We start from the raw sequence: 72,089 nt of genomic DNA, 5'->3' as shown, positions 1-72,089 counted from the left end.
AGTGTCCACCATGGCTTGCCATAGATTTACTTCATAGAAGAATATTCATGTATAACTTTTCCTTACATACTGCAAATGTAACAATTTAAATTAAGACCCATCAGTTCTTTGAATGTTTTTTTTATTCATTGATTTATTATTATGTATCAAATTTGTGGGTTGACAAAGTGTTTGTTGTCTTATACAACTGGGATTATAATGAAAAATTTAAGGTATACGAGTATTTACCAAAGGTATCAAAGTGACGAAATTTATAATATAGACACTTTTGCACTTTTTAATTTATGAATCATCATCCACACAAGTGTCAGGATCGAATGCTTGTTACTACTTATATATCCTTTTCTGATATCGTCGTACACTGTATCAAATATTCGTCATATAAGTTATGTCGCCTTCTGTACTTACCTTTCATTAAATTGAACAACGTGGTATACTTTAATATAAAATTGTATTTACATTATCACTTCAATTCCAGAAAACTTTGTTGATCTGCCGATTGTTGCTTTTAAAGGATTTTGGTATAAGGGTAAGTCAACATAGCTGAGAAATACTTATTTCTAAGTTTTTTTTTTCAATTTAAAAAAAAACCATATATATTGTGTAACTAGCATTACAAAAAAGGAATATTAAAAGTTAATTGTTGAATGCATTATTATTTCGGTTTGTCAATAGGAAATAAAGGTACAAGTACACCAAAAACTGTTTTAGCTGCCTATGGCATGTTAATTGCAAAATATTTTTTTAGTCACGTTTCGAAAACGGCGTGTCAAATACTTTGGTGTAAAACTAACGAGGATTTTATAAGACGCCCTAAACACTTTATATAACAAATGAGCATATAATGAAACATAGCTCTTATTTTGGTAACACAAAGATTTTTTCCATCATTTCATTTAAACATTTCATTGTTTGTAATATGTTTTTTTAGAAGCATTACCACATGGTAGTTCTCAGGCTATTAATTATTTCCATAAAACTCAAGACGAACTTTTTGAAACTGTGAGACCGACATCTACGCAAAATATGACAACTTCAGTGTCTACACAGGACATTTCAACAGCATCATATGTTGACACGTCACGGCACTCAGTTATCTGGACAGACAATGAAAGATCAGATACAATGACCTCTGAACTTACATCATATACTTCCTCGCCAGCCGTAGATTTAACGACACAACAATCTGACAAAACAACGCCATCCATTCCATCTGTTTACTGTAGTACAAATGCTGATGTCCAAACACCGAAGCTTGAAAATTGTATGTGTTCATGTGCTGACATCGGTGACGGCGTGTTTGATCTTGAGAGGAGATTAGAAGAATTACACGATGCACTAGCCGTTGACAAGCATTTATTGTCATCGTACAAAAGATTACACCAAAGTGCAGATGATCAAAGACCGTCGGCAGTTTACATAGGATTTTTTGGTGCTCTGATTATGTCTTTTTGTATCATAGTTATCGTCTTGCTTGATTTGTTTTCATGCATCCAGTATTTAAATGCAAAACGCAGATATAAACAAAAAGATAATTAAATGCTTGTATAAACATTATAAGTAAATAAATAACAATAAAAAACTGCAAACATAAATTTTCGATGCTTTATAAACCATAAAATGACACTAACACTTACAATGTATTTGTGTATACCGTCTTATTCTGTTTTAATTTTTTACATCAAAATGATTCATGATTCATGATTCACTGATAACTTTTCACTTTTCTGTTTTTTGATTGCTGTTTTCAATGAATACATGCAAATAAGAGGATAAAAAACTAGAAAGGTAAACTCCTTTATTCAGAAAAAAAAAACGTTTTGTGTAACATGATTAACAAAGCATTATGTATGACTGACTATACTTTCGGTTTGGTAAAATAGATTTGTTGATATTGCAATCATGAATAAAGTATTGATTTTTCTTTTTATTACATGTAATCTAAAAATTTTCAATTTTCAACAATATTATATAGCAAAGGGGAATCCACTGGGTACATGAATTGTTTTATGTTACAATGATGACGAATAATTCTTCTGATGCTTCTGATTTTGTTATGGAGATAACATATACGGTAAATATGATCTAGCATACGTTTACTCTTTTAATATGTTATCTGTATGAATTGAGTGATTTGCAGTCATTATACATGTTTCTTGCGAAATGTTGTTCTATAAATAAAACAATAATAAAGTTAAACTTTAATTTCTACAAAAGTGAATATGTATGTATCAAAAATGTGTTTTATCGATTGGGATTTACTGTCGCAAAGACTCAAGAGTGTGAGAGTAATCAAGGGAACCTAGGGAACCTAGGATCTAGCGACAATTAAAAGAATATATCCTAAAGCCACAACAAATTAAATGAAATGACCAAAATAATACGTACACAAAAATAGAAGGTAACTCAATAAAAATGGGACCAAAAATTAGGTGTTCCGGTAGGATAGGCGATACACTCTTGTTTAGAAACAATCGTCAAATTTTTTTATAAGATATAAGATCCGGGGAGAAAAAAAAAGGAAAATTATGACAACGTGAACAAATCTGTTTTTATGGTGCAGGTGGACACACTACAACAACTTGATGATAGCGACTAGCAAACTTCTCTATTAATGACTTTATCCTCGTAGCATCACGAACATGTCCCAGAAGCCTAAGAAGTCTAGCACCGTACAAAAAGTGTGTGTTATTTCCGCACGCTCATGCATAACGTATGAGTTCTTATATAAAAACTCCATACGCATGAGCCACATATTAAAGGAAAGTTGACAATACAAAATCGAAAGTCTTCGCGTTTGTCGTATAGTTTGACAATGAACTTTCTTTTTTCATCTATTTCAAAATGAAGGATAAGATACGAGGCTGACTCCATAGTGACCGTAGTGTCCATTTTCTCCTCCTTTTTGGTATATGCGATGCATGAAACTAGGATTCTTTAAAGACAATTGTCATTTTTATACCGCAAAATGTGACCTAATGATCCGTCTTAACGATGATCTTTCTTTTGGATCGCATCAAGTATGAAGTCAGCCTCATAGGAGGGAAGGAATAGGTCAAAATAAGCTAGAAAAAAAGATATTACTAATTATAACATTGAATAACTCATTATTGTCACGTTGAAACTGAAAAATACGCGCCCTAAATGAGCAGGTATATTGAATACATCGATTATTAAAACACTAGGACACAACTTGTGTTTTACATCGATTATATGCTAAAAATAACATTTGAGTTCATGTTGCGGTACTTTTCCCTTGGGTAGGGGTGGCAGTTTTTCACCTATTTTGACTTGAAAAAGTGCAAATATTTATTACATAGGCTCGTTAGAAAGCTAAGACAATATATACTTGTATTTGAATGTACAAAAGCTTGTTTGAAGTACGTTTTTGAATATTACCAATTATAGGTAAAATCGAATAAAATGTGAAATTTCAAAAATTCCCCTTTTTATGAAAAATTCATTAATGTCACATTGAAGCTGAAAAAAAAAAACGCGCCTGAAATAAGAAGATTTGTTGAAAATATCGATTATTAAAACATTATTACCCAACATGTCTATTGTACACCGTTTCTCTGCAAAAAATTTACATTTTAGTTCATGTTTAGGCATTTTTTATCATGTGTAGGGGTGACAATTTTCCACCTAACTTGACTTGGATAAGTCAAATATTGATTACTTGGGCTCATTTTGAAGCTAAGACACTAAATCAATGTACCGTATCACACAAAAACTTGTGTAAACGACGGTATTCTGAAAAAAAGACAATATCGGGTGATATAGAAGAAAATTCCGAAATTCTGGAAATTCCAATTTTTCTGATTTTATAGTACTTGTCACCCCAGAAAGAAAATCTAAGCGCATCAATATGTTGGGTTCATCTTTATTCTTATTATGAATACCTAAATATGAGTTCTACAATGTCGGTTTGATGTAAATGTTAATTCTGTTTGATACTGAGACCATTTTTCTAGGGATAGGGTAACATTTTTTTACATTTTTGGAAAATCATTTTTTGAAAATTATTTTTTCGTAGTTAATTTAGGTAGAAAATGTAATTATCTATTGAATTATAATAAATTGAGACGTTTTAGTTGTTTAACAACTTGTAGAGTCGAATTTATGTGACTTTTGACCGAAAAATCGGAAATCCCATTTTTTTGTGCATTTTATTGATAAATTCTGACTACGAAAATTGCCAAAATTCATCAGAAATAACCCCAGAAGTATATTTTGTTATAATAATAAAGAGACAATACTTAATAAGCCATTTTTACCAAAGCATTAATACTCTAACTGTTTTGACATTGAATCTCAATTAAAGAGATTTTTCGGCGGGTAGGGGTACATTTTTTTTTCATTTAATTACAAAACTCTAAGTGTTACCGCAACTTTCTTGGCAGCATTGTAACGCTGCGATATTGGGCTATACGATGATTTCTAAATGTATTTAGTTTTTTCACACATGCTATCCCAGAAGGGCGTGAACGTAGAAACAATTGAGTTATAAAAATCGTGGCTTTTTGGCCCATTGGAATATAAATTTAGGCTTATACTGAAAAAGAATCCGAGAATATTCTTAAGCGACAAATTTATTCGGCAATGGGAGGTATAAAGGTACCTACAACACATGAAGTTGATGAGTTGGGGTACGGCGGCTCTCCCAGCCCATAGACTAGTGTGTCGATAACGTTTTGACGTACTATTAAAATAATGTATTTTTAATTAAGAATCAAAATGGCACAAATAAATGGGCACTGTTACTTTTAGGGTACGACGTTTACCGACTGGTCTAATGCTAAGGAAAGCCATAGTGCAAGAGAAAAAAAATCTAAAAGTGTTATGAATAATAGGCTAGCTACAATAGGATAAAGTTATAACTTATGTTTAGAGTTCCCAATTATGAGATTAACTACATTCAAACAATACAGAGAAAGATGTGGTGAACTAATCGGTTTTCATGATGTTGCAGATGAATTCATAGTAACAGATTAGGGAATCATGGTAATGACAACAAAACAAAATTGTAGTAATGATTTATTTTTTAAATTCAGCAGAAAAAAAACCGGTTCAATAAGCAAAATTTTAAGAAGTCTGCCACGGTACAAATAGCCCTGTCAGTTTCATGAATAACTTACTAATTGTGACACAGATGAAAAGAAAGTTGACAATACGAAGTGAGAAGTCTTCATATTTGTAATATATTTAAGGTATAGATTTCTCCTTCCGTCGATCTCCAAGAGTAGGTCAAGATATGTGACTGAATAGATTCCTTTAAGTTCTTTTAAATAGATTTGATGTTTAAAAACCAAGAATCTAGGATTATTGGAAAAATAACACGTCATCTATAGATCGAAAGTAACGTTTTCTGAAATACTTCGAAGTTTTAACTAAGATTAGCTGAGGTATTATGCATAATTGGACACAAAACACATTTAATGTGAAGGACAAATGATGATTTTCGATTTCTAAATAGCAAATATTTAAGAGGCTTGTCTGATATTGAAATAATGTTTTGATGACAGTTAATTTAAACCAGTAAAACTGTTTTTTGGAAACGCTAACTAATTCTATAAACCAAACTAGTAAAAACATAATGCCCAATTCTTGATTCACGAATTGGAGAATTGTTTGAAGCGGTCTTTCGAAACCAGGAACAAGTGCTTAAAAATTTGAAATTCATTGTACCTTTTGGCAGAACAATTGGATAACATACTGTAACGTCAAAATTTGCAACATGTTCTACAATTACAACATTTCATGGCAAGTAGTGTCTATAGAATAATATCACTTATACTTTGAATTTCATTCAACCTATTTTCACTAAAATGGAAATGTTTTCTAATGTTCTGACAATACACTTTTTTACAATCTTCACAAGGCACATGACATGTTTTGAATTGTACAGATTTTCGTTTACATTTTTTGTCGATATACGATTTCCTTATTCGGTTAAAAACTTGTATTATTGGAGAATAAAACAAACTTAAAGTACACAAAAATATAATTTACACTTTCAAAAGCATTCTAAGAATGCAACAATGTTGCTTTTGATATTGTTGAACAATCTTTAAGAAGTGATAATTATAGAATACATTATGCTTTCTACTAAAGAAACTTATTGACTATAATAATTAAGTACCTGCAAATATTTTGAGAGTGGTTTTTTTTTCACAAATAGCAGAGAAATAATAAAGCCTGGGAGACTTTATGAATCTGGAACAGGATCTTAAGTTAATGTTTCACAAAAAAAAGAGAAAAAAAAGGTGCAACTAAGCACTAAAATGTAAATACTTTAAGATCTACCAAAGGTCTTTAGGAAGTTCAAACACACTTTCAAGTAAGCTCTGAAAGGCATCGACAACAAAAATCATAGTAAAAGAATTATGGCGTGTCTTCAAAATGAATTATACAAAATGTAATATAATGTCACAAAAATATTGACGACGAACATTTCCTGACTATTTACAGGCGGCGATAAAGCTGTTGTTGAATTTAACTAGTTGTATACGGCCGTGACCCTCTTTACCATCACCTTTTGATGTAAGATCAAAAATGAACTGAAACAATGACACAAATAAAGCACCATTAAATTGTCTTTAATTGTACATCTATTTTCATGGATTACCTCAACATCATATTCGCAAAATAAAATATCGAAATATCCATTTAAAACAAATATTCGCAACTACGGAAAGCTAATCAGGAAATTCTTGCCTGTGAATACATTGCTTCGTTTTCCTTTTTAGCTTACTGTTATATTGCTGGAGTAAATAGGAGCAACTATTTCTCTGTTCCTATGATAATCTTAATTAATCTTAATTTAGTAACAATGCGTCACAATCACACAATTACCAATTACAACCATGAAAATCCCATTTGACATTCGGTTGTTGCACTTTTGGAAAAAAATCATAAATTAGGATGAAATTCGTACTATCTTTAATTATTAATTCTGATTTAAATGGGAAATAAATGTGCAATTTGCAAAAAGTCTAAATTCAAAACAGATAGGTCTATATATTGGTGCGTGAAAATATATCAGTTTGAAGACCGAAAAAGCATTGCTTGTTTAGTAGGCTTCTCTATATCGTGAATCACTTCTGAATATTTTTTAGATTGATACTTAAATAATTTAGGTATGTTCCTTTGTTCCACATGTATAGAACATTTTTTGTGTTGTTTAAATGCACGATAAATTTTAATTATGTATTGCTGTAGTAATTTACATGTAATACATTAAAGACTATTTTGAACCATGTGATCCTTTTTTTCTGTTTAAACAAAACTGATCTTAACCATATTTAAATTATTAAAAAAAAAACAAACAAACAAACAAACAAACAAACAAACAAACAAACAAAGAACAAAACAAACAAAAAACAAAAAACGTATACCTGGATTCCCATTTTGTTTTCATTAATAAAATATTCATAGTTAGTGAACTACAGCCAAAAGATGCTGGATATCTTCCTCAATGAATAAATAATGGAGAAAGGTTCAACTGATTGATAAACACATACAAAGCGACGAACTGACAAATAAAACAAAAGTAGCATCGTCATTTTTATTAAGGAAAACAATCTTCAAATTATTTGTATAATCGTCGTCAGTTAAAGCCCATTTTCGATTTAATTATAATTTTTATCAGCTGTTCTTTTATAAAGGCAGAGTTGTCTTCGCTTTTATTTGTTATGCGTTTCTCATCTTATAAAAACCAAACAATAGTATTTACGATTGATATGCACAGTCAAAAAGAATTTTATAATTCCTTACGAGAAATGCCGTTGTTATTCCGCCATCTTTTGTTTCTAAGTGCCGATTGCGATAATCATTTAATTTTGTGTTCAAGTACTTATTGCTTGGCACGATGTTATTCACTTCGTGAAAGGGATAATATACCAAAGATATTGTAGCACTGCTGCAGTTGCACATTATGAATTTTGAATCTAAATTGTATATATAACCTGCTCATGCTTTTAAATTTAAATATAGCTATTGGTATATTTTAAAGAAACAGTCACACATTCTTCTGTAAACTATGCAATATATGAACAAATTCAGGCCCGAACACGCCCCTTTTCCGCTTAATTATGTTTGATGCTTTGCAATTCATAACTGGCGTATTGATAATTTAGTTGTTAGTGTCCATTATCCTATTTTACATTCAAAGTGTTGCTTTTTTACTGAACTTTGAAAACTGAATCTCAAATTCATCAGCTGTTTCAAATATGTTTTCATTTAGTATTTAACTCATATAAAAAAGTGCACAAGGACATCTACTTTTATCCAAAAATCAATAGCACTGATAAAATTTCCATCGAGTAGTACAAAAGTATGAATTGAAGATATGCGGAAGTCCAGTGGAGAGCTATAAGTAAAGAGAGACGATTATACCGCTTTATAGAATGAAATGCCTTCTTCAAAATAATTTGTTTAAGTTATTTTCAATATGGTACCCAAATAAAAAAAGTTACTATATTCGCTTATTCATTTTGTCCAAGACACGTTAAGTTTTTAGAAAACAATAGTGCTGTAATAATATATTACTTAATTTATTCAACTTTGAAAGTTGTTACTGACATTGCTATGGATGGGCACTCGTAATTAAATTATAGATTTATTTTTTTTTACAGATGAGATTCCCGTTTTAATTCCTAAGCAAGGATATATTATGTTTACTTTGATGAATATCTCGAATAAACTACTTAATGCATGAAAGAAAAATATTCTTACCCAAATTTTCCAGACCAAGAACCAAAAGAGACAGGAGCCACCGCTTTATGCCTCATTTTATTCACACTTCACGAATGAACACCAGTATATGTATAACAAATAATATCAGAAATGATATTACCTATATCAGTGATAAACTCTGAGTTTACTACTGTTTTTACTATTCTTGATTTTTGTGTCCACAACACAAGCTTTCATGGAACTTTGTCTTTGGCATATCATCCTGAACGCTACATTCCTTCAACAAAATGTTTTTATTTCAGCTTGAATTGTTTTTTTTATTTATTTTTTTTTATTTATTTATTTTTGTTGCATTTGCGAACATATTTTGCAAGGTATAATAAGGAATACTAATAAGCATGATGGCAATAATTATGATGACTCATTTCGATCTGCTTTACAATATAATAGGAAATGAATAAAACAGCGGGTAGTATTAGCTGATTTCATTTACAGATACAAGGCAATGACTTAATCAGTTTACTCACAAGGAACAAAACAAGCAGCGAATGTGATTGACATGAAACCAGAGGGAAACAGAAAGGTTTAAACAGTGCTTGTCGAAAGTATTGATATATAAAATAACTGTAGAAATTGAAAAGAAAATGATTCATTTGAATCCGGATATCCTGGTGAGAACGACCCCGTACAATAAAAGACAAAATGGCGGTGGACATTCAAGCTTCAATTAAAAAGGAAATTCAAAATTGTGCTTGTCGTCATACAGATCGAAATTCATTTCAAATAGAATAAAAATATGAAGAAACGAACGAAGCAAGAAGTAATCAATACCGAATATATACCAATATATCGAAATAAGAAGCCAAACTAAGCAATGATCAATTCAAATGAGTCAAAGGCATTATATTATTGAAGCCCGCTGATTAAAACAAAAAATAAAGCCTCGGTTTTATAGAATTTTGAATTTTGTCCTAGACAATAGTCTGAAAAAATATAAGATAGCAATTTGTAGTCATACAAGTTTGACTATTTGGTTCGTACATACTGTTACCCTCGACCATGATGATGACAGAATGATAAAACTTGAAGTTTCAGAGTGTCTTTTTTTTATTTGAATAACTTATAAAAATAGGAAATGTGGTATGATTTCCAATGAGATTGTCATCCACTAAATGCTAAGCACTGCACAATTTGTACCTACCCCGAAAGAGAACATTGTACTGGTTGTTTCTGTAAGCTAGTTCAAATTCCAAAAGCAACTGATTAGGAAACCTAGTTAATTCAAACAAAAGTATCAATAAATACACAAATGCCAAGATAAAAAATATTGTCAGGAAGTAGTATGAAATGTAATATAAAGTTAAAATGATATTCAATTTACAAACACGAGAGTCAATATTAAAACCAAGAAAAACATAAAAGAATTTAACATCGACTTTCTCTATAATATGTCAGCTTGATCACACGCTATATATGTAGTCTGATTCAATTTTCTGGAGGCTTGATGGTAAGCATATGTAAAGAATTTTTTCCATAATAGTCGGCCAATTATCTTCGTAAATGTAAAGATATGCATTTTATTCTTAAGTACTTCTCTGTTTAAGAATCAGGCAAAATGTGTATAAGGTGTGCCATATGAATAAAAAACAAAAGGATTTTATTTCATTACCAAAGTATTTATACCTCATAACGTCCAGAAATAACCATTGGAATGTTTGTAAAGTTTGCCTTTTAAAGATATCGATAGGTTGAATTTAGTTGAACTTGAAATGCACTACTGAAAAATGACGAAAAAAAAAATCCCCAAACCTTTTTTCTTATAGGTCGTTTAATATATCTACGTCACTGATGTTTCGGTCTAAATTAAAATAATTTTCGGTTGTTTTCTAGATGCACTGAACATATTTTAGGCAAAAATGACTAAATTGGGAAAAATAATGTGCCATCAATTGCCTGATTTATACAAAATGGTACTTAATGTATTTAGTTTAATCTGCATTTAGTTTAAAATTATTAAATATCTTCTTGAGATTAAAAAAAAATCATTTTGTAAACGACTTAAATATTTTTGTATTTGTTAAATGAAATCAGTGAATAACAGATTTTTGTAAAATGCGTTTGTTACAAACATTTCAGAGTTTGTCAGAGTATGTAGACTAAAATTGTGTATGATGATGATCAAGAATTAAGAGGTATGACAATATTTTTAATTAGAATTAGGCGCCAATATTTTATGAGCCTCATCGCGGTTTAATGGTTCCATCAGTTTTCTAACATACAATTTTGTGCTTCCCCCTTTATCAAATATTGCAAATTACGGTATGATACACACGTGTTTGACGACGTAATCTCCTATTAGTCGAATCGGGAAAAAATAGGTAGGTCTGCCACGTCGAAAAACTTATATGTAAGAATAACTCATATCCAAAACTATCGAAAAGGGAAGCCAAAATCTAGCACCGAAAGGTTTTACCATTTACTATCTAAAGTATTGAGACTCAGTGTTTTATAAATGATATATTTTAATTTATAAATTTTGATTTCGTAATTCGATGTACGTACTACATATGTTGGTTAATATCTCAAATATAATTCATTTCAGACAGTTCCTACGACTTTGTCGTTAAAAAACACACGGAAGCTCTCATATTTGAGTGTAGAAAAACATATGACAATATTTTGAAATATGAACGATACGTTTTTTCTTCTTTTCGGTTGAAAAATATAAAAGATCTGACTGACACTAACAGTAGAAGTAAAAAAAATCATCGACTTCAAGGAATTATTTTGAAATTGGATGGCAACATTTGACACATCTGAAATTGTTCAAAATTGACATGCCTGAATTAAATGGTTTTTTTTACCTAAACCTATACGTTTATATTTACCTTTTAATCGTGCTTCTATATTCAAACTTATTAATAAATCGTTTTGTTTAGGGGAAGGGTGGTTTGTTTTTACTTCAACTGCCAAAAAACTTCAAAAAATGTAGTAATGTTATCTTTCAAAAGTAACTATGATGGAGGATAGTTTAGGATAATGTTACTGTAATTTTAGCAATTTGCAAGTTCAAAAATGTTATTTAAGGATAAAAAATAGAGAGTAAAAATACATATGATATATTTTTAATTGAAATTGTCCATACACTGCAGTTATTTTCAGCTTGCAAGCAGCTCTGTTCTTATTCTATGGAAGATAAAAAAGAAAATCCCACAAAAGGGGTTGTGGTGCTCACCTAAGGTGTATATTTCCCATGGACTAAATGTTTTTCTAATATAGTTAAGTAACTTCAATAGTACTTAATGTTTGCAGTGGTCAATATCTGTAGTCTATTTTATATGTATGTTAAACTCAGTGCTGTTGCATTTAAACTTGGCCTTCGAATCATATTTGGTTCTCCTTCATGAACAATAAGGTAAAAAGTTGACAAACTATGTCTTCCTGTAATTCTTACTGGTATTTGTTATGGTTTTGATAATGATTATGATTCTGTGTATGGAGGTTTTATCCTAAAAGTACTTGCACACCTGATCAATTAGTTCATTACCGCAAAGCAATAATTAGAAAGTTAACATTATGCACTTTCCCATGCAAAAATAGGACTTTAATAGGTTGAAGCCGAATTAAGATTTAAAGGCAACGTTGAATAAATCAGTTTTCATGGTGCAGATGGATACCCCATAACGATCCACGAATTCATGATGACGACCATAAAACTTCTGTAGTGATGATTTCAATCTTGTAGCAACATAACCCTGTTCCAGGACCCTATTTGTTAGAGTTCTAGCGCGATACAAAAAGTTTGTGTAGATTCGGCAAGCTCTGGCATAACGTATGAGTTGTGATATGAACACTCCATACGCAGGTGATGAAGGGATGTTGCCATAGATGAAAGGAACGTTGACAATTTTGAATGAAAAGTCATCACGTTTGTCGTAAAGTTTGGTCAATAGTTTCCCTTTACCATCGATTGCTAAGTGTAGGTCAAGATATGAGGCTGACTTCACAGTGTCTGTAGTATCCTTTATCTCAAGTTCTTTGGGGTAGATGCAATGTATCAAATCCCCCAAATTAGGATTGTTTAAAGATAATACAACATCTATATAGCGGAAACTGAGATTAAAGGATCTAGCCAAACGATATTCTTTCTTTCTTTCGGATCAGATCAGCTATAAAGTCAGCCTCATAAAAATGAAGGAATAGGTCAGCAAGTGAAGGAGCACAATTTGTTCCCATTGGAATGCAGACCGTTTGTTGAAAGAGCATTGGAAATGATGTTTTATATTTAAGAATAATAAAGTCGCAAACTCGTGTCAGCTAAGCGGCTTGTAACTATACATTTTCATTTACTGTTAATTTTTAGCGTTGATGATTGTTTTACATAAGGCAATATAATCCATTAGCTGGGGAGGTCCAACCTGCACATACAAAACACACACACACACACATATTCATGGTGATTTCCCTGTACCTTTAGCTTCTGTTTGGTATTTTCCTGTTAAAATGTATTACAATAAAGCCGGTGATGGCTTTTAGTTTTCTATAAAAGTCACTCAAATTCGACTCCACAAGTTGGTGCATGTCGTAATGGCGATTTGGTATCGTTCGATTCATAATTGTATATAAATGCTATCATTCAACTATAACACAAATCGCGGCATGAAAATAAAAATTTGCAAACAATCACCGAAGTGTCAGCAGTTGGTTGATCCAAATGCGACAAAATTTAAAAAAAAAACATGACCTAAACATGGACACATGCAACAGACACAGTATACATACACAATGTAGCAAACCAAATAAATAAAAAGATTACTTGAAAAATGAAGAAAAGGAAAATGACGTCACACAAAAAACTAAAGCACCAGCAATATGAACTCTCCCCCCCCGCCCCCCACACAAAAAAAATCAGGAAGGTAATCACGTGCTTCGGAAGGGTAAGCATGTCCTGCACTTCCAGCGCATTTCGCCATATTGCTAGTGAGTATAGTTCGACACTTCCAAAACATTTGCTCAATACGCGCCGGGCCCTTTGTACAATTCAATTTTGTTTTGTTTTGTTTGTTTGTTTTTATTTTATAAATATTCTCGTTAGTTCTAATTATCTTTTGTTTGAGGTCGTTTTGTTTAGGATAGCAAATAAAAAATAAATTAAAAAAAATGATTTCAGATATTTTTCTTATAAGGATATGTGCAATTTGGTTGATAGAAATAATAATGTCTTTGTGATACTTTGACATAATATATAGTAGAGCATTTCAATTATGAAAACAACACTGATTTAATGCCTTGAAAAACGGTTAATGTAAAAATATATCTATTGTTATCCCCACTTTCATTTCAAATCAATACGGACACTATATCCGAAGTTTTACAAAATACAAATATGTTTATTTATGGCAGGAATTTTGTCTTTGCATGAATCAAAATTATGTGAAAACCCCAAACTTTCCAACATCTTAATAAAACTAAAATAACTATATGTGAAATATTATCGAAATTAGCAGAAATTTTCATTTTTTCCAAACCCGTTAGGTTGCCATGGCAACCAATATTTAATATTTGCAAGTATTACAAAGATGGAAATTGGATTTTGTACCATTGAAATTATTGATGCAGACTAGTTCTGCTTTAGATAGTTTGAAAACTTCATGATAATAAAATAACCAGTTTGTGTGAGAGTAACTTCTATATCTTTACATACTAGGGTACTAAAAATGTCTACAATGGTTTCCCAAAATATTCACTGTTTTTCATTTGTACTTTTCAATACTAAACAGTGCAAAATTGCAACCCTAGATATATGTATACTTTCAAAAGTGGAAAAAAATTTCCTTATACAAGAGAATTTTATTTTTTTTATTGTGAAAAATTGGAAGAGAAATTTGATAACTGTGATAATTTTAAAGAAATAGCAATTTGTATTGTTTCTTTTTTCTCAAGGCATTTCATTAATAAATACTCTTAATCATATGAAATACTAAAATAAGCAGGTTAAAACTGTAATTGCAAAGAAATTTAAAAGAACATAAAAAGAAAGATTTTACAATTCAAGGTAAAATTTTAACCTTTCAATGTAGTTTAAAATGGCCATCTTCGTAATTTATGTTTTTATAAACATACATTCGTCTCGTGACCTTGACCTTTATTTTCACGACATTTTTATTTTTTTATATTATAGATATATCCTGAATATATATTAACATGTTCACAATTTATGGAAATAAAGTATTATTTGAAGATCAAATGTTTGGGGTATGGAAAATAAAAAGAATCATATGTTTGCTTTTTTGCCATGGCAACATTTTCTTCAAAATGAAACTACACATTAAATACAGATGCAATTTATTGTAGTTGCTTATTGAAATTAACTAAAGAAAAGCATTCTTACAAAACAAAAAAAATTCCAATTTTCAAAAGGTACTTTCAGAATCCTTTTGATGTAACAGCAGTAAAAACTATGACAAACAACTGTATATGATGTCAACATATAGATCTTCAAGACGAAACACAGTATTGTTTATGCACATTCGATGGCGAAAACTACTATGTGGTCGTCGATTTGTGACGTCGTAACGTCGTGACCATCGGATCAAATTGATACAGGGAAGATATGTAAACGTATAGAAAGATCTGAAAAATCCCCAACGATGTTAGAACTGTCAAATTTGCAAATTTTTAGTCGTTCCCTCAGCGAGACTCGAACTCGTACCGCTGTGACATCTATGGCAACACCGCCTGCACAAGGTCCAGCGCCCTAGACCACTCGGCCAGCTAGGCTATATTAAAATATAGCTTTCGCTGGCCGGGTCATTCCTCCTCGTATGATTAATCTAGGGCTGTAACTTAGTACACGTCATCTTGTTTGGTAATCGTGCAGTGTTGACCAAAGGACGTTCATGAAGCACATTTCAGGTTATACACAATAATAATGCCTTTATTGAAGAGAACCAACGAATCAGAGAGCTTTTTAGTGGAGTCCTACTTGCTCATTTACTTTTGTTAGCCCATATGTATGATTTTAGTTGCTTTATGTTCTTGGTTGTGTGTCTGTTTTCCGTGTCTATCCTTTGTCCCTGGATTACATTCTTTTGAATACCGCTATAACCTTGCTTCCCTTGATTACTCTTTTTCACAAATTAAATTAAATTGTCAAAAGATAACATTTATGCTACTGATTCTTTTCATTCTATCACTATAATTAAACAAAATGCATAAATCTAGCTTACATTACAAATAAGTGTATGTGGCTTAATTTCGATTCTTTCACTGATATACAACAACTCTTTATCTAAGATAATTCTGATAAATGTTTTACCAACGAATTAGCAGTTCTTTTAGTGTTGGTTTGAACAGGGAAAGTGTAAATCGAAGTGCTTCTTCGTTTCATAGAATAGGAATTATAATTAACAGAATGTAAAGGCACGAAGGTATATGAGTATTCATTCGATCTGTAAAGAAATAATATGAAAAAATCAGTCCGACATTTTTTTTTCTATGAAAAAATCAATACTTGGTAAATAATATATTTTAGTTTCACCAATAAAGATGCACAAATGATGTCACGATCGGACTTTTGTCGATAAATATCCTTTACCGAGATGAGTAATCAACGTATGATACGTTATCAAATAAGTTAATAAAGTGATAGGCGATGCTGTGAGTACCTTTCCTACTATTGAACTACGTTGAACTACGAATACTTGAAAAAGTAATTATATTATTTTTTTTTTATTACAGAAAACTTTGCTGATTTCCCGATTGTTGCTTTTAAATGATTTTGATATGAGGGCGAGTAAATAAAATTATAAATACTCACATTCCGCATATTTACGTAGGCTCGATTATTCTGAAACTAAATATCATGATATACTGAGGTTGTTTCAATCTTAATTGTTTTTGCACAAGTTTTAGTTCAAAATAAATATTCTTGTAATAACTGATGATAATAAACTTAGCTTCCAATGGAAATGAAATAAAATAAAACTAATTATGACTTACAAAAGTGTGACAAACGAACAAATGTGTAATAAGATGACCTCGACAATTCTACTATTTTTCAAAGGGAAAACGAAACATATATATAACATATATATTCACGGTCTGTGGTGTGGTGTATATTATTTTTTTACACTATGAACCATTGTATTTAATCATCTTATTTGTGTTTGTAAAGCCAATACCACATGGTAGTTCATATGCTGCTAATTATTTTAATCAAACTTTAGAGGAAGCTTCTTAAATTGTTGGTGCTACATTTATGAAAAATATAACAGATATTACAAAATCAGATACAATTACCCCTGAAGTTACATGGCATACGTCCTTGCCAGCTGTCGATTCAACGACATCACAAGCTGAACAAACAATGCCGTCATGATCATTTGAATACTATAGTACATGTACTAATACAGAAACACCTAATCTTGATCATTGTATGTGACATAGGTAAGGGCATTTTTTTTTATCTCGAGGAAAGATTACAAAAATTACAGAATATTGCATCAAAGTGTAGATGACCAAAGACCGTCGGTGGTTTACATAGGATATTTTGGCGCTCTTGTACTGTCATCTTGGATAGCTATCGTATCACTTGATTTGTTTCCATGCATCAAGTATTTAAATGCAAAACGCAAATACAAACGAAAATAAAAACTGTTGTATGATTACAAAATAAAGTAAAAAAACGATGTTTAATTAATAACAAAAAAAACAAAAATGTTCTGAAATTCACACCTATTGCCTTTTTACTCAACTACAAAATTTGATTTTATTTTCAACATCAAAGTGAATCACACAGGATTGAATGCTTACGGTGCTGTTTGTTGATTTGTTTGTTTGTAGTTTTCATAAATTAATGTAAATAAAAGTGAAGGTATAAAACCAGAAGAAACTCCTTTATTTAGAAACGAGATGTGTAATATTATTTACATGCTATTATGTGTGATAACATACATTTTGCTTGGATAAATAGACTTTTCTTTTCGTTACATATAATCTAGCTATTATTAATTATTTTGCCAACGTTTAGGTATAGTAAAATGTTAAGGAACATTAACTTTATACATGTCTTGTTTTGAGTAACTGTGATTATGAAACAAATGAAAACGGTTCCTAATGCTGATAATGTTATCATAAAAAAAGTACTGAAATACACAATCTGTAGTCACTGAGTGATCAGCAGTCAAAAGTCATTTGAGAGCTAGTCTTTATTCAATGCGGTCAGCATCTGAAATAAAATTATGGATAATAATGAAAACATTTTCTTCTTTAAAAATGTGTTAAACTGTTTCCTTTGAATATGTTACACAACTTTATTTTCATTATATCGTCGCATGTGCTGCCTTACTTTTGGTGTTGAGAATGTCAACAAAGTAAAGTCTTTTTTGGTAGAAATACCTTCTCTGAAGGCTACTGTATAGCTTTAAATGTCAGATGAAAAGTGTTATTTTTGATTTTATTAATTTAGAGGTTCAAAGACTCATATTTTGGATTATATAGCTTACAGCGAATTGAAATACCAGGTCCTAAAGATTTAAAATGAAAATTTTGATTAAGCCATACACATATCGATTGCCGTAAGTTTTAATCACTATTCAACATGCAAAAGGCTAATGCATTAAAAACTGCATTCCAATATCAACGAACTGGCAATTTTAATTTTAATTTCCTGTTAAAAAGTAATTCACTTTATAAATGAAACACTCATTTAATGATAATGATTTCTTTAATAAGGTCAACTACCAATGATATTTGTAAACCTGAAGAATGTGTTTTTATTTAAAGTACCATTCTGTGTAAGAATCAGGCATTTGGTGGCATATCCTTTACCCCAATTTAGTCATTTTTGTCTCAAATGTATTCAGTACATCTACAAAAACAACCAAACAAACAAAATTTATCCGGAAGCATCTGTGACGTAGATATGTTTTGACTGCTTATGTAGGGAAAGAGTGCGGGAAAATTTTTCCACCATTTTTCGGTAGTGCATTTCAACTAAATTTGACCTATCAATATCTCAAAAAGGCAAATTTTACAAACATCTTCATGGTTATTTCTGATGGCTATCAGTTTTAATTAATGTGTTTAAAATTTAAATTTATCCCGAAGCAGCTGTGACGTAGATATTTTTTGACTGCTTATGTAAGGAAAGAGTGCGGGAAAATTTTCCCACCATTATTCGAGAGTGCATTTCAACTAAATTTGACCTATCAATATCTCAAAAAGGCAAATTTTACAAACACCTTCATGGTTATTTCTGATGTTTATCAGTTTTAATTAATGTGTTTATGCAATAAAGTCTCTGCGTTTTTTTTTCTTCATATGTCACACCTCATATACATTTTGCCTGATTCTTAGACGGAGAAGTAATTAAATCTTTTTCTTTTCTGTTTTGTTTTGTTTTCATAGTGCCATTCTATATCTACCACCCTCTCCAAAGAAGAGATTGTGGAAAACCATAAATCTGTGCTATTCTATTTTGGTCTCTCTACCAAGGACGATTGTGATTTACCGTCTATGTACTGGATTCCTAAACTTCACAAGAATCCATACAAACAACGTTTCATAGCTGGATTGCAAAATGTACCACCAAACCTCTTTCAAAACTTTTAACTTCTATACTCACTACTGTCAAAGAGGGTCTGCAGTCCTACCACAACACTTGTTAATCCCGTAGTGGTATTAATTGTATTAATTCAATGTGGATCCTAAAAATTTCGAAAGATCTTTTGGAGACAATAAGTTCAAGATTATTATCTGAATATAATAGCATTAAAACCTATGATTGTTCAACACTGTATACTTCTATTCCACATACTCAGTTACAATCCCGACTTAAAAACATAATACATTGTTATTTTTCCAAAAAAGATGGTACACCTAGATACAAATATAGTTCTTGATATAGATTCCTCATACTTTGTAACAAATAATTCCAAATCATCTTCCAAATATACAGAGGAAGATGTTTACAAAATGCTGGAATTTTTAATCGATATTTGTCCAGTGTGGTGGACGTGTTTTTCAACAAACGGTCGGCATTCCAATGGGAACAAATTGTGCTCCTTTACTTGCTGACGTATACCTTCACTCTTATGAGGCTGACTTTATAGCTGATCTGATCCGAAAGAAAGAATATCGTTTGGCTAGATCCTTCAACCTCGTTTTCCGCTATATAGATGATGTATTATCTTTAAACAATCCTAATTTCGGGGATTTGATACATCGCATCTACCCAAAAGAACTTGAGATAAAGGATACTACAGACACTGTGAAGTCAGCCTCATATCTTGACATACACTTAGAAATCGACAGTAAAAAAAAACTATTGACCAAACTTTACGACAAACATGATGACTTTTCATTCAGAATTGTCAACTTTCCTTTCATCTGTGTCAACATCCCTTCGGCTCCTGCATATGGAGTGTTCATATCACAACTCATACGTTTTGCCAGAGCTTGCGGAAACTACCCAGACTTTTTGTATCGCGCTAGAACTCTAACAAATAGGCTTCTGGAACAGGGTTATGTTGCTACAAGATTGAAGTCATTACTACAGAAGTTTTATGGTCGTCATCATGAACTCGTGGATCGTTATGGTGTATCCATCAGCACCATGAAAACTGATGTATTCAACGGGTCAAAGTTTTCCTTTCCTCGTTTGTCTACCCCGGACTTTTTATGAGCAACTCGGCGGGTGTTTCTAGAAAAGCAGAGGGCGCTTACCCTACCGGTGCACCTGGTCCATGCTCCCAATTTTTAGTGGAGTCCGAGTTTCTCATTTACTTTTGTTACTTTGTATGTATGATTTTTATTACTTTATGTTCTTTGTTGTGTATGTCTGTTTTCCATGTCTGGTCTTTGTCCCCGGATTACATTTTTTTGATTACCGCTATAACCTTGGTTCCCTTGATTACTCTTCAATACTTTATATATCGGGACAGTCAATGATGCTATATCACCCTGTATTTCTTATGGTCACTTTATGTTTTGGGACATGATAAACGTCTTGAAAACAAGCAGGGAAACAAATTGAAGTAAATGAAATTGATGTACACCAAATATGACAGAATAAATGTATCTACAAGTACACGTTTGTCTTTTCTTTTTTTTTGAGATCAAAGTAAAGCAAGAGTCGTACAAAAGGAACGAGGGATGACTGCTCATGTCTTGCAAAGCTCAAGGAAATTGATGAAATAGGAATATCATAACTGTGTGCAACGACAGTCGATGAATATTTATCCTATATCGCATTATTCAATTTCAAATTTCGTGGCTTGACGATTAAAGTATCCATACACCAGCGTATGTTGTGTAATTTTTTTCGTATCTGAAATTGTGTTATTAACACCAATTTGATGCACTTACGAGTTTTCCGTCATATCTTCTACAGATATACAAAAATAGAATATTCACCTAATAAAATATGTGTTGCCAAATGGACCATATGTTGCAAAATTTATCATTACTTGAGAACAAAATAAACAGATTATCGTCAGTTAATATGATTACCCATAACTGAGGAGATATGAATTTCTTTTCAAGTAATGATCAATTTGCGCCATATGGTACTCTTTGCGACCATTGCAAGTCATAAAATACCAAAGTTTTTTTCAACCGCAAAATTAAGTCGCACATTGGGAATTTTGCATAAGATTTTTAAACCATATGATCTTTTATCCACCTGTCTTTTACAATTACGTGTACACATATTCTACACATGTTCAAATTTAAAAGAAACATTGTGTAACTGATATTGAAAGTTTCTTGAGACACGTTGAACTTATTTATGTATTCAATGTAATTGTGACAGTCTTTGTGGGTTATGTAGATTATAAATCCCTACTTAATTAAATGAACAAATGCGTTAAACGCCAAGGATTCATTCCTTGTTTTGCACATAGTAGAACTTCGTGGTGCTGAATTTTGTTTTCTATTTCGATACTTTTGGATTTGGGAATGGTAAGCGTCCTCTGCTTTTCTAGAAACACCCACCGAGTTGCTCATAAAAAGTCAAGTCCGGGGTAGACGAAAGAGGAAAGGAAAGCTATAATAAGTTGAACAAATCAGTTTTTATGGTGCAGATGTATACACCGTAACAATCCACATTCCGAAGACCATAAAACTTCTCTAGTGATGACTTCTTGTAGCAACATAATCCTGTTCCAGAAGTCTTATTGTAAGAAGTCTAGCGCGATACAAAAAGTCTGCGTAGTTGAAATAGAGTTTCATAATTATTTACCACATATCGGTTATTTATAGGGGTCTTGAATTCACAAAGGCGACCTTTTTTTACAACATTAAATTCTGAAATTATATTTTAACATTTATGTTTGCATTGATTATATGCGCGTGGTTAAAGAAATGAATGCATTTTTCCCTAATGTAGTCACTGATACTAAGATGTTTTTGTTTGTTTTGTATTTTTTGATAATTGTTTATTTGAATTTGAATTTTGTTTTTGTTGTTTGATTTTGTTTTGTTTTTATGTTTGTTTTTTTGTTCTTGTTACTTTCTTTCTTTATATATATATATATATATATATATATATATAAACGTCTCATAATGTGACGACTCTATTCGCTACACTGCTCCATCGGTTCAAATTTATACAGGGAAGATATATAAACGTATAGATAGGTCTGAAAAATTCCCAACGATGTTAGATTTGTCACATTTTTTATGCAAATTTTTGGTCGTTCCCTCTGCGGGACTCGAACTCGTACCGTTGTGACATCTATGGCAACACGCCTGCACTAAGTTCAGCGCCCTAGACCACTCGGCCAGCTAAGCTATATAAAAATATAGCTTTCGATGGCTGGGTCATTCCTCCTCGTATGATTAATCTAGGGCTGTAACTTCGTACACGATGTATGGTAGTATGGGACAGTTCATTTCAGATTTATTTTGTAGGATAGAGGATCAAATTAATGATGCATGTCACAATAAATCAATATCATACAAACGTCTCAGAATGTGACGACTCTATTCGCTACACTGCTCCATCGGATCAAATTGATACAGGGAAGATATATAAACGTATAGAAAGGTCAGGAAAATCCCCAATGATGTTAGAACTGTCAAATTTGCGATGCAAATTTTCGCTCGTTCCCTCTCGAACTCGTACTGCGGTAACATCTGTGGCAACACAGCCTGCACTAAGTTCAGTGCCCTAGTGGTGGATATATGTCTACTGAATGCTGTCGCTAAATTGATGAATTTAATAAGTTTCCTAGTTTTGTTAAATGCATGAACAAACGGGGATGTATTGTTATTTAAAGTTGTATCGGTACATGTATGATAAGTTTTGATTACTAGCTTGCTCGGAAAGACACATATCAGAATCAGAATATAATTGGGTCTACGTCAAATTTCTGGATCATATTATAATTTTGATGCTTTGTTATTAATTTATTCATTCATTTATTTATTTATTTACAAGTTTGACGTTTATGCAAATATACGAAATATTTCTCAGTTTAGAAGGTCATTTTCCTTCTTAGTACAATACTGAATTTGTTTTGAAACATCTTTCTGTATTTCTGATATTTGTTTATCATGATCAACTTCGAAGCATATGCAGCGATACGATGAACATATGTTGTGATGTGTATTCCAAATATATTATTAAAGTAATAAACAATTTAATCCTAATTTTCACACGTCATCATATTATAACTTTCCGCGATACAACGTATAAAGGATTTTTTTTTGTATTTAGTAATCGAGTAAACCCAATAGTATATAGGTTACGTGAAAAGTTCTTGACACCTGTACATAGTTAGACGTTTCAAATATATTGTACACGTTGAACGTGGCTGTCGTAATTTCTTTTTAAATTTTTATCATTTTATCATTATTATTTTCTTTTTTATGATTTTTCAGAATAATTATCTTTATAGGTTATCACATTGAATTATGATACAGGTTTCCACCCCTTGTAATTTGAGGTCCGTGCAGGTCCGGGTGTAGGCCTGCAGCAGCGCTAAGCTTGTCGTATAAGGCGACTAAATAGTGCTCAGAAACCTAGCCGGGGTCTAGGCGCTCTGCCCACAGAGCAACTGGGATGTGTGTCCCAGGTGGTGGAATGGGGTACCCCTGGCGTGTTACATGCTGGGGTTGTCAAGCTATAATGCGGAAAACCTGACCGCAAACCATAGTGGTGCATCGTGTTGGGAAAGATGCCACGTTCCTCGCACGTTAAAGAACCCTGCTGTGGTATTCGATAGGAGTGGGAACCATAGGGTTCCGCCACAGGAGGCTAAATTGCCCTACCTTACCCATCCCCCCTTTTTCCAGTGGCAATCAAAATTTGTCGACCCTATTATCCTTGTGACTCATCCTTTTTTTTTTTCATTTCATGTTCATTTTATCATCCATTTCATGTTCATTGTCTGAATATAGCTGAAATATTGCTGCTCGGACGTTAAACCCCAACAAACAAACAAACAAACTTGTAATTTGATGTTTTCAAACCGGCGATATTTTTTTCTTAAAAGAGTTGTTTCATGTTTTCACATCGTGCATGAGATACGATTTATTTTGGTGACATGTATTTTATTTTCGTATGATGATATATGGTGTTCTCTATGTTCTGTAGGCTATCGGCAATCGTATAGATTGTTTGGTTTAATTGTGTCTAAGGGTGTAGTTTAAATAATGATGATTTCGCTGATCGTTACTTTATATAAATTTCCAAGTTTGTGCAAAAAAGGTTCAGTGCATCGAATGTAATGATTTTATGTTTACATGTATACGTAATGGAAGCTAATTATTTTCAATCGGGTCTCTTGTCTTATTATTCTTGTAAAGTAGGTTTTAAATTATTTTCTGGTTAAAGGGACCGAAAGGGATCATCGTTCTAAAATATTTCTTTCAAACGTCTGTTTAAATGAGATTTTCTTCCTTACAAAAATTCCTGGTTCATTTTCGTTTTCACTCCCTTTTTCTCTTAATGCCATGAAATATTGATCTGATGTTTTATTGATGAGTTCCATACAGAGGTTGATTTCTGTTCTGCTTTGTTGATTTTTGAGGGTTTACTAGTTGTACTTCAGGCGGAGGCATTAGTGTCGTACTGTCACATCTGGTTTAATTTTTTTCTTAACCCCTTGATATATCAAAGCGATTTTAACTCACCTTGTCCTCACTATGTGTGTCATCCCTCGTCTTTGCCCACCGTTGTCGTCGTCCGTTGACTTTTTCAAACTTCATCTCTTCTTCAACTAGTAGACAGATTGTTACCAAATATTGCTTTAATTTTCCTTTGGTTATTTGTAACAATCCATATGTGAGGATATATGATATGATAAAAAATGGCCACGATTTATGAAAATAGACCATAGACGGAGGTCAAACTGCAGAATTTTGAAAATAACTAAATGTTGTACTAATGATGTTTTTCAGCACAGTGAAACGAATATATGTCGAAATTTTCGGAAATGTCCGTAAACAGATCTTTGAGTTATTGGTTTTTAAATAGATATTTCACCGAATCAATTTGACATTCCTAAGGTAGAAAATCTTTTTCTCTAAATTTACTGGTTGGATTGTGACTAAACTTTGCATGAATGTTTAATAAGGTGTGTCTAATTGTCTCTTTGTTGATAATTTTGCTAATTTTGACAATATGGCCATTGTTACTAAACATATATCATAGAGGTCATGTTAAAATTCTTAAAAAAAAAAACAAAAAAAAAAAAACAGTGGGTTTAGTTTAGTTCCGTTGAAGTTAAATTGATCAGTATGGTGAGACGGACATGTGCCCAGTTAAGATCTGTGGACCGATTTTGGATTCATATCCCTGGAAGAGGCAATAATGTTGAGACTTATTTTATATTTTTTATAGTGGTTAAAAACTAAAAAGCTCTCTATTGGTCAAATGAATCTTATTACAAGTCTAGTGTACAATTCTAATTTGTTGCTGCAGAGGGCTAAACTTCCATCCACATCTTCATATTCATTCATTGTTACCTTCATTATCAATTGAAACATAAAGTAATACTTCAAGTTTTGGTAGAGGTATTTCACCTATATATCAAAATCCCCTCATAGATTTTTGTTCCAAATTGTATATTGGTTACAGTTCAATTGAACTGACACTAAATGAATGGAGTAAATTATTTAATCCATTGTCAATAAGATAAAATATGAAAACATTTTGTTTATATCTCAAAGATCTCCGAACTGATTAAATTTTACCGCAAGGGTTTTGAAAGAGCTGAGTGCATTTCAAATCAAATTTTTATGTATAAGTAATGTCAGCCTTCAATATTCTGTTATCTACATTTTTGGAAGATTTTCACGACATTGTCCGGTTTCTAACACTTTTATTCCACTTAATACAGCAAGAGGTAAGGAGTTCATTCCATAGATATTTCCTGGACATATGAAAACAAAATATAACTTTCATAACATCATCATGTTTACAAAAAACAATCTTCATTTACTTGCACTTGTAATAATCTTTGTATAAACTAGTAAAGAAAATGGCTATTTATTTCGAGTTTCCTCTTTGATCAAACATAAAAACAAAGTAAAACTTCCCGTATGTGAGCCTGGCTACATAAAATGAGCCTGGCTTTCAATTCGGCACTCTCGTTACTTTTTATTTATAAAAATAGGAAGCATTCCTTTTGTACTATAAATAGCAATAGCCTTTCTATAAGCGTGTGTATTCTATAAATATTGTTCGGTAATCCCCATATTCACAAGACATATGTGTCGCTTTAACCAACTTCAAGGACCGTAAATATATTTATTGCATTGCTTGGTTTTATCAATATTCTAAAGCAGATGCAAGACAAAGGGCGACTAAATGTAGTCTTACATTAGTGCATTACTGTGTTTTAGACAGTCGAGGCAATGTTCAAGCTATTCCACCATTTTGACACAGAAACTTTTCCTGGCTGATGGTGGATAGGAGTTGGGAAAATTTCATAAAACATGTTTCTATTTTTCAATAAATTCTTTTTACAGTACAATAACATGCATATCTAAACAATTGATTGTGCGCATTGCTGTTGCTTTCATGCACGCCTTTATAAATGATGCGTATAGATCTCTTAATAAAGGCGTGCGTTAAACGTTTTTCCCCAAAAAATACTTATTTGTATGTTTATATATAATTCAAATTTAATTAATTTGATTTAATCTTTGTCTTTTATTATATTCTACATTCAAATTATAGCTTTTTTTTATTGTAGGACAAAAGAAAACTTGTTTGGCGAAAGGTGATTTTGATCACATCGAATTAATTTTCAACCATGATGTGTTCTATATATACTTATTTGTAGACATTTTATGTTAACACAATCATCAAATCAAAATTACATTGGACATCCAAATTCACTTAAAAATTAATTAAACAAAACATCGACAAATTAACACGAGATGAAAAACTGCATCAAGTGAAGAACTGAAAAATGCAATGACGGAACGTGAGTAAATAGTAAGAGGGCATCGCCTCATAAAATTAATCGATTACCCTACTCGAAAGTACTTCACATTATTTCCAATTTACGACCCAAATAGATAAAATGATAGTCATTTCCTACGACAACTTAATTTATGAAGAAATCATGCTCTTCTGATTTACAATTTCATTAATCAAATATCTAATTGTTAAAGAAAACATCACATTTTTGTAACATATCGATTCAAAATCATCTTTCAAATATTCCGAAGAATATGCTTCCTTTTTGTATCGCGCTAGAACTCTAACAAATAGGCTTCTGGAACAGGGTTATGTTGCTACAAGATTGAAGTCATCACTACAAAAATTTTATGGTCGTCATCATGAACTCGTCGATCGTTATGGTGTATCCATCTGCACCATGAAAACTGATTTATTCAACGGGTCATAGTTTTCCTTTCCTCTTTCGTCTACCCCGGACTTGACTTTTTATGAGCAACTCGGCGGGTGTTTCTAGAAAAGCAGAGGACGCTTACCCTACCGGTGCAACTGGTCAATGCTCCCAGGTTTTACTTTGTATGCATGATTTTAGATACTTTATGTTCTTTGTTGTGTATGTCTGTTTTCCATGTCTGGTATTTGTCCCTGGATAACATTCTTTTGATTACCGCTATAACCTTGGTTTCCTTGATTACTCTTGTACACTACTAATATTTTGATTATGATCTTCCTACATATTTGATTATTGCGCTACTGATGAGAGGTTACTTTTTGAAACACGTGAACAGCATATCGAAATTTACAATATATAAAATCAGTATTCAACCAATTTGAAGATGTGTATATCAAAACTGTTAAATCAGTAATTTGCGCCATTTTCCTCTTATGTGCACATATTGATAATGATTGTCACAACTCACTGAACCTGATACAAAAGCGTGACAAATCTCAGACGAATCTGTTTTTAAAACATTCAATCAAAATCAAAATGCAAATCTCAGCAGGTCTTATCAATGTCGTTCTCAATATAAACAACGGAAATCATCGTGAAATTAGTTGTAAAAATTAAAAACAAAAACGGAACACAAACAAGAACAAAAAAAGTAAGAACATTTCTCCTAGGATAAACACATATTATAACAAGTATCCCGCGGGACTCTAACTCGTACCACTGTGACATCTGTGGCAACATCGCCTGCACAAAGTCCAGCACCCTCGACCAGTCGGCCAGCTAGGCTATATAAAAATATAGCTTTCGCTTGCCGGGTCATTCCTCCTTGTAGGGGTAATCTAGGGCTGTAACTTAATACACGATGTATGGTAGTACGGGCCAGTTCATCTAGGTGTTCTTGTGTAGGATAGAGGGTCAAATTAATGATGCATGTCACAACGGCGGTTCGAGTTCGAGTCCCGCGGAGATAACGACAAAAAATTTGCATCGCAAATTTGACAGTTCCAACATCGTTGGGAATTTTTCAGACTCTTCTATGTATATGAATTAAAAGCTCAAATACTCAGAAATTTGAAGTGGATTTTGAATACCAGGTCCTACGGTATTTCTGTGAAAATCGTAATTAGACGATAAAAATATAGATAACATGCCTACTTTTGCAGTAAGCTTTCATCACTTAACGAAATTTAAAGGCCTAATGCATTCATATGTGCATTCATTTTTTTTCAAACGACCTGCAGTTCTAATAGCTGTTAAAATTTATTTGCAGTTTAAAGGAAATATTAAGTAGTACCCCAGCTAAGGATCATGCAAAATATGATTCATGGCTGGAAAGCCTACACATTTTTATTTTTGATATTTTGTTTGAAATGTCATAGTAAACTTAATATTACATGTGGTATTTCATATAACCAGTGCTCATAGGAGAAAAAAATTATATAGAATGCAATGTATATTTCAAAATGAAGGGAGATAACTCTGTAAATGACACTTAAATACAATAGAATCTACTGTATTTTCTATGTGGATTATCTCCTAAGAGCAGGCAGATTTGAATGAATAATTACACATTTCATAGTGTAGACCCATAAAACACCAAACAACCTAATTACAAAAAATAAAAATATGTAGCCTTTTTTTGGGTGTATCTCATTTTTCTGATTTTGCGTGATTCTTACAAAGACTGCTACTTAAATATTCACTTAATTGAAAATTAGTACTTGATCCAATAATATAAATTATCAAAGGTATACAATTGATTGCGTTTACGAGTTTACCGTTTAATCTTCTACAGGCATACAAAAATAAAACAATCACTTTATAAAAATTAACAAAGGTGTTAAAATAGCATGGATTATGCTCTCCGTATACAGTATCCGATATCCTTGTGGTTGAGTTGGATGAGAACTTCGCATGTTTTTGTTTGTTTTTGTTGTTTTTGTTTGTTTGTTTGTTTTGTATTTGTTTGTTTTTGGTTTTTTTTTTTTTTTTTGGTAAATTTTACTCTATGAAATAAATGTCTCAAACTTTACAAATGTTTGTTATCAAGATTAAGGTAAAAATAATTGTACCTTCAAACGAACATTTAGGTTTTAGCAAAATCGAAGAAGTTCGTAAAGTATACGAGAGGTCAAAGGGCTATATTCCATGGTTTGGGAGGGTCCACCGTGCACCCCTCCCCCATCAACGTCATGGTCATGGCGATATTCAGTTACCGTTACGATTCCCATAACCGAATCAGTCGTTTGGTATTTTCTGTTTAGTATTGTCATTGATACTTCACGTGTTCTTTCATAGATCAGTCAGAATTTATCAAATATATGCAAAAAATGGGTCTTTCAATGTTTTCGTAAAAAGTCGTATATATTCGACTCTTCAGGTTATTACTCTACTAAAACGTCTAAAATTTGGCATCATTCGATAGATAATTGAATTTCTTCATAGGCAAACCACGAAAAGTATTTTTTTTTAAAAGAAAGAATTTTCAAAAAAAATTAAAAATATTACGCTAACCCCTAGAAAACTGATTTCAGTGTCATTCACAGCTTATAGATATTCATGAAAATGCTGCTTGTATCTTGAACAGTGACCTAGAAAAGATACACCGTTGATATTGTTATTGCTGGTAAAATTCAATTCACAAACTGAATCAACGATTATCTCGCGTAAGTCAGTAAAACCATTACATCCACCTCTGATGATAAATTGACAGGATCTTCAGTAAGATAAATCCCATAAATATCTTGGTATCATTTTTTTCAAATAACGGTTCTTGGTATTACCACATTGATTACATAGAAACCGTGGCTTATTGAGGGATGATACAGATATTTGTCTAATCAAACAAATGCAACTCATTTCGAAATGCATTGGTACTGAATTGTACTGGGATACGAATATGGACATGTTTATATGGTGCCGTTATTTTGGACAACTCGCCAGTGTCTTTAATTAATCAGCTAGAAAGTGTTCAAATAGAAGCTATGCGAGTTGTGACGGGAGGGACCAAATTAGCATTTATTAATAAACTTAATGAGGAAACAGATTCGGAAAAACTTTCGGACAGAAGGGAAAAACATCGACTAATATTATTATACAAGATTATCAACAACGAAACCTCAGAGTATTTGCAGTCGTTAATTCAAAACTCAGTAGATTCCTTTCACGGACATTATACTAGACAATCACAAAATATTAAGAAATGTGCACTATAACTTACTTCTACTCTGAATACTTTTTGCCAGCATCAGATAAACTGCGGTAAACTTCCGCAGATTACCAAGAGTTATAACTCCACTAATCATTCTAGAAATAGGATTCAGGAACATCTGATAAAAAGCCCAAATCTTTTCTTTATTGGTACACGATTAGGGAAAATATTACATGCCTGATTGTGAATGAATAGTGTTTCACCAAACGAACATCTGTTCAGTTGTAACCTTGTAAAGTCCCCTCATTGCACCTGTGGTCATGTCGAATCATGCAACTTCCCATTTTGTACTCTTTTGTCCCAAATATACTATATTGCGAAATGAAATAATATGTTCTATGACACTTGATGTACCTATTACTGTAAACATATTGTATGGCTCAAATGTTCTAAATACTGAACAAAATGTAGAAGGTTTTCTTGAAGTTCAGAAGTTTATTAAGTAAAAGGCATTAAAATGCTTGACTTCCATGTACTGCATCTCTTAACTAATTGTGTAATTCCATTTTGTTTCTATTCGTTTGTTTTATTTACTAGTCAGTTAACAAAATTCCACACAGCATTTTATTTATTACCATCTTGCAAGTTTACTCTTCAGGACACGGAACTTTGTATACGTTATTTAGCTTCATTCCTAGTCCTACCATTAGTTTCGTATGTTAATGTTATAATGTGTTTATTTGTGGTTATATACTTGAATAAATATGTTTAAACCAATATATTCGTCATACATTGCGTTACTGATAATTTTATCTCAGCATGAAAAAGTTAAATTTAGACTTTGTAGTCAACCTGTCAATATTCATATTAGAATTGTTTTGAATCTTAGCTCTAAATTGTAATCTTAGAAACATAAAATTTATAAGATATTATTCAATGCTGTTTTACAAGAAGAAAAAGTATACTAATAGTTAGTATGAAGTTATGTCTGTCAGGTAAAGCACTTAAAAGTACCTTTCGAAGTCATTAGTAAGGTAGCTAACGACAACGACTAGAGTTTTCTATCAAAAACCTTATTGTCCATTGAATGCGGTTTTCGTCCATTAACATTTATAAAAAATTTAATATTGATAAACGAGATCAAAACTTGCAATACTATGTGATAATCATACGAGCTGAAAAAAAATATACATTTGTTTCTGAAAAAAAAATAATTGATGCACATACAAATAAATATGGTACATCAAATTAGCATTTTACCGACATGATAGACTGCTCCGAGAAATCTAAAACGCATTTAATTTCTTTATTAATGGTATAGCTTATCGGTAAAAACTTTTCAGTCAGAGTTGTTCACCTTTGAACGTTCTAAAGAACACAGAAATATGTGATGAAAAGTCAATTGAAAAAGGTATTTTCGGTATACAGCCACATTTTGCAGAAAAGAACTATGGTTCAAAACTATCGCTTTTTATTTCAGGCCATAGATGGTAATATAATTTCAATATTAATACCTTTTTCTTTTAATTTTTAAGTCCTAATGAAAAGGGAGAAATGCCTTTTCTTTAATTTAAGCTGTAGGGATGTGCTAAAGTATCTCATATGATGAATTTAAAAAATACTTCGGAACTCCATAAACAGAAGAAGCGTTGTAATAGTTGCGCCTTTGTGACGTTAAACATTATGGAATAATTACATTTTCTGTGCATATTATTAAAGGACCTACTTCAATTGGATACTTAGGTTTATATATTATGTTTCACAAGTGGAACTTACAAATCATCTGATTATTTATAAAGGTCACGGTCATAATCAAATGGAATATTTTTATTGATCACTTTGCAGTGGCAATTAACTAGTATTTCGTAAAAATGATATGAAAATAAGAGACGCATGAAACTTACTCATAGAAATTTAATGTTTTATTCTAGATGTTGCACCGCCATGTAGAGAATAATCAAGGGAACCAAGGTTATAGCGGTAATCAAAAGACTGTAATCCAGGAACAAAGACCAGACATGGAAACAAACATACACAACAAAGAACATAAAGTAACTAAAATCATACATACAAAGTAACAAAAGCAAATGAGCAACTCGAACTCCACTACAACTGGGAGCATAGACCAGGCGCACCGGTAGGGTAAGCGCCCTCTGCTTTTCTAGAAACACCCGCCGAGTTGCTCGTAAAAAGTCAAGTCCGGGGTAGTCGAAAGAGGAAAGGAAAACTATGACACGTTGAACAAATCAGTTTTCATGGCGCAGATTGATACACCGTAACGATCCACGAGTTCATGATGACGACCATAAAACTTTTGTAGTGATGACTTCAGTCTTGTAGCAACATAACCCTGCTCCAGAAGCCTATTTGTTAGCATTCTAGCGCGATACAAAGGGTCTGCGTAGTCTCGACAAGCTCTGGATTAACGTGTGAGTTGTGATATGAACACTCCATACGTAGGTGCTGAAGGAATGTTGCCGCAGATGAAAGGAAAGTTGACAATTATGAATGAACAGTCATCACGTTTCTCGTTAAGTTTGGTCAAAAGTTTTCCTTTACCATCGATTTCTAAATGTAGGTCAAGTTATGAGGCTGACTTCACAGTGTTTGTAGTACATGTATCCTTTAACTCAAGTTCTTTGGGGTAGATGCGATTTATCAAATCCCCGAAATTAGGATTGTTTAAAGATAATACTTATATAAGAAAATGAATAAATCGAGAACAAGAAGACATTGATTCTCGGTCAGAGTGGTTAGAGGCAGTGAGGTCTTTCATTTTGAAACGAATGAAAGTTTTATGTAGGTCAATGAGTGCCAAGGCTACATCAGTTTTCAAAGACCTCGATGTAGCAAATACATTGTCTACCATACATGACATATATGTTGTTGTACCAGCAGACAAGGTCCAAAACAACATTGTTTTTGTCTGCAAAACGTTTTACATCCAATTTTTATTATCAGAGGTAGACGTAGAAAATAATAGCAGTGATAAGACCTATACTGCTACCACACTCTCCAAAGAAGAAATTGTGGAAATCCATAAATCTGTGCTATCCTCTTTTGGTCTATCTACCAAGGACGATTGTGATGTACCGTCTATGTACTGGATTCCTAAACTCCACAACAACGTGTCATAGATGGATCTGCAAAATGTACCACCAAACTTCTTTCAAAACTTTTAACTTCTATACTCACAACTGTCAAAGATAGTCTGCAGTCCTACCACAGCACTTGTTACTCCCGTAGTGGTTTTAATTCAATGTGGACCCTGAAAAATGCGAAAGATCTTTTGGAGACAATCAGTTCAAGACTATTTGTGATAGGACAGTGGTTAAACATTCTTGATTAAATAATGTTAGTCTTTGAGAAAGGGAAGAGAGTGTATGAACATTTTGAGACTTTATAACTGATATTTTATCATGTGAACTTTTGATTAAATCAATATGTATAAGGGGTAAAACAACTATATAAAACATGAGAACAGGTACTAAATAACTCCCAATACATAATGAAATTTCAATGTGGACAATAGATAATAAAACAAATTATAACCATATACTTGTATCAATAAAAAAGGCGTTACATGTACATATGGAACACCTGTATACATAAACAAGAATACAACCATTAAGATGACAAGGGTACATGGGAAAAAATGTAGTTGTTCAGGTTCAAATACAATTAAGAGGGTATAATTAATATAGAAATGACACATTAAAAGTGGGGAAATAAACATAATAATCAATCATAACATAGACATGAACAGGGAGTTTGACCAATACATAGTTGTTTTACATAATAATATATATAGGGAGATAGAAAACTTTAAGGAACTATGTAAAAAAAAAAAGAACTTAGACGAAGAACTAGGACTGAGATAGTGATTCAAATTCTAGAGGGTTCGCCCTCAAGAAGGGAGTCTTCTGACTCTTTCTCTCTTTTTATTGTTTATACGTTGCTGTTGTATTATGACTGCTGAATAATAAAGGTACCAGTAGTACGTCTGCTTATTGATCACGGCCATGGAAGATAGCAGGAACACATTCTCACTCTGTTATATTTTCAATGTAAGTGAATCTTCTATTAAACCATCAATTAAAATTCTCAAAATTTCATGTTCATGAACATCAATTCCCCCCGGTAGATCTCCAAATGCTTCCTCAACCAGATTTAATAACCTTCATATAAATGACACAACGTAGGCTTAAACGTAGGCTTAAACTTAAGAAGGGTTAAAGAAAGAATTGAATGCTCGTTTTTGGTACTGTTTCTGATGCTCCTTTCGCGGGAACAATTCTAAGAAAAATTAGGCAAAAACGTGATGAAAATGATGAATTATTTTCCGAAAGGTTATTAAATCTGGCTGATGAAGCATATGGAGATCTGCCGGGGGAATTGATGCTCATGAACGTGAAATTTCGGGAATTGTATTTAAAAGTTATCTAATATTTAACTATTGTTTGATATCATACATTACAAAAGTACGATACGGTTTATCAATCAATTTTTACATAGAAATATTGAGGCAGTAATTGTGTATCTATTGCATCATGTTGAATCTCCAGCTATAATTTAACATAAAATGATTTTAATTATTTTCTAACTCAGTGGATTGGTGCTGACGATTATCATTTCATGCTGTTTGATTGCATTGTTTAGTGGTAATAAAAAATTCAGCACTATCGGAGACAACGGTTGTGTTTAGCTTCCATTGATTGTTTTTCTCTCCCTTTAAAAGGTGCACTGAATCCTCCTTCAATAGTTTTATTTTATAGCGGGAATGATTTGCGTGCTTAAAGATACATAATACTATGCGATGTCTTTGCTGAGACTATATCTCGTAATAATTATGATACAAGGAACAGGGGCAACACAAGGTCAGTGTTATGCTATCACTAATTTAGAAGTGGCTTTAGAATTAAGATATATCATATCAAATTAAATAATTCTTTACACCGATCGCATTTCCCTTCATAAATACAGTACTCGGATCACGTAAACCTACATTTATACCGTTTATCGTGTATCGTACATCTTATTTCGTATATCGTATATCGTACATCGTGTATCGCACATCGTATAATGTAAACCGTGTATCGTTCATTGTGCATCGTTCATCGTATATCGTAAATGGTACATGCGAAATGTTGAAAATAACAAGAATTTGTGATTGGCCATTATTGATGATTACATTTCTTTAAGCTTAAAAATGGTTTTAGATTTTATGAAATTGCCTGTTCGTCATGCACGACATCTAAATATTGTATATCTAGAAATTTCTCCCCAATCATTCATGTGCATGTACCTTAACTGTCAACGGGGTTAATATGGGGTCATTATCATATGATTGATTGGGTGATTGATTATTGGGTTTGTCGCCGGAGCAGCAATATTTCATCTATATTCAGGAGATGAACATGAAAGGGATGATAAAATAAACATGAAATGATGATAAAAATGAAAAATGGGATGGACACAAGGATAATAGTGTCGGGCAATTTAGCCTCCTGTGCCGAAGCGCAAAGGTTCCTACTCCTATTGAATACCACAGCAGGGTTCTTTAACGTGCTAGAAACGTGGCACCTTGCCCAACACCGTGCAACGCTATGGTTTGCGGTCAGGTTTTCCGTATTATAGCCTGACAACCCCAGCATGTATCATATCAGGGGTACCCCATTCCATCACCTGGGTCACACAACCCAGTTGTTCTGTGGGCAGAGCGCCTAGCCCCCGGCCAAGTTTCTGAGTGCCATTTAGTCGCCTTTTACGACAAGCTTAGCGCTGCTGCAGGCCTATTGTTTTGACACCCGGACCCGTATGAGGAGGTTATTATCATATAAAATTAAGATCATTTAATTGAATTCGTTCTGAGTTTTACGATTTCCCTTCCGCTATTCATATAAGTAGCAAAAATGGACAGTCATCATTTTGTGTATTATTGACAGCTATAATTATTTTGTTAAATCCAGGCGTGCCGGCACTGGGAGAGGGTGGAATTAAGATCAATTGACAATTGTGAGGTAATTGAATATCTTTGGAAAATGATTGACGACTCTCGTTTTTTAAAGGAATGGCAGTCAGGTATAATTACAAAAAGAGTTAGGCAATTCGTAACTCATATGTTTTGGGGAGTACATATTTTACACGATATGTTTATCAAAATGTCACTTATTTCACAGTGAAATCCAGCGTCAACCAAAATGTAATTTAAAATGAAAGTGTGCATTCATTCGTTCTTTCTATGTTAGTTTCTGTAGCAAAAAACTTTCAAATGTCTATGTCCAACTTACCTGTACATGTACCATGTGACCTGGCTAATTCCATACAAGAAGGCGCAATGACTTAAGTTGCAAATAAACAAACTTAATATTTGGATTAGAATGCAACTTATGCGGTCTAATATATGTCGGTGAAACACAAGAACGATTAAACAAAAGAATGTGCGGTCATCGTTCGGGAATAAATATCCCCAAATTCCCATTAGTTTATCAACATGTTAATCAACAAGATCGTTTAATCCTCTCTATGAAAGTTCATATTTTAGAGAAAAAAAATTCCATCCTACGAACAGTCCCGTTCTTAGTAACAACTATCGTAGGGAAAGAATACTGGATACGCAGACTAGGTACTGCAATACCTTACGGATGCAATGACAACATCAAAAGTATAGGAAACCTTTCAAGCCAATATAACAATAGCATAAATATGATGAATTTATTTGACAAAACTCCAAGACGGAAAAGGAGTCATATGGCCATCGCCACTATATACAACCCAAGTTACATGATCTCTCCACAGATGGCCTCCTTCCTTTCATACAAAAACCTCTAGGACTTCATCACATTAGAACCAAACTCTATTCTATATCTCTCACTCTACTACACTCCCTTTACAAAACAAGTCTTGACACTTCTATTTCTGACACGACCTCATCATTATACAGACTTGTTGCCATCATTTTAGATAATGTTTTCCACAGACTCCTTCAACCAGTTTGTGTGAAAAGTCAAGATGAAAAAAACGATCATTTCTTCCACTACCGTTTGTCAACAAAGGTAATTAATTTGGCTAAAATCCTACATCAAAAAAAACGTTACCAACAAAATTCCCCCATATTTCAAAGACAAATCCATACCAATTATTTCATACTCCTATACTTCACCCACTCCATCCAAAATTTTCAATTATAAAAGGCCATTGCAGAACCTCGAGGTTGAGGACTTTAACGCTAAACCACCTGACTATCCTTGCAAAACTATCTCTGGGTAATATACTTTGTAAAGGTCCAACGTACCGTGAACCACGACGCTCCATACGTTGGAATTATAACTTTAAAGTTCTTATGAATGCCGTGGAGGACCACGAAAGAAAATAGATAAAACGAGAACAAGAAGAAATTCTCTGTCAGAGTGGTTAAAGACCGTGGGGTCTTTAATTTTGAAACGAATGAAAGTTTTAAGTAGGTAAAAGACCCCGATGTAGCAAAAACATTGTCTACTATACATGACAAATATGTTGTGATATCAGCAGACAAAGCCCACAACAACATTGTTTTTGACGGAAAGACGTTTTACATCCAATGTTTATTATCAGAGGTAGACGTAGAAAATAATAGCAGTGATAAGACCTATACTGCTACCACACTCTCCAAAGAAGAAATTGTGGAAATCCATAAATCTGTGCTATCCTCTTTTAGTCTTTCTACCAAAGACGATGACTGTGATTTACCATCTATGTACTGGATTCCTAAACTCCACAAGAATTCATACAATGTTTCATAGCTGGATCTGCAAAATGTACCACCAAACCTTTTTCAAAACTTTTAACTTCTATACTCACAGCTGTCAAAGATGGTCTGCAGTCCTACCACAACACTTGTTACTCCCGTAGTGGTTTTAATTCAATGTGGATCTTGAAAAATTCAAATGATCTTTTGGAGACAATCAGTCAGTTCAAGACTATTATTAGAATATACTAGCATTAAAACCTATAATTTTTCAACACTGTATACTTCTATTCGACATACTCAGTTAAAATCCCGACTTAAAAACATAATACATCGTTGTTATTCCAAAAAAGACAAATATATAGTTCTTGGTACAGATTCCTCATTCTTTGTAAAACACAATTCCAAATCATCTTCCAAATATACAGAAGAAGGTGTTTACGAAATGATGGAATTTCTAATCGACAACATATTTGTCCAGTGTGGTGGGCGCGGTTTTCAACAAGCATTCCAATTGGAACAAATTGTGCTCCTCTATTTGCTGACCTATTCCTTCACTCTTATGACGCTGACTTTATAGCTGATCTGATCCGAAAGAAAGGATATCGTTTAGCTAGATCCTTTAATCTTAGTTTCCGCTATATAGATGACGTATTATCTTTAAACATTATTTTCATATCTGGTCTTTGTCCCTGGATTACATTTTTTTTATTACCGCTATAACCTTGGTTCCCTTGATTAGTCTATCACAAGATAAAACACCTAGCCACCCTTGCAATATACCCCTGAAACCCTAATTACATCGTAGCACGAAGATAGCGTTGTTACAGTGTTGATCTTAGGAAACTACATAAGGAGACCTCCTCTTAAAATGTTCTGAAAGGAGGGTCATTTTTTGCGAATTGATTGACCTATTAAAGAATTTTTGTTATAAAACTATACTAGATTTTATTTCCATACTTTGCAACATTAGATTGGAATTAAAAAAAAAAACCTGTTATTTTGACCAAAAATTGAAGTCACTTCTGAGCTTCATAAATTTCCTTTCAATCGACATCATTGGGAAGGGTAAACATCGAACAATTCGAAAGCGGCAGGTTATATGCTCCCACAGGGGAAGGACTAAACCGTCGGCGATTACGTAATGTATTATGAAATTTCGGGAGGCTTCAGCCGTAAACGGGAGGGTTAATACCTATATAGATAAATCATTTCAAACTTAATGAAAAAGTGTCATTTTTATTTTCGTATTTATATTTTAAAGCACAAATATTATAGGAATTGGGGATTTTTTTAAACTGAAAATAATGATAAGTTTATATCAACAATAATTTGTGCATGTACGTGCGTATTATGTAGCTTTTGTGCTTAGAATACATTTAACACATTGCTCATAGATCTATCTGTTTCTCTCTCTCTCTCTCTCTCTCTCTCTCTCTCTCTCTCTCTCTCTCTCTCTATGTAGTCAAATACGAGAAGCAATAGTGACATTTTACTTGTTTTCATGAAGAAATGGTGACACATATAGAGTTGTCATGTAGTTCAGCAGGTCAATGTAACACATGATGTGTATATTTACCTCATATTTGTTGATTCCGTTTTCTGCAAATCAGCGAATTTTATACAATTTTGATTCAAGTAATACACTATTTTACGGAACGTGAGACAAATGATTGGTTGATTAAAGCTTTATGAAGTATAGAAGTAAAGTTATGAATTGAACGAGTAAAGGGATTGGACAAAAGTTTGTTTTTTTTTTTCATCTTATAAATGTCCTCTCTCAGTAAAATATACAAAGAAGTACTACAATTTACTAAAAATCGAATATTTGTTTTGACAAAATTGTTTTTATATTGCGAAAATTTTTTTAGTAATATACTGTTTCACGAAGATGAAAATGGGCATTTTTTTAAGACTAAAACATGCACCATTCATTGTTTGTTGATCAATGAAAAGTTATCCCAGGCCCTCACAAAGAAGGGTGACTTAATTTTTCATTTTAAATCACTCATTTGCTGCCCTTATAGCATAGGCCCGTATTGATATTTTATGACAGGTCTGTCTAAGATTAAATTGCGGCCATTTTGTTTCATACGAAATTCGCAATTGCACTGTTTCAACTATTTTGATTATTTTAAGGATTAGACTCTAATTTGATTCATATGCCATTGATAGACTGACATAGTAGTATCAACAAAAAAGATATTTAATATGAGAAGGGTGTATAAAAGATTGAAATAAATTTCTTTTAATAAAAATAAGAATTTTATATCTCCACGGTTCATTTCGTATATTGTGCATCGTAAATCTTATATCGTGAATCATACATCGTACAGATAGGAAGTTTACACGATCCGAGTACTGTAGATAAGGGTGAGACAAAAAATAAAGAACACTAATCTGATCAATAATCAAGTTCAGTATAAATTAAATATGACAAAAAAATATAATTACACCGGCGGAGTAGCTGGTATCTCAATGGTATTTCAAACGACATAGTGGGTTAAATCAAGGTTTTACATCGCGCAAAACCTCCCTCTTCTATTGTAATTATATAGCATTCGCATGTTATAATGTCATAACCGGTAAGTCAGTAGTCACATCATCACAGTGAATAATTTACAAAAGGCAACCATACTTGATTGTATAAGAAGAAACTGAGTGTGTTTCAACCACGTACTGATATCTTAAATATAATTTGGTAAGTGACATTTTGAGACACCTTTCCTCATACCCCAGATTAAGTGGTTTGTTATGCAGATATTCATGGCGTTCAAGGAAATCAGAGTAGTTAGAACTTGCACTAGAAAAAAGTAATCGTGTGAACCAAGATTTTAGCGGTAATCAAAATAATGTAATCCAGGGGAAAATACCAGACATGGAAAACAGACATAAACAACAAAGAACATAAAGTAAATAAATCACACATACAAAGTAACAAATGCAAAGGAGCAACTGGGACTACAGTAAAACTTGGAGCATGGACCAGGTGCACCGGTAGGGTAAGCGTCTTCTGCTTTTCTAGAAACACCTACCGAGTTGCGAATCAATTGTGAAATATAAACAGCATATATATATGCAGGAGATAAAGGTATAATAATGCGCAGGTAAGGACAATTTATGATTTTAAAGCTTAAGTCGTCTTTTTTTTTCATTAATCTTGTACTACGATGACATCCACTGTTGTCGAATTCGAGATCTAGGTAAAAAATGCTAACCAAGCTGTTTCTTTAGTCTTTTTTTATCTCGAGCTCTGCTGTATAAATATTAAGGTCACTATTAACAACAGAAGGGTTGTTAAAGAACAATATATCACCTGTATATGAAATTGAAGTATATAGCATCTTTGATATTTTTTTTCGAAATTCTTAAGCTATTCAGTCTCGTACGAATACAAAATTACGCCTTTAAGTGCAGCACACGTTACCTTTCTGAGATGTTTTAGAAAAAAAATACGTGAATGCGAAAAATAACCTGCGTATCAAAAATTTCATATTGGTCCTTCAGGTCACATATCTTACTTATTTGTGCATTACTATATAGAAATATAGTATGTGCGGCTAGGATTAACAAAGAATTGTGATGCAAGGACGTATATACATATGTATACAAATCTAAGGTACATCCAATCTCTGGATTTAGGTTTGCGATGCTAATTTTGTCGATCCCTCAGCGAGATTCGAAACACGTTTTTGCTCTGCTCGGACATCTGTGGCAACACCGCCTAAAGCAAGTCCTATGCTCTAGACCACTCGGCCAACCAGGCTATAAAATATAGCTTTCATTGACAGACTGACACTTCCCTGTAAGAAAATCTAGAGTGTGAACATAAGCACTTGATGTGTAATTGGATCGTGTTTCCAATAGGACATTATATACATACATAACGATTTTTTTCTAATTTATTGCCTTTTAACCTCAAAATGAACAGTTACAAACCTCAAAACGGATATCAGGTACTACCTGTATGTATTTTTTTTAAAAAGTTTATTAGTGTTAAGTAATCTTCATCTGCAGGTATAAAACAGATATATAACTTAATGTTGATAAAAGAGGCCTCTAATGTGAACATACAAAAACTTTGGGAGGAGAATATTGGTGATACATGTACAAACACTAATTATGATGATATATACATACATCCGTTGTCAAGTTTTATCCCACATGGCAACTTTCGAAGTTCGATGATTGACGAATGGGAATACGACCCCCCAGACGAGGTTTGTTTTTGTATAGCTAATACTGTATTTTCATTTCGAATTATACGAGAAAAAGTATTGTCTACTTCGTGTCTATTACTACATTTAATCTATTAATTCTAATGCAGAGTGGGAAATACTATCAACTTCACGCCAGTACAACATTTCAGAGACATATATAATATTTACCACTGAAATATTTAGTAGATATTGTGTCACGATATGTAAATATCGGTTGACATTTTGTTTAGAAACCCTCCTGTTCTCTGACATGTATGGCAACATCGTTTATTCTTAGTCCAATGCACTAGACTAAACATTAAACTAGTTTATAGTTAAATATAGCTTTTATCAACCGGATGATGTATTTAGTCCATGGGCTGGAAGGGTCCACCGTGCACCCCCACCCGACTCATCAACTTCATGGTGATTTTTAGATACCTTTATACGTCCCATTACCAAACCAATTGTCTCCAAAGAATATTCCCGGATTCTTTGTTCAGTATAAGCCTATATTTGTACCTCACTGGGTCAAAAAACCAAGATTTTTGTGACTCAATTGTTTGACCGTCTTAGTCTTCCTGGAATGGCATGTGTAAACAAACTAAAGATAACACTTAGAGTTTAGGGGTAAAATGAAAATAATGTACCCCTACCCAGCCGACAAATCGCTAAAATTGAAATTATTTTTCAATGTCAAAAGCCCTAGAGTATTCATTCAGGGTATGGTGCTACAAGATTGAAGTCATCACTACAGAAATTTTATGGTCGTCGTCATGAACTCGTGGATCGTTATGGTGTATCCATCAGCACCATGAAAACATATTTATTCAACGGGTCATAGTTTTCCTTTCCTCGTTTGTCTACCCCGGACTTGACTTTTAATGAGCAACTCGGCAGATGTTTCTAGAAAAGCAGAGGACGCTTACCCTACCGGTGCACCTGTCCCATGCTCTTAGTTTTTAGTGGAGTCCGAGTTGCTCATTTGATTTTGTTACTTTGTATGTATGATTTTAGTTACTCTATGTTCTTTGTTGTGTGTGTCTGTTTTCCATGTCTGATCTTTGTCCCTGGATTACATTCTTTTGATTACCGCTATAACCTTGGTACTCTTGATTACTCTTACTTCCATCTCACATGTAATGGGTATTGTTTTTCAAGTTACCCACTTCGAACAAGCTTTTGTGGATTCAGACACATTTATGGAGCAACTTACCTTTATAATGAACCAATGTAATGCACAATTAAAGGTTTTCCAGGCCATTTGGCGAAAGAATAGTACCCCCGAACCACTATAATCTGCCCCAATGGGGACGAAAATGATCGTTTATAGCATACACGAATAGTACACAATGCATACATTGCATTTATTATCCAAATCTTGTATCTTCATATTGTCAAGCAAATTTGCTTTTATAGCCCCGAAGAAGACAAAATATCAAAAAAGGGAAATTTAAGAATAAAACAGATTTTCAAGCATGTTAGAACGTAAATTGTATATTTCTGTTAAAGATATCACAGTTTTAACAACATTTGATTTTGTTTGCTATCATTATTTGTATACATATAAGGATAAGGTTTCAAATACGCAGCTACGATGAATGACGGGCATATATGTATCCAACGCCATTTTAAAAATGCTAATCTAACATATACGAATTGTGTTTTTTTACGGAAATTTTAGTGGGTATGAGGTACCATTCTTTCGCTTAAATGGCCTGGAATACGTTAAATATGCATTGGCTTGGCTCATTAGAAAGGTACGTTGCTCCATAAATGTGTCTGAATACACAAAAGCTTGTTTGAAGTAGGTAACCCATTAAGCATACCCATTATATGTGAGATGGAAAAAATATGAAGTTCCGACAATTCCCCATTTTATGAAAAACTCATTAAAACAACGATAGCAAACGAAATCAAATGATGTTTAAACTGTGATATCTTAAACAGAAATATACAATTTACGTTCTAAAATGCTTGAACATCTGTTTTATTCTTAAATTTCCCTTTCTTAACATCTTGTCTTCTTCGGGACAATAAAAGCAAATTTGCTTGACATTATGATTGATAAAAGATCTGAATAATAAATGCAATGTATGCATTGTGTACTATTCGTGTATGCTATAAACGATCATTTTCGTCCCCATTGGGGCAGATTATAGTGGTTCGGGGGTACCACATTTAATTGTGCATTGTCTTGGATCATTAGAATTTATCAATTGTGATAATACTAAACAGAAAATACCAAATAAACCATTTGTTTACTGACGTATAAATACTCTAGGGGTTTTGACATTGAACAATAAGTCAATTTAAGCAATTTTTCGGCGGGGTAGGGGTACATTGTATTCATTTTACCCGCAAACCCTAAGTTTTACTGCAACAATATTGGTATCATTGAAAAGCTGAAACTTTGGGCAACATGATGATATATATATTTGTAAGTTTACTTCGTTTTGAAGAAAGAAGTTCGTAGAATCAAAATAATAAAAAAAATTGATTTTTTCCTCAACGAAGTATAAAAATAGCCGAAAAATACAAAAAATGCTTTAGTGGAGTTTTTGGCGATAAAAATATTCTGAAATGGGAGGTATAAGGGTACCTGAAAATCATATTTTGGTTGATGAGTGGGGTGCACGGTTGGTGGGGGGGGGGGGTATCTCAGCCCACGTACTTCATTGGAATATATAGTCCGTATGCTAACACACACTGTAACCGAACTAAAAACACTGATACATTTAACCATACTCAATTTAGATATCGGGTGTAAATGTACTGTACTTTTGTATTTTATGTACATTAGAATATAAATAGATTGTTGTAATTATACTAGATTGTGCTTTCTGATATCTCCTTTTGCATATTTCCACTCCGTTGAAAAATATATAAGCATATGTTTCTCTTTATCCATTTACCTGTTGCTTGTTAATGAATGTTTTAATACTATTCAGTATTTTTGTTACACATTTAAGGTGGCAATACTAGTTCTTAACAGGTTAGGAGATATACATGGATGGATGGTTTTCAACACCTCTGGGGTAACAAATAATGGACGTCTTCAAGAATGGCTGACTGCTGATAGATTTGTTGATAGTTCTTTTAAAACTGCTTCCAAAATTTACATTCAATTGATGTAAGTAAAGTATAAATGAAATAATTGATAAAGCATTGTAATTTCGTATGATGTCTTTTACTTTCAATATATATTGTAAGTCTTTTTTTTTCATCTTGTTTAAATTAATAATGAAAGAGTAATCAAGGAACCAAACCGGAATTCAAACGAATGTTATCCAGGGACAAAGACCCCATATAGAAAACAGACAAACACAACAAAGAACAAAAAATGATTAAAATAATTCATACAGAGTAACACAAGCAACTCGGACTCCACTAACATTTGGAACATGGACAAGGTGAACAACCGGCAGGGTAAGCGTCCTCTGCTTTTCTAGAAACACCCGCCGAGTTGCACATAAAAAGTCCCAGAGGTAGACGAAAAAAGAAAGGGAAACTATGACACCTTAAACAAATCAGTTTTCATTGTGCAGATGGATACACCTCAACAATCCACATGTTCATGATGGAGGTGTATTATATTTGATTTTATATGTACTTGACACTGTATTTTACATAAATTGATAGATGAAGTATAAGTTGTTAAAAGATCTCAGTTAAAACAAATGGGAAACAGAAAAAAAGTCTAGGACGTTAATGAACCGTCACTGCTCTGTTTTGTTTGCCCCTGCATTGTGCATAAAATATTTACTTGATGTTATTATTTGTACAAATGGTTGACTTTTGTTACGCTTTTGTTTTGTTTTGTATGATTTTCATGTCTTTTATCGCTGTGCTTGGAAGAGTTTTGGATAAAGTAGTATGACCATAGTTATACATGTACATAAGATGAAATTGCTCGTTAGAGAAATATGTAGAATAACAATTCCCCTTAGTCTTTCATAGTGTGATTAACATTTTAGCCGAAATTGAATATTTAAATAAACTATAATATTTCAGGCAGTCTGAGTACCAATTGATCATTGCTACCAACATATCGGCACAAATAGGGTGGTTTATTGTGCTAGATAGAAACTCCGATGAAAGTGGAACAAATCGACCTTATTTTTTAATATCTCGTAATAATTCGGCTCCGTTTCCTAATACATTAGGTAAGTTTTAGGGTAATTTGCCTTTTTTTATCTATTTTTAATGATCAATCAATCATTTAATATATAATGTATGGTGATAAAATACACCAGAGCACAAGGAGTACTTTCATATCATTGGTTAATATAAGATTTCGGTCCAGTAGTTAAGATGGCGATATAACCAAATACTTTGCCGAAATAGCCAACCGAGTAGGTAAAAATGAAAAATGAAATCGCTATTTTTTTCCGTTATGAGACAAGATACTCCAATAAAACACTCCACACTTGTTTGTTTAATGTAGTTGTAGCATTTTTAGACTAACTTGTAAAAATCTCAAAATGTCCCCCTCAGACAAACTACAATAATGTGTTCGGTAAATTTATAACAAAATGCGCTATTGTATAACAGATATTAAAATATTCACTTTTTAAGATTGATAGCGTCATTGATATGTGTTTGGAGAATATCGGTGTAAACATCATGTGTGTTTTCTTAAAGTCAGCTTTCAGAGTAAATAAATATACAAATGGTAACAATCGATTGTCGACATTGATCTTCCAATTATTTTATGCTAGGATGAGGCAGGTGTAACCTGTTATTTCAAAATGGTCTTGTCGCTAATTTTCCACTTTTGGCGATATTTCTAAACATCTTGATGACTCTTATAGCTTTTTAACGTTTCATGACACATCTTGCCGCTAATTAGTAGAACTGGTATTACTTAGTGTCCATACTTTGGACTTTTTGGCTAAAAGAACGGCCTACTCTAATGGCATGGCAAAAACAAAAAAAAGAAGGATTTGAATTTTAAATAATTATTGAAAGAGTAATCAAGGGAACCAATGTTATAGCGGTAATCAAAAGAATGTAATCCAGGGACAAAGACCAGACGTGGAAAACAGACATACACAACAAAGAACATAAAGTAACTAAAATCATAGATACAAAGTAACAAAAGTAAATGAACAACTCGGACTCCACTAAAACTGGGAGCATGGACCAGGTACACCGGTAGGGTAAGCGTCCTCTGCTTTTCTAGAAACACCCGCCGAGTTGCTCATAAAAAGTCAAGTCCGGAGTAGACAAACGAGGAAAGGAAAACTTTGACCCGTTGAATAAATAAGTTTTCATTGTGCTGATGGATACACCATAACGATCCACGAGTTCATGATGTAGACCATAAAACTTCTGTAGTGATGACTCCAATCGTGTATCAACATAACCCTGTTCCAGAAGCCTATTTGTTAGAGTTCTAGCGCGATACAAAAAGTCTGGGTAGTTTCGGCAAACTCTGGCATAACGTATGAGTTGTGATATGAACACTCCATACGCAGGAGCCGAAGGGATGTTGCCACAGATGAAAGGAAAGTTGACAATTCTGAATGAAAAGTCATCACGTTTGTCGTAAAGTTTGGTCAATAGTTTTCCTTTACCATCGATTTCTAAGTGTAGGTCAAGATATGAGGCTGACTTCACAGTGTCTGTAGTATCTTTTATCTCAAGTTCGTTTGGATAGATGCGATGTATCAAATCCCCGAAATTAGGATTGTTTAAAGATAACACGTCATCTATATAGCGGAAACTGAGACTGAAGGATCTAGCCAAACAATATTCTTTCTTTCTGATCAGATCAGCTATAAAGTCAGCCTCATAAGAGTGAAGGAATAGGTCAGCAAGTAAAGGAGCACAATTTGTTCCCATTGGAATGCCGACCGTTTGTTGAAAAACACGTCCACCACACTGGACAAATATGTTGTCGATTAAAAATTCCAGCATTTTGTAAACATCTTCCTCTGTATATTTGGAAGATGATTTGGAATTATTTCTTACAAAGTATGAGGAATCTCTACCAAGAACTATATATGAAAATAATGTAATAAACGATGGTTATGAAGAAAATTCGAAGACAAATTGAATGGGACTCTCCGAAAGACTCGACTTCCTGTCAGACTGAAATCATGCTCTCATGCAGTGCTTTCAAGCTATGCCTAAATTTCGCATTTAATACCGTAGTGGTGATTCACGATTGTTTTGTTAAACTATACATTTCAAGTCTTCAAGTCTTCAATTCTCCGTTAAATTTTAATGTATTCTTTTAGATTTGTTGTGGGTCTGCAATTTTGTCAATGTTACATTTTGAAGAACAACGAAGTATGTCACGTCTCGTTATGATATTGTTTTACACAAACATCTGTCTAGGCGTGTGATTTCATTTAGTTAACTTGGGTACTTAGTTGGTGGCTTGGTGATTGCATCAAAACGAACGCATATTCATATGTTTGCGTCAATCAGATTCATTTTATACTTATAACATGTAATTCGTACCTACTAAAGGCACAACTTGGACAATTATTCTTATTGTTGTGTAAGTAATCGTTTTAATGATCGTTTTATACTTTTTGCAGAATCACAGATAAATGGTACAAATCATTCAACAGCGCTTGGAGAAATACATTTTCGATCCGAGTTGCCTTTCCAATCAAACACAAGTACTGCGAGTATTGAGGTTAGTATCTAATGTATTGTCATTTTGTACTTATATACTGTTTATAGTCTAGGGTGTAGAAAAGAAGAACAAACGTCTAAGTAAAAGGTATCAAGTTATTAAATTGAATAACATAATAGATTTGTCTCAATTCTTAACCCTTGTTCTACACTTTATACTAAAACCATCATAACTCTTTCAGAGTCTATAAGATTAATATAAGGCATATAACGCACTAAAGAGTGTCACTGGTAGTAAGTGGAATTAATGGCATTTCAGTCTGGAGTTTTTTAACCAAGATGGAATAAACTAGCGGTATTTAAACAAACGCAACAATACATGTCCTTGACAGGTTAACAAGTATAGCAGGACAAATGAAAAATGGTTCTAATATATAACTTTATTCTGTCTATCATTGGTTTTTATTCCAACTATTTAGTTCCCTTTGACAAACTATTTGGAACGACTGTACAGAAAAAAATATATGTATATCATTTTAGATCATCAACGGTCACAATATAGAGTAACTGTTACTTAAAATATGTTTGATTACGATATGAGAAAATGTTTCCTGGAGCATATGTTTAGTTATACTAGTGTAGTAAGATTTTATATGTTATAAGACTTAAGGGTCAAACTAATTTGTTAACAAAAATGCTGTTCTAGTGATTGTCAGTCTGTCATTTTAGTACACTTTATATACTTTTTTTACAAAATAAACAAAAGGACAATAACTCTTTAATGTGTTCCGTTAATGACATTATTTTAGTGAGATAAAAGGAAATGGCAGCTTATTATTCATTGTGACAATGGTGAACTAGTAGCAGTACACCCCTTCGTTCTGTTCGATAATTTCATTTATCAGTGCCAACAGCAGTGCTTGTTCAATGTCGGAAAGACGACAACTTATCAAAACAAACTACAAACAATTGGTTTCAGACACTCGTACGTATAATGAAGTAATGCAAACATGTGATTGGCCCTAACAATGGTCAGGGACAAGTTTCACGATACATACGCTGTTTTTTTTACGGTCCATAGTTGTTTGACATTTATACGCAAATTTTTGGTAGTTTTTTCCAAACTTATTCAACGAAGTTGCAATTGTCAGAGTTTTTGTTACCATTCTTAAACTTAATGACATTTTGATATTTTTATACCGATCATAAACTGTTCCAATTGATCCATGTATGTCTAAATTGTATTTTTAAGATAAAAAGCATATTATACTATAAAACAAGTATTGCAATTATCCAAAATGCTATTTTACTTGAATATAGAGGATAATTCACCAAAATGAAATTAAATTATTACATTTTTATACTGCCAGACGAATGAAAATGTGTTTACAATTTACCATGTTACAGGTTGAAAAATGCAATCTTCTCTTTTTAGAATAATAAATGGTATTGCATTAGTTTAAATAGCTATATTGCGTCAACATGGAGTATATTTTACCAATACGTTTTGAATATTGCATATTTTTAATCTCCCAGACCAACGACAATGTGTTCCCTGTGATCCATATATAACACAAATTAACATTTTACACATAAAGGATACATTATGTTACATCTTCGGAAAAATTAGGAGTGTCACATAGGTTAACTTACTTTTTTAAGACAAAATTGAGTATATTTACCAAAACCTTATGAAATTTTGTGATTTTTTTTCACAACAGGGAAAATCTGTTCACAACGTACCATGTATAACAAATCTTTGCATTTTTTCAAATGAAGACTGCAATATTTTCTTTTTTAAGAGAAATCTGATGGTATTACACTCAATTGAATGAAATATAGCATTTTTTATCTAAAGTTTGTGACATTTGTTATGTTTATATTTCCACACCAATAAAAATATGCTCTCAATGTACCATGTATAATGAAAAATGAAATTTGTTGGAAAAGTAACAAATTATTTGTTTTATTCAATCAATATGCTACATGTATATGCTAGAAACTTGAGTTTTCTATTGTTTGAAGTTTTAATTAGACACTTCGGCACCGGACAAATCATCATCTGTGTGAAAATAAGACATATCGGTCCCAAAAGGGAAGCCATTTCGGCACCTTATGATTTATTTCTACCATATCGTGGAAATTCTTGTATTACAAATTATTTAGAAATAAAAGAATTAAATCCAGATACATAAAAAAACAGCGCACTTATCAGCGTTTCATTAGTTTTTGTTTTAAGATCTTTGATTGTTCACTTTAACAAGTGTAATCAAAACAATAAGTACTGTTAAATATTAATAGGATACTTAATTGGAAAGAGTGAATAACCAAAATATTATCACGAGTGCCGAGGAACGCCTAGATTAGACGAGTGTGCGGAAATTGTTAGAGTTAGATCATCAAGCGGCCTTGGCACGAGTGATAATATTTTGGTTATTCACGATAACTAATTGATTTTCCTATTTATTATACAGATTTTCTTTATAATTTATCGAAATTTTCAATATGAATTTGAAATTATATGATTGGCGGATTGATATCAAAGTTGTGACGTTTTGGCGGGAGAAAGCGTGAGAATGAAATTATCGAATTTATTTCATAGTTTGAATTATCGAAATATATTACACTGGGAACATTCGATAAACACTGCTTTCTATATAATAAAAACTAATAAATATTTAAAAAGCCATTATTAGCATAGTACAACAGTTTATTTTTGTTAAAAAAGAAAGAGTAAACGAAAATAAATATAGAATACTAACACGAAAACTTAACAATGTAAAGCTATTGGCACAATAGAATCAAACACCATTCATTAAACAAAGATGGGATTAACGAACAAGAGTATTAGTGTTTAGCCCAATTGGCCACAGAAGAAAAAGGTTGACCAAAAAGTGGATATTAATATTCTGTGTACCATCTTGAAAACGTTGGGTACATTTGTGTTTAAAAAAAAGTAAAAAAATACTTGTTCAAAAATACATTATTGACCCAAACTTTACAACAAACGTGATGACTTTTCATTCAGAATTGTCAACTATTCTGTCATCTATGGCAACATCCCTTCAGCATCTGCGTATGGTGTTTTCATATTACAACTTACACGTTGTGGCCGAGCCAGAGCTTGCCGTAACTTTGCAAAATTTCGTATCGCGATAGACTTGTTATAATTAGGCTTCTGGAACAGAGTTATGTTGCTACAAGATTGACAAGATTGAAGTTGTCACTACAGAAATTTCATGGTGAATCGTTAGGGTGTATTCATCTGCACCATGAAAACTGATTTGTTCAATGTGTCGTAGTTTTTCTTTCATTTCGTCTACCCCGAACTTGACTTTTTATAAGCAACTCGGCGGGTGTTTCTAGAAAAGCAGAAGACTCTTGCCCTACCGGTTCACCTGGACCATGCTCCCAGTTTTTAGGGAAGTCCGTGTTTCTCATTACTTCTCTTACTTTGTATTATTTTAGTTACTTTATGTTCTTAGTTGTGTTTGTCTGTTTTCCATGTCTAGTCTTTGTCCCTGGATTAAATTCTTATGATTTCCGCTAGAATCTTGGTTCCCTTGCTAACTTTTTCATGTGTTACCGCAGACCATCGGTATACGTATGGAAACGAATTATGCGCCACGTTTTGCCGATCTTTTTACAAGGGCTTCTACTAAAAAAGAAGCGAGTAGACCAGTCCTTTGATTTTAGATTACGTTATATAGATGGTGGATTATCTCTAGATAATCCTTTTGTTATCAAGGATTCACCCAAATGAACTTGAAATTTACGATACAACAGATTTACCTTCTTCTGTTCCATACGAAGACCTTAAATTGTACATAGATAATACAAAACGTTTGAAATCGAAACTTCATGACCAACGGGATGATTTTGACATCCCAATTGTAAGCTTCCTCTTTCTTCATGGGAATATTTCAACATATGTAGCCCATGGAATATATCTTTCCCAGTTAATTCGATACTGTAGTGCCTCTGAACAAACTTTTTAAGTGGAGCTAGGGTATAGCCAAGTAAACTTCTAGGTAATGAGTACGTTCCGCGTATGTCAATATCATCACTACAGACGTTTAACGGTCATCATCACAATTTGAATTACCTATATGAGGTTTCTATCCGATAGATGAAGATGTCTTCAATTAGATTCCACGTCTTACCGGGTTGACAACCTACCCAAATTGACACTTTTTGCAGTTGGGTTGCTCCTTTGACAAAACTGTATCTATGTTTTTTCAATTAGTTATTAGTCATATGTATTAAGCCGTTCAAATTACACATGGGTACATTACATTTCCTTTACAAAACTTCAGGCAAATTCTTGACACGATATCGTTTTTTCCACCGCATGGTTTACTTCTATATTTATTTATATATTATATTAAGTTAAAGATCAAACGATCCGGCGTATTTACATAAATATTTGGTATTGTGCCATGTTTTATGGTTATTGTTATTTGAATGACTTTTTGTCTACTTTTAATAATTTTGCACAACTTCAGTATTATTTACTTTATATACAGCATCTTTGTTTACTTACGAAGGTAGACCTAATGTAAGGAACACAACTATAAAAAATCATTGGAACGTTTGTAATCACCATTTTACAACAATATTATGTAAGCATTTAATCAACTTGGATTCATTTTATTCTGCTTCAAACGGAAGCTTGAGAGGCTTTGGTGAAATTCAATATCATACAAACATATCACTGATTTCATGAATTATGTCCCTTACCCTAGGTCTACCTCCTTAAATGATATCGCCAAAGTGTGATTTGTATTTGATGGGACCCCACTATCAATCGTGCCGGGGAGCTGCACTATTGTTGCTAGACTATTTACTGATTATACTTATTTCCTAATTGACGGTTGGCATCTTATTTCTAGTTTCAAGTCACGTAGTTGGTCTTTGACGTACTTGAAATGTCCCCTTGTTGTCGCTCTGTTTTTTTATTAAAATTTTAATTTAAAATTTTCATACATTTCTTTTCAAAGCATGAAACAACATTTCCTTATGTATTGAAATATATTAATTCTCAGTCAGTAAGGTGCTGAATTTTAACACATTAAGAATATCATTTAACTGTTTTCTAAAATCTGATAATCATCAGATTGCATTCGACACGTAGCGACAGGTGTTAAAGTTTCGCTTAAGTCGATATCTAGGACACTAATAGACATTTTTAATTTCACTAATGTTAATAGTAAATCCGTACACTTAGCTCAATACTTCATAATACAGTAATCTACCCATATGCAGGGTCCATTGTTTAATAAAACATGATAGTACTAATATAACTTTGAAACAACATAAGTGTACACATAAAGAATTTGAATAACTCTATAGATTTACCAGAAAATATTTCTGTTTGGAGGTGCACATATTCTGTAACCGAGACATATAGTGTAGGGCAAGCGGACACTTATGAAATGATAATAACAGGAGTTTCATAAAAAAAATATATATATTTTTATTATTGTTGTTGGTATTTGCTGGACCATCGCAAAAACTGTCATAATTTATCAAAATTTGAAGAAATGACAGGATCAGGAATATCTGAATTTCAGTCATAGTATCCGAATTTTGAATGCCGTAGATTTATTGAAATATTTTGTTTATAATCTTTTTTTTTCTTTTGTTTTTTGTTTTTTGTTTTTTGGTTGTTTTTTTTTTTTTTGTTTTTTTGCTTTTGTTTTATTGTTTGCATACTTTAAATGAGGAATGTCCTAAATATTGACCTTAATGGAACCTTAACTGATTAATCAAACTGATAACACTGACAAACTTTTGGCACTTTGAAGCCTTGAGTCGCTTACCTGGGTAAAAAACCTTTTGGATAACCCGCTGTTTACCTTGACCCTTATGCTACTTTTATCAGAATAATTACTTCGCAATTCTAAAGTGTAAGCTCGCGATGTTTACAAGTAGGGTTAAATCGATTCAGATTCAAAAAGTTACTGTGCAAAGTATAATATCGCAAAGAAAAAGCATTTTTTGTTCTTTGTTCAGCAATTTATAAAGTTTAATGATATTTTTTGTATTCATGAAATTAAAAAAAAATAACACATGGTTTAATATGAAATAAATCCTAAATTAAAGAAACGAACAATGCCAATTAAGTGTACTCTTAGAACGGGTTACTACTAACAAGCCGTATTTGTGTTTACCTTCATGTCGGAATTAGCTTGTGAATTAGAGTAATCAAGAGAACCAAAATTCTAGCCGTAATCAAAATAATGTAATCCAGGGACAAGGACCAGACATTGAAAACAGACATACACAACAAAGAACATAAAGTAACTAAAATCATACATACAAAGTAACAAAAGCAAATGGGCAATTCGGACTCCACAAAAAGATTGGGAGCATGAACCAGTTGCACCGGTAGATGTAACTTATTTTTCATAATCATGGTTTTACAAGAATGGTAAATTTATATTAGAATTTTAATGTAAATTTATTTAAAATAATTTTATATGAAAGTCAGTCCTCCAAGTCAATACTTATATGTATTCACACATGCATAGTAATAAGAATGTTCGTATTAGGTTCTCTCTGTAACTATGTTATAGTTCTAAAGAAACAAAGTATTCGTATTCGTAGAAATATTATTAATGACCTACTGAGTCTTTAGAAAGACTATCGGAAGTTAATTGAATCTTTGACATTTTGCAAGTGGCTGTGCGCAAACGTAGTATAGAATCCAAAATTTGAGTGTGCGCAAACGTATTCAATTTTTTGTGCAATGTAAATCGTGACATTGTGCGCAAACGTGTTTCTCCAGTGTGTCTAAAAGACAACCAAGCCGATGGTAATTGTTACATATTATAATTGATTGACAATTATCATATTTCAATGAATACAGTCATAATATTATATTACGGATAATTAATAATTCAGATCTATTTGGGATCAGAATGATCTGTAAATAATATTAAAAGGTGTCGCCTCCTGTAAACATAACTTTGCAGTCAAAGTAATGTCGTCTTCGAGTTCTGAAAGTTCTGTACATTTTTGGTCGTTCCCTCCGCGGGACTCGAATTCGTACCGCTATGACTTTTATGGCAACACCGCCTGCACAAAGTCCAGCACCGTCGACCACTCGGCCAGCTAGGCTATATAAAAATGTAGCTTCGCTTGCCGGGTCTTTCTTCCTCGTAGGATTAATCTAGGGCTGTACCTTAATACACGAGGTATGCTAGGACGTGACAGTTCGTCTAGATGTTATTGTGTAGGCTAGAAGGTCAAATTAATGATGCATGTCAATACAGCGGTACGAGTTCGAGTCCCGCGGAGGGAACAACTAAAAATTTGCATCGCAAATTTGGCAATTCTAACATCGTTGGGAAATTTTCAGACTCTTCTATATATATGAGTTAAAGGCTCAAATACTCAGAAATTTAAAGTGGTGATATATATATATATTGAAAGACAAGAAAACCATATCCCGATGTGTTCTTAACCAACACGACCCTTTTCGTTCCAATTTTATCTTTTTTTAGTTGTATATCAATCTAATCATTTCCCAAAATATAAATTAAACCCATTTACAAAAGCAACTACCTAAGAATTTAAAAAAACATGCTTTATAGAAATATAATTAGAACTATCGTTAAATAAATAAAGATAATAACTATACTAAAGTTTAAGATAAATTTAACCTAATTAGACATCTACTTCCCGGAATGTCAAATCACTAATTAAGGTTTATTCCCAAAATCTACTTCTTGCATGATTCATATATATTTGCTTTTCGTTTTTGACATCATTTCTTTGGTAAAATATGATCTATATATTTTTATATGTGTTGACCTCAATTGATGAGCCAATTCATTGTTCTTTTCTCTATTAATTAAATGCTATTGATTGTATAAACCACAAACAGTATTCTATCTGTATAGAATATATTACTTTAATTGTTTTTACAACAATCTTTTTCCGTATGTTTTATTCTTTTGTTCAATTCAACACATTATTATTTTCTTCCATACCAATATCCCCTTTGTTTTGGTTCCCTTGTTTACTCTTTGTCAGTGTTAATTGTCAGACATGTTGATCTATTTAAAAAAACAAAAGGTGTCGATTCGGAAGATAAACTTGTAAACCTTATAAAAACAAAGAAGTGGTAATGGTGTTTGGCTAAAATGATAAAAATATAAATAAAAATTCATATTTTCAATAAATATTACATTATAATAATAGTAGAAGCATAACACATACTTCGTATAAATTTTGCACATAGTGAGCTATATCCTATTCAAGTTTTAATCAACCCGTTTTTGCGAAAAACGAAAACAGTACCTTTGTTGATAGGATTGAAAGAGTAATCAAGGGAACCAAAGTTATAACGGTAATCACAAGAATGTAATCCAGGGACAAAGATCCGACATGGCAAACAGACATACACAACAAAGAACATAAAGTAACAAAAATCATACATACAAAGTAACAAAAGCAAATGAGCAACTCGGACTCCACAAAAAGATTGGGAGCATGGACCAGAAGCATCGGTAGGGTAAGCGTCCTCCGCTTTTCTAGAAACACCCGCAAGTAGAGCTGCTCATAAATAGTCAATTCCGGTGTAGACAAACGAGGAAAGGAAACCATTGACCCGTTGAATAAATCAGTTTTCATTGTACAGATGGATACACCATAACGATCCACGAGTTCATGATGACGACCATGAAACTTCTGTAGTGATGACTTCAATCTTGTATCAACATAACCCTGTTCCAGAAGCCTATTTGTTCGAGTTCTAGCGCGATACAAAAAAGTCTGCGTAGTTTCGGAACACTCTGGCATAACGTATGAGTTGTGATATGAACACTCCATACGTAGGTACTGAAGGGATGTTGCCACATATGAAAGGAAAGTTGAAAATTTTGAATGAAAAGTCATCACGTTTGTCGTAAAGTTTGGTCAATAGTTTTCCATTACCATCGATTTCTGAGTGTAGGTCAAGATATGAGGCTGTTTTCACAGTGTCTGTAGTAACCTTTATCTCAAGTTCTTTTGGGGTAGATGCGTTCTATCAAATTCCCGAAATTAGGATTGTTTAAAGGTAATACGTCATCTATATAGCGGAAACTGAGATTAAAGGATCTAGCCAAACGATATTTTTTTCTTTCGGATCAGATCAGCTATAAAGTCAGCCTCATAAGAGTGAAGGAATAGGTCAGCAAGTAAAGGAGCACAATTTGTTCCCATTTGAATGCCGACCGTTTGTTGAAATACACGTCCACCACACTGGACAAATATGTTGTCGATTAAAAATCCAGCATTTTGTAAACATCTTCCTCTGTATATTTGGAAGATGCTTTGGAATTATTTCTTACAAAGTATGAGGAGTCTGTACCAAGAACTATCTATTTGTATCTAGGTATACCATGTTGTTTTGGAAAACAATGTATAATGTTTTTAAGTCGGGAATAGAATTATACCGTGTTGAAAAATCATAGGTTTTAATGCTATTATATTCAGATAATAGTCTTGAACTGAATGTCTCCACAAGATCTTTCGAATTTTTCAGGATTCACATTGAATTAGTACAACTACGGGAGTAACAAGTGTTGTGGTAGGACTGCAGACCCTCTTTTACAGTTTGAGTATAGAAGTTAAAAGTTTTGAAAAAGGTTTGGTGGTACATTTTGCAGATCCAGCTATGAAACGTTGTTTGTATGGGTTCTTGTGGAATTTAGAAATCCAGTACATAGACGATACATCACAATCATCGTCCTTGGTAGAGACCAAAAGAGGAAAGCACAGATTTATGGTTTTCCACAATCTTTTCTTTGGAGAGTGTGGTAGCAGTATAGGTCTTATCACTGCTATTATTTTCTACGTCTACCTCTGATAATAAATATGGATGTAAAACGTTTTCCAGACAAAACAATGTTGTTTTGGGCTTTGTCAACATATTTGTCATGTATAGTAGACAATGTTTTTGCAACATCGGGGTCTTTGAAAATCGATGTAGCCTTGGCACTCACTGACCTACTTTAAACTTTCATTCGTTTCAAAATTAAAGACCTCACGGCCTTTAAACACTCTGACAGAGAATCAATGTCTTCTTGTTCTCGTTTTATCCATTTTCTTGCATAGTCCTCGACGGCATCCATAAGAACTTTAGAGTTATAATTCCAATTTATGGAGCGTGGTTCACGGTACTTGGGACCTTTAGAAAGAATATTGCGAAGAGATTCGTTTTCGATGATGGTTAAATCTTCCGTAACGACGTGACCAGAAGGACCATATTTGAATGGAGAGTTTGTGCAAGAACATTCAGATCGTTTAGCCTTGAAGTCCTCAATGACCGAGGTTCTGCAATAGCCTTTTATAATTGAAAATTTTGGATGCAATGGGTGAAGTATAGAATATGAAATAATTGGTATGGATTTGTCTTTGAAATATGGAGGAATGTTGTTGGTAACATTTTTGTGATGGAAGATGTTAGCAAAATTAATTGCATCTATACCTTTGTTGACTTTCCACACAAACTGGCTTGAAGAGTCTGTGGAAACCAATATCCAAAATGATGGCATAAAGTATATATAATGATGAGGTGGGGTCAGAAACAGGAGTGTCAAGACTTGTTTTGTAAAGAGAGTGTAGTAGAGTGAGAGGTATAGAATAAAGTGTCGTTCTAATGTAATGAAATCCAAGAGGTTTTTGTATAAAAGGAAGAACACCATCTATGGAGACATCATGCAAACCTGGACGCCGAAGACTTTTGTATGGCTGGTAATAACATTCATTTCCACAATCGAAAGCTTCTTTCTATCATTTGCGGTTGTCATGTTAAAAAATGTCATAAATAACATTTCCATAGCAGTAACTCCAAAAAGGAGTCGTCATAAAACATCCGGATGCCGAGATAAATTACATTCATCATACTGTATTTCTTATACTTTTTTGAGATATATAATTTGTGGTTTAAATATGACAAAGGTGCCCATATTTTACGCTTGATCTTTATAATCGGTTGATCTTTTAAGATATAATCCCCAGGAATGAAAATGCAAATCACCATTTTTTTTTTGTAAAGATCCAATGAGTGGTTTCAGATGAGAAAATTTTTAAAGATATTTTAACGACAACAGACGACGACAAATGCTAAGTGATAAAAATAGCTCGTTTGGATCTTCGGTCCTGGTGAGCTTGATATGGTGTCGGTGAAATGAAATCGATTGTATTTTTTTCTTTCATTTATTTGCTTATCATTATCATTATTTATTTACTTATTTATATCATTCATTTATTTATTTTTCTTATCTTTTTTGCTGCTCATGTTTTCTATAATTCCTATCTCAGTTTCATTTTTTATATTCGATAAGCATTTAACCACAGTGGATAAGATAATAAGAGAAATATGACCTGTAAACTCTTTTTCTAAAGTTATAGCTAGAATGTCCAAGACAACAATGGCATTATTGTTTCTGTTAGATCATACAATGTTATAAAGAAACAATTGTGGATATTTACAGAAAAATATTGTGTAGGAATATTAAGTATGCAAAAGTTTGATTTTACTGAGTAAGAGCCTTTTTGAAAAGGAATTTTAGTTTCTATCAAAACGCAGATCCACACATTTTAAATCGACAGTTGGGTTAAATTTTCACCGAAGTCACAAAGTTTCAAGACAATCTTAGGAAAAATGGAAAAAAATCATGTTAAATATTATTACAATTGCATTTCAGTATATCTTGGAGAAACCTAACTGCACATTTGAACAGTTGTAAAATTCCAAACAGTCCTATTACAATGTTTTACACTTTGTCAACATTGTAACGATACTATTATAGTTTTAATAAAATGCTTCAATTCTTGTAGGTGAATTTAGAGAAAGAATATGGAACAGAACCCAAACTAATTAACGGCATACAAGTGGAAGAATTCAATCGAAACTGTAATATGACAATAGAATACAGTTTGGATCCTTGTTCCTTTCAGAATCGAATCATTTATAAGGACTTACTAAAAAACACTACTAAGGTATGTGATTTATTCATTCTCTCCTGGATAAACCCGTAATATGTGTTAACCAGACATCTACACGTTCAATTCTTCAATTCCAAGCGAACAAAAGGAGTTCAGTGTAGTCATGTTTCATTGTACGTCATATGTCTACTCGCAACAAGTTTAAGTTTACTGTTACATCATTCTAGCTATACAAATTTTTAACATGATACCGGTATATTTTAAAATTTCGACGATCAAGATGACAAAATATGATGTAAGGTATATGTAACTATTTTCAATTTAATGAAAACAAATGCGACAACATTTGGTTCATTTGAAAGTTTAGATACTACATAAATTTACTGCACCATCTTGAAGCTTGCTTAAACTATGTCATCTGAACAAAATAGAGATGAAAGAAAAATCTGCAATTTTGACATTCTCCTTTTTACAATTACCATATAAGATTCAAAGAACTAAAAACCTCAAAAACTGAAAAGCCCGATATGAGCTGATATGTTAGACTCATAATTGTCTTAATTATACGGTAGTAGAAAAAAAACTTCCAATGATAATATATGGTGAATGTGGATGGGGATGGTGTATGGGGGATAGTGAGGATGAGGAAATTTGTTTAAAATATTTATTCATATGAAAATGTGTTAAATTTAATTAAAAATAACATTTCAATTACTGAAGAAAGTTAAAATATAAAATTTAATTTGATTATATAGATGTTAATTAAGAACTATTCAATGGGAATTCCATGAGGAAGATTTTTCTCTATGAAATAGGTTATGGTATATTGTATTAGTGGGAAGTTTATACCATTCATGTGCTGTAAATGCCCAAGTGCTGCTTTTTTTATACGATCATTTTGTGTCATACAGGGCATGTCTTTAATAATAAGGCGATATTTTGAATTTTCTTGAGAAAACACCAAATTAGTCATTTTCAGTGAGGCAGAAATGCTCCAGGGGGTTTTAAAATAGCAAATTGTTCCTAATAAAGTGATTTTTGTTTGTTTTGTTTTGGTTTTTTTTTGTTTTTTTAGTTTTTGTTTTTGTTTTTGTTTTTGTTTTTGTTTTTTTTTTTTGGTTTTGTTTTGTTTTGTTTTTTTTTTTCATTTTATGCATTTAACTGAAAAAAAAAAACGTAGACGTGATTGATACGATTTTGAAATGTTAAGACAGCTGATATATTAGGTTGTATGGCAATACCTTTATACATTTAGGATAGCTCTTGCTAACTTAGATGTTCCTTCAATTGAATCACACATACTTTACCTTTTTCATCAATTTTGGTATAAATATCGGCTCATATTGACAAAAAAAATAATCTGTGAATATTGTTTTTAAATAGATTAATTCCTTAATGCAATGTTTAAAAAAAAACACCAAAAGGGATTACAACCTGGAAATTAGAACTTATATGTTAAACCCTTTTCCATGTCTCTAGCACATCTTGAAGGTACAGTTCAACTTTTTATATTCATGCATGCCAATAACGATTCTACTAAGGAAGAATTACTATACGCATGAATTTTAAAAAAAATATGAGTTTTTTTCAAAACTAATTTGTTCATCGTGTCATAGTTGTCCTTTCTTCTTTCGTCTACCCTGGATTTGACATTTTTATGAGCAACTCGGTGGGTGTTTCAAGAGAGGCAGAGGACGCCTACCCTACCGGTGCACCTGATCCATGCTCCAGTTTGTAGTGGAGTCGGAGTGCTCATTTGGTTTTGTAACTTTGTATGTATCATTTTAGTACTTAATGTTCTTTGTTGTGTATGTCAGGTTTTCATGATGTTTGGTCATTGTACCTGGATTACTTTGATTGCCGCTAGAACCTTGGTTCCCGTGATTACTCTTCTGTACCTAAATAATTAGATCCGCTCGAAGCGTTAACCAAGTAAAACGCAGATATGTGTCATCCTTTCATTTAACTATTATTTATAGAACTGCAATACAGAGGATAGTTTATGTATGATTTTAGTTACTTTATGTTCTTTGTTGAGTATGTCTGTTTTCCATGTGTGGTCTTTGTCCCTGGATTGCATTCTTTTGATTACCGCTATAACCTTGGTTTCCTTGATTACTCTTGTTCATTATATGGGTTAGTTTACAGATTGATACTGTGCCTCTCAATGCTGATAAAGCAATTTGTATTGCTAGTCATTTTTGTTTGAAGACCTCATGATTAATTCCCTTTAAATTTGTATAAGCAGTTAACAAAACTGGTGTGCTACTCATATTTGTTTACTCCTGCCTAGCCAACTTTCAGAAATTTCAGTTTCCAGGTAGCCAACATTGTCACTTTCCACTAAGCCAACATATGTAAAGTAACGAATTAAACTGTAATATTACAATGAATATGCGACTTTTTTGTAAGTTTCAATACTATAGTTAGTAAGGTCATAATGCCTAAGCAAACGTAACCATAAAATGTTACATGTACGCTACTATCAACACAAGTAGTGTTGATCCATTCCTTTATACGCCCAACTTGGTAAAAAAGGAATCGAAATGAAGCAAAGCAATCTTTATTCTTACTATTGTGGCGATATAGTGGAGTCACACTGGGGGAAAATAGTGACTCCATTGTGGAAGTGGAGATATTACAATTTATGCCTTTGATTATGTATGTAATATCATACAATATAATGGACATATAAAGGGTAATTGTTATGCAACATTCAATTTGTTATATTGACAAAAAGTAATAGGATCAATTCCGCCGGCTGCTGATATAGTGGTGTTTGAAAGCTGAGGCTGACGCAGGGGTGTGGATTTTCTCACACTAAAGCATATGGTCATTTGGTAATATAAAGCACAGTTGATGTTATTTGGTGTATATTTTAAGAAGCTGTCTATGTAAAAGTCTGGAATAACATGTGATATGAGTTTCACGGGATTAATTTGATCCCTCTGCCTTTTTTAATCTAATGTAATGTACCAAGTATATGTCTAAAAGTATGGAGTTTGTTATGAATCGACAATGGATGGCTCAGAAAAGATTTTAACATTCCCTAATATAGCAACCAATTTTCCTCAAATTAAAGGGTTATCTCTATTTTTTTCAAAGAATTTCAATGCATTTTATGTTACTTATTTATAACGAAAGTTAAGAATGTGCATTTAGTTAAAAACTAGTACCTTGGTAAATATCAAATATTTATATCGTAGGGGTATTTTGTTGGTACTGGGTGTTCTGTTGTAGACCGGTTACTTTTTTGCAATTCCCACAGTTACAATGTCTTTCACCAATCAGATTTTCTCATTCATTTTAAATGTTGAAGGTTTGATAGTGTGAAAGAGTAATCAAGGAAACCAAGATTCTAGCGGAAATGAAAAGAATGTAATTCAGGGACAAATACCAGACATGGAAAACAGACACGCACAACAAAGAACATAAAATAACCAAAATAATACATAAAAAGTAACAAAAGTAAATGAGTAAGTCATTCTCCACTAAAAACTTGTGTTTTTTTGGAGGCCAAGTTCAGAAGTTTTCCTTTTCCCACAGTTCAAATTACATAAAGTGTGATATGACAATATGTATTTTGGACAATAGAAATATCTTGGAATCAAAATTATTCATATATTCTAGCTATTATGGAACAAATCTAGCTAAAAAGTATATATTTATTCATTTGTAATTTTGGATTATTTACTCATCCCATCTTTTAATCCTTCATCTAAACGAGGAATATATTGAACTAAAAGATTGTTTCTGCATTGAACCTTACCATCTCTCAAGCACTGTTCAGAGATTTTTGTTACATAGTCAATTTTGATATGGAATATTGTCAAGTACAATAAATAAGGGTAGATTTTGTTAACACATTTATCATGTTCAAAATATGGGTATATTTCTGAAGAAAGAGTGACAAATAAAACATAATTCTGAAATTATTTTTGAATATAAGAAGACAATAATTTCGTAAGTTATTAAATAATGTAGTGTTATGTTTGTTGTGCGATGTGGGTAATTGTATAACATGTACAATGAGAAATAATTACCTTTATTCCACCTCATTAAAGGACGATAATCTCAGTACCAATGATGTTTCATAAGTAGATGACTTTTCTGGCTATTCATAAAGATTATGCCCACAATTACAGGACTTATTTTATTGATCGCTGTGTAATGACTTTTTTATGAAAAAAAAATCACCCAAATCGTAAACATTAGGGACGCTTTGGTAAGAATGAAAGAAACATCACATGTATTTAAAAGAATTAAATATTTCTTTTTTTGGTGTTTTATCGGCTTGTAAATACGTTTAGTGGAGGCATAATTTTGACATGAATGTATTCCGAAGTCACGAAATGATAATAAACCCAAAGGAGTCTTTTCCATTTTCAAATAAACACTGTCTGCGATTCAGAGCTGTAAATGCAAAACAAGTTGACAGTCATGGGATTTTATATAGTGTACTATTTTGATGTTTTAAATCCTTTAATTTACAAATGACTTCTTTCTTAAATTCAAGTTTGTATCACTAGAAGAAGGTTCAATATGTTTCGCAGATATTCGACGCAAGTGTGTATAATATGATGGAACCTTTACTAGTTCGATGTCTCTGGATAACCTTCCTTCGGATGGTAACATTACCTAAAACAGTACACCTATATACACCAAGGCTAGAAGGTAAATAATAATCACTAAAAATGTAATTAATCTTTTTTGGCAAACGTCAAGGTGAGATGATATTATTTAGTCTCCGAACACGAAGTGTTGATCTCTTATCATTTTACTCCGTTTATTATTATTATTCTATTATTATTATTATTATTATTATTATTATTATTATTATTATTATTACCCGTCTTCTACCGATATGCTATCAATTAATGAAATTGTCGGCGAAATTATCAAAACCGTAATTTTGAAGTTCAAAACTCGACCATTTTGAAATGGCTGCCAAATATGGTAAAAAGATCAAGATAGAACATTGCAATGAATCGGAAAGCTAGGTGCGTAGGAACTTGAAATTTGGTAGAGTTTGATATTTCAAACGTGATTATGCACAAAACCGAAAATGATGTGTTACCCGTTACTATAGCAACTAGTTTTCCCGCCAAAATTTCAATATGTTCTGATCTGGATGAAATATGGTATTTATGGCAAAAATGACTTGCATAAATCAAATTTTGACATTTCAAAAAGATTCGAAAGTTGCTGTTATCGTGAAACGTAAACTTTAATTATTTTATTTTTTATTGGTTTAATTATAGGTTTCATAACGAGTGAAAGATCAATATCGTAAAGAAACATCAAGTTTGTTCATATGATAAAATTTAATAACGCGAGTTTTTATATTGTAATATTCAAATTTCATTATAATTTCTCTGAAAAATTTGGCGCTTTACATTCTCCGTCTGCTATGGCAGAATTTTTAGCGATTCTCCGTGTATGGCGTAACCAGGTGTTACGGGTGAACAATGTAAGAAACGTCACAACATCGCTTCCTACCTATCAGACTTTATTGAATATGCCTCACAATCACGCAATAACCAATCACAACGGCGAATTTTTATATCATTAGTTCATATCACATCGCCCCATGATGTGATATGAAATGGATGAAAAGAACAAATCATAGAGAATAATGCGTAAAGTATACCTGTTAAGTATACCTGTCGAAAGTATACTTGGAACATTAGGAAATAGTTATCAATTCCAACTAAATAACTATAGATGACGTAGACCAAAACAAAATCTCCACCTGCAGATCTAGGAAACATGAAGAGCACCTCTCTACTGTGTCGACGTTGTGTATAAACGTCTTTCTTGTCTGGGTAAATGAAAAGCAAACAAAAACCTGTTCAAAATTCCACCATTAAATCTTCATTAAGACTGAAAAAAAATCTTTCAATCGAATAAATTTTCGTAATACGGTTGAAGTTGTTCAACATCTCCTAAAAGTCCGAAATCAAAGATCACTGTATGTTTAACTTAAGTTAACTTTTTTTTGTTTTGTTTTGATTATAATATTTTTTTTCTTTCACCTTGAACCCAGTGACAATAAGAGAGACATTTCTATTTGATAGTGTGATCCCCATAACAAGATCTACTAAGATTTGTTGTACTTGAAGACCGTTTAAAGAACACACTACAACATATGTTTTTCATATGTTAAAAAAGCTCATGAAAAATTAACGTATAAAGTTTTTCATACGTTACGGGATGATTACTGATACGAGTAATGAATTATTTTACGAAATTGTAATATCAAGCATATTATACATATATTTTTCCCTTAAGAGCATATAAATGACAATAGTATGGTTTTCGTATGATCACATGAATTCATCAAATAGGTTGTCATGTGTTTTATGTAACCAATCAACACGAATTTTCACATTGGTCCTTAATGGACGTATCTTATGTGGAATGTATGTTGTGTTTTGTTGTTTTTTCAGTTATGTTTGAACTTTCATTAGAAGGGTGGTGAATTATTAAGGCCTTATGAAACTAGTTTTACCTCATCGTAGTTCCGTGCCACATCCAGGAAATGTTGGTCATTAATGTGTCTATGCGTCATATTACTTTTTTCATCGATATATTACCGTTGATTTATTACGCTTGTTCATTAGTTATAGCCGGAACCGCTACCGAACGGAAGGATGAAGAGCTAGCGAGCTCTGTAGCATAGTGCATGTGTAGGTACAAATCACATGCTCAAGACTGAAAGCCAACCTGATGTGTACTGTAAATGTCTGAGGACAAAATGTGATTATCCAGTAATAAAATTATTCTCACAAATCGACGTAAATATCCGTTGACGGATACATGTCGGTTCTATAATTTTAAAAATTTATTCTGTGGAATCAGTTGCTATTTTTGCAAATTGTATTTTTATCATTTTCCATACTGAAAAAAATTCTTTCCTTATGCTGATAATATACATGATGACTGGATATCAAATTTTAGTCTCCAGCAATGTTAATGAGGGACGTTGTCGTTTGCTGGGCGAAAAGGGTCCAAGGCTGCTCAATGAAGTTCGAAGTTACCCCAAAACCTCACTGAAGTGCATGACAAAAAACAATAAATAAACACAGGTCAGGCAGATGGATACATAAGACGAGTTCTAAAGAAGTATGTTGGGTTTCAAAGAAAAAGCCTTGAAAAAAACCTGAGTTCAAAGAAATTGTTCTGGGGTTTAATAGAATAAAAACAGCCTTTATTATTTTTTTAATGGACAACTGTATGCCTTTCCTGTCTTGCTCTTTTTCAATGAGTTAACAAAAGAAGAAAAAACTGTAAAGGTGCGATGCTCGGTTGATGGCTGTGCCCAACTCATATTATTTAGTCAAGTGAATGCTTACTTTGTTACCAAAACCTTTATTTACAGTAATGTATGGATAGCATACAAGCTGTTATGGAATTAAAAGGCAAAATGTAAAATATTGACCAAACTGGCGAGAAAAAATATCCAACATTTTGGAATATGAACAAGAACATAACCATAATTCTTATAATTTCTCAAATTTTTGAAAATTGCATAAATATACCAGAAACGTATCTTTTACGAAGTGTTTGAATAGTTTAGTTAATTCAAAATGTGGAAACCTTTTCTTAATTATCAGTCTAACTTGAAACGTAGAAATTTCAGCCACAAGTCAGGAATTTTCTTACAGGTTGATCATGCATTTCTAAAAACAACTTCATGATTTTTATTCCGTTTATTTTAGGAAAATTCGTTTCCATGCCAGTAATTGCTTTTAAAGGATTTTGGTATAATGGTAAGTGAATCCATGGTTGTTTGTATATAGTGTCCATTGCATTATTTTAAAAGAAGAATTGTATACTTGAGGAGAAATTGTATTGGATACTTATTAACTTTGTTCATTATAAAATATTAGTATCAACGTTAATCTGATAAATGTTTCTTTTGTTTGTTTAGCCTGATCTTGATTATAAAAAGAATAGTCTTCCTTTATATATATTTGATGTAATATATTTAGCAGCAGAGTGTATTTACCTCTGACTTTAAATACATTTTGGTGACAAATTCAATATTTGAAAATTTGTTGAAATGGAAACTACAATTATTGAAAATTAACCAAATTCAAAGGTAAGAATGTAACCAAAAATACCAAATCAATATTAAAGGAGAAAATAAACATGCCTTTATCTATTTATATTTTATTAATTAATTACGTTGTTTTCCTTTAGAGAGATTGAACTACGGCAACTCAATGGCAAAAGAGTATATGACAACACAGGGGAACGTTTTTATAGAACATAACGTCATGACACAGAAACATTCTTTATCGACAACACATGCAACATCAGCAACAGCGATCACTAAACATACATCACAAACGTCCAAACAAGCAGACGACCCAACAACATCACATACTTCCACACCAGCAGACGACTCCATTACATCACTTACGTCCACATTAGCAGACTACTCCAATGTATCAGTTACGTCCACATCAGAAGACGACTCAACTACATCACAAACGTCCATATCGACAGACGATCCAACTTCATCACATACGTCTACACCAGCAGGCGACTCAACTATATCGCATTTGTCTACATCAGCAGACGACTCAACTACATCACATACGTTCACACCAGCAGATTCATCAACCACATCACATACGTCCACACCAGCAGACGACTCCACTACATCACATACGTCCTCACCAGCAGACGACTCCACTACATCACATACGTCCACACCAGCAGACGACTCCACTACATCACATACGTCTACACCAGCAGGCGACTCAACTATATCGCATTTGTCTACATCAGCAGACGACTCAACTACATCACATACGTTCACACCAGCAGATTCATCAACCACATCACATACGTCCTCACCAGCAGACGACTCCACTACATCACATACGTCTACACCAGCAGACGACTCAACTACATCGCATACGTCCTCACCAGCAGACGACTCCACTACATCACATACGTCCACACCAGCAGACGACTCAACTACATCGCATACTTCCACACCAGCAGGCGATTCAACTACATCACATACGTTCACACCAGCAGATTCATTAACCACATCACTTACGTCCACACCAGCAGACGACTCAACTACATCGCATACTTCCACACCAGCAGGCGATTCAACTACATCACAAACGTCCATATCGACAGACGATCCAACTTCATCACATTCGTCCACACCAGCAGGCGACTCTACCTCATCGCATTTGTCCACATCAAGAGATGACACCACTACATCACATACGTCTGCTAGGTCAAAACCAGCAGCTTCATCAACCACTTCACATACGTCCTCACCAGCAGACGATTCCACTACATCACAAACGACCACACCTGCAGACGGCTCAACTACATCACAAACGTCCATATCGACAGACGATCCAACTTCATCACATTCGTCCACACCAGCAGGCGACTCTACCTCATCGCATTTGTCCACATCAAGAGATGACACCACTACATCACATACATCTGCTAGGTCAAAACCAGCAGCTTCATCAACCACTTCACATACGTCCTCACCAGCAGACGATTCCACTACATCACAAACGACCACACCTGCAGACGGCTCAACTACATCGCATTTGTCCACACTAAAACACGACACCACTACATCACATTCTTCCACACCAGCAGACACCTCAACTACATCACAAGCTAGACAAACAATGACGTCAGAAACACCTGATATAAAACAAACGCTTGAGTGTTGCATGTGCCCTTGTACTAAAGTAGGTGGTGGTGTCATTGATCTAGAGAAAAGATTACAAGAATTACATGATGATTTAACCATTGACAAACATTCTCTGTCGTCGTACAAAAGATTACATCGAAGTGTAGGTGATGAAAGACCGTCGGTTGTTTTCATAGGATCTTTTGGAGCTATGATAATCTCTTTGTGTATTATATTAATCATATTTCTTGATCTGTTTTCTTGCATTCAGAATTTGAAACCGAAACGTTTGAGTAAACAAAAATGAAAGACATGTCTGTTTGAAACTGAAATTGTAAATTTATAGTTTTAAACACATCAAGGAAACAAAATGTCCCCCATATTCGTGCTTATCGGTCTTTTCAGTATATGCAAATTTAGCTTTTACTGAACTTGTCTAAGTTCTGTACGTAAAGATAATGAATACTGGATCCATTGTTGGAGTTTCTGTTTGTTTACTTTTATTTATTTTATTTTATTATTATTATTTTCTTTTGATAAATAGATAAATAAGAGAATAAACCCGAAAAGTGAAACTCTTTCATTTTGAAATGTTTTGTGCAAAGTGCACATTTTGTACGACTGACGAAATGCATTTGTTTCTTTTTTTATTAATGTTGTTTTTTTTTTATTATTGTTACTGTTTTTAATTAATATTTATTCATTTTTGTTTTTGTTTTTGTTTTTGTTTTGTTTTTGTTTTTTTTTGTTTTGTTTTTTGTTTTGTTTTTTGTTTGTTTTTTGTTTTAATTTTGTATTTGTATTTTGTTTTTTGTTGTTGTCCTGTACATTGAACTCGAATTTATTTATTTATTATTTTTTACTAATTCATAATAAATAAATGATTTTCCTTTTTGTTACATGCAGTTTGCCAATCGTTATACCTTTTGTATATACCAATTGTTTCGTCATTAACTAACCGTGAAGTAAAGAAAGTTTTTCAAACCACGTGTTATTTTATGTTTCATTGATGACATAATGAATGCTTCTTTTCTCCTCAAACTTTCTCGAACTGGTTACTAGTATATTAAACTAAATAGCGGCAAAAAATACCGATGCAATAATTGTAGAAAATATTCAAAAGGGAAGAAGTTAAATTAGAGTAATAAAATATCATAACAAATTCGAAAAAGTCAGACCAGTTAAACCAGTTTGTGTGAAAAGACAAGATGAAGAAAAACGATCATTTCTT

General features: G+C 32.8%; 2 protein-coding genes across 2 annotated transcripts in view; both read left to right on the top strand.

The window, feature by feature from the left end:
* The window catches only part of LOC148609473 (uncharacterized), an 11,924-nt gene extending 9,994 nt beyond the window's left edge, over positions 1–1,930 (top strand). The window contains exons 8-9 of the mRNA XM_088542131.1: positions 479–529; positions 932–1,930. Coding sequence (XP_088398257.1) covers positions 479–529; positions 932–1,539 — 659 coding nt within the window. The 3' untranslated portion in view covers positions 1,540–1,930. The remainder of the gene's footprint in view (positions 1–478; positions 530–931) is intronic.
* Positions 1,931–35,488: 33,558 nt separating this feature from the next.
* Positions 35,489–71,467, top strand: LOC148609472 (uncharacterized). Its single transcript, XM_088542224.1, has 9 exons — positions 35,489–35,591; positions 42,458–42,660; positions 45,612–45,772; positions 46,654–46,805; positions 49,191–49,291; positions 61,066–61,227; positions 65,727–65,847; positions 68,895–68,945; positions 69,379–71,467. Exons 1-9 carry the CDS (start codon positions 35,531–35,533, stop codon positions 71,163–71,165), a joined length of 2,799 nt encoding a protein of 932 aa, XP_088398350.1. The 5' UTR covers positions 35,489–35,530; the 3' UTR covers positions 71,166–71,467.
* The last annotated feature ends 622 nt before the right edge of the window (positions 71,468–72,089 follow it).

The sequence above is a fragment of the Perna viridis genome, chromosome 8, assembly GCF_037379345.1.
Source record: "Perna viridis isolate PV_CMFRI_1.1 ecotype Kerala chromosome 8, ASM3737934v1, whole genome shotgun sequence".
Classification (NCBI taxonomy): domain Eukaryota; kingdom Metazoa; phylum Mollusca; class Bivalvia; order Mytilida; family Mytilidae; genus Perna; species Perna viridis.
This window is presented reverse-complemented; position numbering and strand designations above follow the sequence as displayed.

Coding starts and splice junctions, on each gene's coding strand:
- LOC148609472 (XM_088542224.1), top strand. CDS start 35,531: ATGTCTTTGCTGAGACTATATCTCGTAATAATTATGATACAAGGAACA. Junction 61,228..65,726: donor TACTAAAAAACACTACTAAG/GTATGTGATTTA, acceptor TATGTTTCGCAG/ATATTCGACGCAAGTGTGTA. Junction 65,848..68,894: donor ATATACACCAAGGCTAGAAG/GTAAATAATAAT, acceptor CGTTTATTTTAG/GAAAATTCGTTTCCATGCCA.